Source organism: Euprymna scolopes, chromosome 9 (genome assembly GCF_053919585.1).
Source record: "Euprymna scolopes isolate OS-2025 chromosome 9, ASM5391958v1, whole genome shotgun sequence".
In the NCBI taxonomy this organism is placed as follows: domain Eukaryota; kingdom Metazoa; phylum Mollusca; class Cephalopoda; order Sepiida; family Sepiolidae; genus Euprymna; species Euprymna scolopes.
The window spans coordinates 23,599,879-23,671,967 of record NC_136490.1 but is presented as its reverse complement, the minus strand read 5'-3'; the positions used below and the strand labels follow the sequence as shown (position 1 = coordinate 23,671,967).

At 35.3% G+C, this 72,089-nt stretch overlaps 1 pseudogene; it reads right to left on the bottom strand.

The window, feature by feature from the left end:
* Nucleotides 1–41,247: 41,247 nt before the first annotated feature.
* Nucleotides 41,248–41,365, bottom strand: LOC145285275 (U2 spliceosomal RNA; annotated as a pseudogene).
* Nucleotides 41,366–72,089: the final 30,724 nt, after the last annotated feature.

Sequence of the window (72,089 nt, the reverse complement as noted above, 5' to 3'; positions counted from 1 at the left end):
GAAAATCCTCGAACAAAAACTTTTACCGTGTGCATCGGATTAAGTTCCTCTGAATAAAACTATTAGCGATTTTTCAACGGCTACATCGCGTGGCACGAGCCTCGACCTAAATACATATCCATCATTTCGTTATCTAATTTCAGTCGCTGAAACTTTTATCAGTAAACAAATAAATATTTGTGAAGGTTATGTAATTAAACTTCCAAATCGCAACGGCGACTCCCGTAGATTTTAATATGTGATTTTTTCCTCATCTGACACATTCGTTTCCTCTAGTTCCACCTTTCGTGCAATGCTTTCCTTCATTTTTTTCTTCTTTTTTGTAGGTCAAGGGGAAGTGGCCTAGACAATCAACCATTAAGCACTTCGCGGTTTGGGTGGGTCGATTTTTTTAACAAAGTTTCCTTTGAAAATGGTTTTAAAAGGTTCCAGCTATTTAAAGAAAGAAGAGAATGAAAAAAAAGCCAAGTTGATGGGAAAAAGTAAAGAGAGAGAGAGAGAGAGAGAGAGAGAGAGAGAGAAAGAAAGAAAGAAAGATCATCATCATCATCATCATCATCATCATCATGGTCGTCATCGTCAGCAGCAGCAGCAGCGGCCCTGTTGTTTTAACAGCGTTGGCGACCACTACACTCCAAATTTTAGCGCCATGGCAATCTCAGGAAGACAAGTAAAGGCAGTTGTTTCCCGTTGCTTTTTGTCTTGATTCAGAGGTTTATGACCCCCAGTAAGTTAAACACGCCCTCAGATACCAACCTGGATTTTTTTTACGACTCAGCGCGGTACATACAGTGCCTAGCCTTCCCAAATAGCCACCCATCTGATACTGGGCAGGCTCATTGTTGCTTAACTTTGGTGATCTGGCGAGCACCGGCGCCAACTTGATATTAAAATAAGTTATGAAAGAAATAAGGAATAAATGAAAGACGAAATGAGAAAAAAAAGAACAAGAAAAGATAGAATGTTTGTTTTGCGGCATTTCGACCATTTTCTGATTATTTAATGACAAATGTGAATATTTTGATAAAAGTTTGTATGCTTCAAGCCATTCATATTTTTGAATATTAATCCATGTTATTAGGTTTGTTATTTGGAATAAGAAAATACAAGAGAACATTAAAATATTGAATCTATACATGTAAAGTAGAAGCGTTCCTGTGTGTGTGTGTCTGTCTGTACAACTCTCCTACAGCCCCCAACACTGGATATGGTGCACACCATTTTTCAAGGTTAAGCTCAAAGTTCAAGGTCATAGCTTATGTATATATACTCTCTTACAGTCCCTACCACTGAGCCGATCATGACTGAACATAATGATGGTCCCCTACTCAAGGATTGTGCACACTATTTTCCAGGAAAAAGCTTAAAGTAATAGCCCATGCATGTATATATATATATATATATATATATATATATATATATATATATATATATATATATATATATATATAACTACTTCGTTTACTCACACAAATTTAATATACGAAAGTATAGATTTATGCGTAAACTTTAAGTATTTACTTCAAAAGTGCTCAATACGTAGGTAGAGCTGGTTAGTAATTTATAAAATATATGGCGATTAAGCTACACTGAATATTCTGCGTTTCATCCACTGTAGGATTCGTCAGGCGCATAAGCCTGACGAATCCTGCAGTGGATGAAACGCAGAATATTCAGTGTAGCTTAATCGCCATATATATTTTATAAATTATATATATATATATATATATATATATATATATATATATATATATATATACTCTCCTGCAGTCCACACAACATAGCCGATCATAATTAAACCTGACATGATGATTTTCTCCGACCTAATGATGGTGCGCACCATTTTCCAAGGTTAAAGATAAAGGTTAAGTTCATATTTGTGCGGCTCTTCATAAACTCCCCGACCTACCCGACCTAGGGATAGTGGGGAACCCCAACTTGTTGTGCTTGCTTAAAGCGGCTACATCGAATAGATGTCAGCTCCACTACATAATAAAATTACTTTAACTTATCGAGCGATACATACATATATATCGCTATTATACAGAACACTAACGTTGACAAACCGGTCCTCGCTAAATCACCGAAGATAAGCAACGTTGAGCTTGGCCAGTACTAGATGGGTGATCATTTGAAATGGCGAGGCGCTGTATATACCGCGAGGGAAAATACGAAGATGCGAATCTGGCGCGGTCTTTCCTTCTCTCGAAGGTAGATAGGCCTCTCTTGAGCCGTGGTAGGCAACTCATCTAGTGATCGCGTAATGATGACAAATGCCCTTCGAAGCCTGGCGAAGCATGACGTATTAAGCTACGGACAAGATTTTAATTACACTACAAACTCATTTGATGAGTTTAATCTCGGCTGCGGCCTTATGTTACGTTTTTTTTATTTTCATTTTTTTTTTCAATCGATACAACCGCCGAGTTTCTTAAGGTGTATTTTATCAATAGATAGTATTAATGAATGTTGACAAAGAAAAATAATCCTTTTGTTAGTTTTTTTCTAACCAACCGTAATCGTTAGAATTTACATTGTGTGATATTTTTTTAAACGGAAAGAGCATCGAGTCTTTTCCATTTCTTCATTGCAAATTCCAGTCTGTACCGATTTGTTTTCACAGTAAGAATAACATTCAGGATGAGAACAGTAGTCCGAACAATAGAAATAGTACAAATCTAAATCATTTAATTTCATTGTTTGCATTATACAAATATTTTTTCACTTGTCTGTTTTGTGCTCCGGTTTTAGGATCGAAAAATGTTGCTGATTAGCATGAGAAAAATGACGAACATTTTTAATATGTTTTAATACCCTTTTCTCGGTGAATAATTAATTGAAGTATTGCAAACCCTCTTGATTAAAAATTAGGGTTACAGGTTAGTGTTAAAATTTTGAAATAAGGAACAAGTGTAACTGATAGTTAAGTTTAAGGATTCGGGTTTTGAGTTGGTGGTTTAGTGATTAGAGTTTAGATATCGAAGCTAAGACGTAAGGGTATGGGTTAGAGATAACGATAAGGTTAGTGTTTAGGCTAACGTTAGTTTTCGGATTAGTAGTTGAGATTAGGTTTCCTGGCTTGGTAATCACACTTCTTGTCTAAACTGACGAGGAGAAGCGTTACCCTCGCTCCTGTGATGTATTCATTGCAATATGAAGGGTACACCTTTTAACTAATGTTAGGTATAAGGTGCTTTCCATATGTTTATAGACATTTTGGTATATGCACTTTTATTACACACAGTACACACATGAAACTCTGCTCTACTTCCAAGTAATCTCCTCCGACTGTGATGCAATTGTTGTACCGTCCCAACAATTCCTGGTAGGCCACATGGAAGTCCTCTTGTGTGGGCGTGTCAAGGGCCCTCGTCACAGCTGTTTTGATATCCTCACTTGTCTCAAAACGATAACCTATAATGTTTTCCTTGAAGAATAACCAAAGGTCACAAGGAACAAGGTCTGGACTATAAAGTGGTTGAAAAGCTGTCTTGATGACTGTCTTGGTCCAATAGTCTGTGACAAGGATTAATTTCTTTTTTTCTTCTCTGAACTAATCACACAAATTTTTCAGCTTTATCAGTCTCTCATGCATAACTATGTATACAGTTCCCACACTGAGATCAGACTATGCACTTATTGTCTCTATAGACACAAGACGTCCCTTGTCCATGAAATCGTTTATTTGGTTAATCAACTCTGGTGTACTGAATTCATTACTCCGCCCATACCTTACACGCTCACTCACAGGTACTCCACTTTCAATGAATTTCTTATGTAACCCAAAAAGCGATGCTCGATTAATGCAAGATGGTCCAAAAGCAATGTTAAGCATTCCATACGTTTCTGTGGCATTTTTCCAAGTTTCAGACAGAAATTTTTCGCATATCCAACTTTTAAATTGTCCTCACGTCCAGATTGGATTTTTGAAATTCACCAGATTTGGGCAATCAAACTTCAGTAGAGTGTATTCTAATTCCTGATGTAGCTGTTCATTTGAACATGCAACCAGAAATATTGGTCAGTCATCTCAAAAGATGTACAACAATAACATGCTGAATTTTCAAGTGTTTACGGCAATTTTAAAAGCCTTTACACAAAAGTATGGAAACTCGTAACTTACCCATTTATTCATAACAAACTCTTCTAACTATTATAAAAACCACAAGGATAAATACTTTTATGGGAAAATATCGCAACAACAGACTGTCTAACTGAACAGTCAGTAAATGCCGAACACTCTACTTTCGTAGAGCCACAACAATAACGCACCAATGTAGAGTCATAAGTTGATGAAAGGCCCAAACAGCAAAAGCAGATGAACTACAAATTGCATATTAAATGAGGAAAAAAGGGTAGAAAACAATTTCAAAAGAAAAGGAAAGTGAATTAATGTGAGCAAAAAGAAAACAGAAAATACATGAGAATAGAAAACAAATGTTGAAGGAAACATTAAGAAAGAAAGAAAGAGAAAAATCGAAAGGAATATCAAAGAGAGAAAAGTACGGAAGTAAATCAATGCTTGAAACGAAAGAAAAGAAAACACACAATATAACTTAATACAGATTGTGGGAAACGGAAAAAGAGGAATAAAGTGTGAAAAAAGAACGACAGAAAGAACGTTGGTTTATAGCTACATCGCACAAGAATAACAAAAAAGAACTCAGACCTGACCTCACTATAATTAAAATGTAGAAAATATTAATTAGTTTTTATTAGATTTTTAATCCAACTCGACCATTACATTCTTGATGAAAAGTGGTATGCTTTACAGGGTATACGTATAGCAGGGTTCCCAACCTGTAAGTCCCGGCTCATAAAAGAAAAGCTAATGTGTTTCTTTAATTTAACATACATAAACATAAACAAGCGAGCCTGAAAATCAAGTATGCTTCATTCATTGGGGCAGCGATCTCCCTTCCGTCTATTATATATATATATATATATATATATATATATATATATATATATATATATATTAGGATAGGTAACTTCTGTGTAAAGCAACCAGTTATTAAGTTGTCTGGCAGTGATTTCTGGTTTTAAGCGACCATTTGTCCGAAATATATGCATGTCTAGTGTCGGGACCATGTAAATTTGTTTGTATAAATAAATATATATCTTGCTCTTCTATTATTGACCAATCTTAAAAACCTCGTTAAATTTATTAGTGAGCACTTTTGAATACTTTGTATCTGGTATATATATATATATATATATATATATATATATATATATATGTGTGTGTGTGTGTGTGTGTCTGTGTGTGTATGTGTGTGTGGGGGGGTGCGTTGATGTATGTATGTATATTGAGGCAACATTTTCCCTTAGGCATATTTAATTTAAAAGAAAACGTGTTTTTTGTTTATTAATTATATTTTCGATCCTTTCCAACTTCCGAATAACAGTCTTTACTTCTGGCAAGAACTGGCTGATATATATTTGTCATAATCCAGAAGACTCTCCAATGCATCAGGAATCATCATCAGGGATAAATAAATCTAACTGGTTTTGAACAATGTTCATACGTTTTATTTTTCAATTAGTTTATTATTTTATTTCATTTTATTTATATATATTCTTTTTTTCATTGTTTAACATTAATAGCATTTTAAAATGTTTGCAAAGTTATTAAAATAAATAGCTTTACAAACATTCCAGTATGTCATTACAATTGGTAAAGTTTATTTGATTAATACTAAGATTTTATTAGTTATGCTTTTAGTATTTCAAGTTTTCGTTTATTATTGGTTAGTTTTAGTATAGATGTGTTGTCACCTAAATTTATCCTAAATTGGGACAGAGAAGAAGAATGTTGATTTATCAGTAGTTAAATATAACGCTGTTTTCATAGCGATGACTGGTTAATCTCCGCGACAAAGTAGTGGATTTTTACATTATATATATATATATATATGTATGTATAAATGGTTATATATATGTGTGTGTGTGTGTGTGTATTCGTGTGTGTATGTGGGTGTGTCTGAGTGTGTGATTTAAATGTTATGCTTTTATTTATGATTAAACTTGTATTATAAATATTAAAATCAAATGCAACTAACCTCGTTATTCCTTGAAAAAACACGAATCTTAATAGAACCTCTCGCAGTGTATACTTTTTTTTGCTTATTAACAGTGAAATTATGCAAATTGAATATGTGTTTCATGTTGGGCGGGCAACGCCGAAAGGTGTGCTGGTCGATGATTAGTGTGATCTTTATGATATTTGTCAAAATAGACTGTCAGAAAGAATGTTATCCTAATAAAATCAATATTTACAGATAAAAATTATTAATGTAAAACTGTTTAATAGAAAATTATTTAAAACGTAGTCTTGATGTAAAAGTCACTTAAGATGTTGTGAAGCTTAGAAGCGAGTTTGGAAAAGACACGTATCAGTTAGTGAAGAGTTGGGAGTCAGAGAGCGCAGAATGAATCGGTATCCAGAAGGATAAAGACAGAATTATTCGAAGTAGCAGAAAATATCGAATGTAAAAAGTCGAGGACAAGCGTTGCAGCTTTCCAATTGGAAAACCTAGTAAATAAAGCTGCTGTAAATACCACCAAGACTTTGAGCTGTACAAATGTTCATTTGCAGCATTTCCGAGGATCCCTCAAATGAAAACCTAAAATGAGCCAAGTATGTTTCTCCATTGGTTAATGTAAAACCACAAATAAGTGGCCTTTGTGTTGTAAAGGTATTTATATAAATTCTTGTTTCGCCATGCACCGTAATTAAATGTAAATACACACACAATAAACTCTAGATTAGACGATCCCAATGCTAGACGCTCATACACATGAACACACGTAAATACACACGCCATACAGATGATTGTGACACGTATATATATATATATATATATATATATATATATATATATATATATGTGTGTGTGTGTGTGTGTGTGTGTGTGTTCTTCTGCGGTATCTCCGAAATTTCTTAGTCAATATTTGGTCTAAACATTTGAAATTTTACATAAAGTGCATTCAGACGTAGGGCAAGCTTTTTAATCGTTTATTTTTTTCTTGCTGCAAATTTGGCTTCCAAGGGGTCAAGGTTCAAAAGATATTATCCTTGTGGTCTATTATTTAACTATTAGGCAAATTTTGGGTCTAATATTTGACATATTTAATAAAGGGCATTCAGACATACAGCAAACTTTTTAATAAGTCTTTGGACGAAAACTTGGCTGGCAAGAGATCAAAGTTTACAGAGCTAACCTTTGCATTCTTTACCAAACTCTTAAGTTAATTTTACGTCTAAAGACTTGAAATTTAAGATGTAAGTGACTGGACATGGCTCAAACATTTTAATTGACTTTGAACTCAAAACAATAAATTTTAAGTGGACAAATTGGGGGGGGGGGGCAAAGTTAATAAAAAAGATGTCTAAAAAAACGTTTGCATTTTTAAAAGTATAATTTTAATTCCATTTGCCATGATAATAGCCTGTAAATACTGTTATCATGTCTCATATACGAAGTTTTAAGTATAGTTATTGAATAATTCTTACACAAACTATTTGTAGTAATTTTTAAATAAGTATGAAATATTTTTTTCAGAATATATTTCATCTGTACATTGCAATGGAGACTACAATGTATTGTCGACCCAGTTACTGCAGGAGCAAATAAGAACCGTGATGTCGGCAAATTTTAATAGAGAAGCCAGTCAACAAAATTATTGGAGATTTCAGGGATTTGACAATACAATTAAAAAAAGGATAAAAAATTGTGGATCCGCATTCAATCTTGACAACAGATGTGTATCTGCTAGTATATATATATATATATATATATATATATATATTTGTGTGTGTGTGTGTGTGTGTGTGTGTGTGTGTGTGTGTGTGTGTGTGTGTGTGTATTTACAAGTTAGAAAAGCATTTCATCCAAGGCAGGAAAATTGTTAAACAAAATATTTTTACTATAAGCTTTAAAATTAAAGGTACAAGATTCAATTTGAAATTTATTTATCTTCAAAGTGCACTTTTATAAATTTTACAAAGTAAGCTATAAAAATTTAATTTAAATTTAATCAAAAAATTACCTTGGATTTATTTAATGTAATGTACATTTTGTTGCACTTTTTAAAAAATCATTGAAAATTTAATACCTATATCATTAATTACTACATGAAAGATAATGTTTTTAAATTGCAACAAAATGTACATTACATAAAATAAATCCAAGATTATATTAAGATTATATTTTAAAACTCTCCTTCTCTCTATTTCAGTTTGTATTTCTCCTCACACCACAACTCATTTCTGCAACCCCCTCTTTGTATTATTACAGGCCTGTATATCTCTCTGTTTCAGTCTGTATTTTTCATCACACCACAACTCATTTTTAGCAACCCATTCTTTGTAATACAGGTCTGATTAATAAGAAAATCTAAATTTTTTCACAAAAACTTTAAAATAACTTTTTTAGATTAAATTTTTAAACTTCTTTCAGAATAGAAAATCTTTAAAATTTAATAAGTAACATATTTCATATAGGTTTCATTAACACATATTCAGTACATAACGAGAAAAATAGAGATGACAATTTCAAAAGGGCTGTATAACTGGTTACGGTTTATAGTAGTCCTCGCTAGCAAAAGTCTTTGTTATTGTTATTCTATTATTATCATTATTATTATTATTATTATTATTATTATTATTATTATTATTATTATTATTATTATTTAAAACCTTTTGTGTCCTGCTCTTTCGCTTGAGGACACATATGTATATATATATATATATATATATATATATATATATATTTATATATATATAAATATATATATATATATATATATATATTAAAATACGAACGATGGTTGAATTTTATGCCAATCAAAAAGAAAACCTTAAATAATTCAATGTTAATCAATGTTTCGTTCCAATTTCAGGGGGGGGACACCATCGTGGTTTGCTTAAAAAATGCCGAGGACAAAGGTTACAGATCACATGCGAGTGAAGAAGGAAAGGTTCCTTCCTACTCTAGAAAAGAATTTGTAAATGTGCTTGTAGAAACATTGGATTATTCTATGTATGTATACATTTAAATGCCCCTTGTATATATATATATATATATATATATATATATATATATATATATATATATATATATATATATATGCATATTTACTGAACCGTTAAATGTTTTTTTTTCTTTTTTATTTAATGTATTTTTATTTATGTGAATTTCTTAGTTAATACCTAATTAATTTTGAAAATATTTTACGAGGAGAAACGGTTAAGGATATACACAGGATCTAGATTCGTGTTGTTCTCTTCGGTTATTTTACTTCCTATAATTGGGGCCAAATTGAATATTCCTTTTCTCTGTGTGACATTGATAGTATTTGAAATGAGCGCTGATTCTTGCAGTCTGTGTTTAGTTCTATCTGGAACAAATTTGATGATTTTTGCATGTGCAAAGTTGAACGAGTGACCATATTCAGTACAGTGGGAGAAAAGTGCGTTGAAGGGGTTGCCACTCTTTATGTCTCTTCTATGTTCACTGTGTTTTATTTCTAACTTACGTTGTGTTTCTCCTATGTATGTGTGATGGCAGTTATTACAGGGGATACAGTATATGCCGGCGCTGGATTTGAAGGTGTCGAAGGAGGGCTTAGTTTTTTTTATTTTAAGTTTAGTTTATCGTTAATGAAGTTGTGTGTATCGTGTGTATACCAAGAATGATTTGACTGCGTTGCAAATTGTTGTTTTATTCGTATGGTTAGGTATGAGGAGATATCTATTTAGTAGGGATGTGTCTGTTGTGCCACGTTTCTGTTTGTTTATGTTAGAATACATTTATGGGAGTTTTCTTCGCATTGGAAAGGAAATAAGTCGGATATTGCAATGTTTTTAATGCGTTTGTGATATGTTGAAGTTCATCATCAAGTATTGGGAACTACAGATTCTGAAGGCATGTAAGAAAAAGCCAGTGGCCGTGCCAGTGTTTATTCTACGTATGGTGTGCGAGTAGTAGTGTAAGTAATCGTAGAACGTTTTCTGATCTTATGATAAGTATATCTAGTACATCATTGAATATACGTGATATTTAAATGCAACGTTGATTGCCATAAATTTAATTCGGGTTTTCCTTTTCTTTAGCATGCACACTCACGCACACACACACACACACACACACACACACACACACACACACACACACATATATATATATATATACATATATATATATATATATATAGATAGATAGATAGATAGATAGGAAAATTAAATAAATTGCGCTAAAAAAATTGTTTTTAGCTTTATTAGCTAGGTCAATACACACACACACACATATATATATATTGTGTACAGAAAGTTGTTAGTTGAGACAGATCATTGGTACCGTCGGTTTCAAGCCCGATAATAAGGCCCGTTTAAGGTATCCTCATGAAGCTCTCTTCAGCCAATATTCGTCTATCTTATAACCGGAAGTGTGAAGTATATATACCTCGCGAGTGCATGTTTTAATCTCGTTTTGTTAACCCCCCCTTTTTATCGGATGATGTAATACCTAATTTTAAACTTTGAATTATTTAAATTTAAGATCTAATTTCGAAAACAAATTTCCTTATATAAACCGATGTTAATTTGAACCCAATTTAATTTAAAAATCTCTTTTCTTATGTATAAAAAAAAACTTTAAAATCTTTATTGGTATCTGTTAAAAACTTAAAAATTCGTTTAATTATATCGAGTTACGTTTAAAAATTTCCAAAAATACGTTTAAAGTTAAAAACATATTTTTAATTATATCGAATCACGTTTAAAAATTTCGAAATACGTTTAAAAATTATTTTTTAAAATCCGAATCTTTCAAGGTTTAGGAAAGTGTGCATTTATCTATCCTAAGTGATTTCCCTAGTATATTAACATTATTATATTTTTCTATAGTTTTAAATTCGAAATAGATTTTAAATTACATTTATAAAATATAATTTAAATTTATTTTTTATAAAATACATTAATTTAAAATCTATAATATAATTGCGATTAAAATCCAAGTTTACCGACTAATCGTTTTTGTATTTACATTTTTTTTTAAAAGATAGCTTGATAAGGATACCTAAAACGGGCCTTATTATCGGGCTTGAAACCGACGGTACCAATGATCTGTCTCAACTAACAACACAAAATATAAATACGATCTTACAATTTGGATTTTCCTTTTAATTGAGCAGTCTGCTGGAATTCTTTTTCCAAAAAAAATTAATCATATATATATATACATATATATATATATATATATATATATATATATATATATATATATAGCGAGAGAGAGAGAGAAAGAGAGAGAGAGAGAAAGAGAGAGAGAGAGAAAGAAAGAAAGAAAGAAAGTAACTTATTTTTATTTACACTCAATCCGCACTTTTTTCTGGAAATGTAAGACTTTTCCCTTAATGGAAATCGTTACTACTTCTATCATATCCATTATATATATATATATATATATATATATATATATATATACTAGCAAAAGCACCCGTCGTTGACGGGGTTCAAAAACAGCCTACAGAAAATGGACTCTGATTCTTGAAAGTATGATATGTTATGAAAAGGAAGGGTTGTAAAGAGATAGCTAAGAATTTTGAGGTATCAAAACCGAAGCAAAATATGATGAAAGTAAAAATAAAATAGATAACCCCATAATTTATTGTATCCTACCTGTTCACGCTGAAACACTTAGCACAATATTCAGTGGATCTATATTAAAAACCCCTTGTTAAACTTGTGACATATTTCCATTCTATGGAGGTCAGGCGCGAAGGAACACTCCATAATTTTATTATACCATATTTCTTCAAACTGAAACATAATTATCAAAGTATACTTACGCAGGTAGATATGAAAAGTATTTATTAAAGTTTGTGTCTATGTCCATTCTATGGAGGCCAGGCGCGAATGCAGACCCCACAATTTTATTATACCATCTCTATTTAAGTTAAAACATACTTATCAAAGTATTCTTATGTACATCTATACCAAACACTTGTAAACGTTTTTTTGTTTTTAATTTTTACATTTTTTATTTCCATACTTTGTGGATCAGGCGCCAACGCAGGTCCCACAATTTTAAGGGATCACTGTCCTGTAGGTTCAAACATACTCATTCCTGTGTCTCGATACATCTTCTATCATTATATGTAATCAGTTTTTTTTTAAAATAGTCAACCATATAGGAGCCTATTCGTGACCACACTAACACCCACACAGACATTCAGCTTTATATATATATATATATATATATATATATATATATTAAATACAAATGTGGCCAATATCTACGTATCAGCACGTGTTTTTGTGAGTTGTGTCGGCTTATGAATTGTGATTTCAACGCTTCCTGTCATAATTGCATTATAACCATTTTATCTCTGAGAGTCATCTTATCGCTATGTCGGTGGCACCGACCCTGGCAATTCCATAATCCAAGATGAACTAGCTTTTTAGTTTCCTTCATTTTCTCATTTGCCCACCCCTTTTCTAAGCTTCGTTGCAAAAGAAAGAAGCCGTACTTGTCGTGTTGGATTAATTTTCTTTTTTCCTTCCCTCTTTTATCGAAGGAAGAAAAGGAAACATGATTAAAAGGCGGGAATTTTGTGTAAGTTCGCTCTTTCGTAGGTCTCGCACGTTTTATTTTTCACGTACCCGGCCCCTTTTGTTGCGTTTCATAAGTTTTCATAATAGAACAAGAAGAGTGCGTGTTTTTAATCCCAAGCGTTTTCATATTCGCGCACTCACACATACACACAACCACACATACACGCACACACAAACACACACACATTCTCTCTCACAGACACATATATATATATATTCATATATATATATATATATATATATATATATACAAGCATACCTAATGTATACACACATACACACACATATATATATATATTTATCTATATATATAATTTAAGTTTGCTATTTTTCAAAGGTAAGGTAATGAGTGAAATATAACGAGATTAGTACAAGAGTGCTCAATACCAGGATAGAGTAAGTTACACTTTCAATTGGCCTTTACATAAGCAGTTAATTAGGAGTTCCGCTTTTGAATATAAACGTTGTTACTTCAACAGGACTAATTACTAAATACTAGAAAATCAAAACATGCTCATGACTGTGTTGCAACGCATTCCTACTTATGTAAAGACAAATTTTAAGTATATATATATATATGTGTGTACATATATATATATATATATATATATATATATATATATATATATACGCCACGTCAATCACGTTGACATTTGGTCATACCGGAGAAGTCACGACGATCCTTGCCAATACCAGATGAGTAACTACATGGGAAGATTACATTGTATGTACCGCGTCGAGACTTGGAAATGACCAGTTTGGTATATGGGGACGCGTTTAATTTACCAGAAGCGATTCACCTTAAGACTTCGTGAAGCCATGCTTCAAGGAGTAGGCAAAAAACTCAGATGTAAAAGCATAGGGTCTACTACATACCTTGTCCTTGGGCTACCAATGCATCGACAATGGTGAGCAGTTGTACAAAATGTTTGGTCAGCTTTCCGCAAAGCCTTAACCATATAAACAAATCATCTGTATGTCTTTCCGAACAACTTACTTCTTGACGCGAAGCTCATACGTAAAAATGGACGGAATGGTCCATCACGCACATACAAACACACATACACAAATATTAATATATATATATATATATATATATATTATAGTTATTTATAAAAATGTATATGACAATTAAGCTTTATTACTTACTACCTAGCTCTATCTAGGTATTGAGCATTGTTGAAGTAAATACTGAAAATTTACGCTTAAAATTATACTTTCGTATATTAATTAATGTGATTAAATGAAGTACTCATATATATATATATATATATATATATATATATATATATATATATACATATATAGACTTGTATGTAATATTCTGAGTTCGTATAATTCAGTAAATTTTCATATACCAATGAGTTTTAAGCCAAAAAGGGTTGACTTAAGGAGTAAGCTACAAAATTATCATATTTCATAATTGAGCATCAATATACTGTGAAAGCAAAATCAAGACTTCAAAAAAGATGTTGATGGCGACAAAAAGTGTATTTCATTTTACGTTACAATTGTTTCCATGTCCAGTCGACAATTTCAAACATTATATCGTTTGAAAATTTTCAAAAACCAGCATTTCTTCATATATATACACAAATACATATACACACATATATATATATATATATATATATATATAGTCAAAAACCAGCATTCTTCATATATATATATATATATATATATATATATATATATATATGTACGCCTCTATGTGTGTATACATAATATTTTACCTATCTCTGAAATTATTAAATAAAATTAAAAAAAAGAACAGTTTTGCACTAACAGTGATGATATAAATCAATATGCTAAATCTTATCTCTGGAAGCTTAAAATAATTCTTAACAAAAGTCATTACAGCCAAACCTTAATGTATTCTGCAAATAAATTATGATTAACGGATTCTTTCTTAATTATCTTCTAATAACTATAATGTAATTTGCATGTTTGATTATTTTAAAAATGCAAATTAAAAACTGTATCTATGCCCTATTCTGTCTCCCTGGAAACGTCCTTAAAAATAGCTAAAAATTACTATAATTACTGTTTCAATCCAACCCAAAGCCGCCCAGAGGATAAGTTTGCCAACAACATGGTGAGACGACAGCAACTACGGAACGCAATAATTACTGAAGATTCTGTATTCTTATTACGTCGCGGTTTACAACCTGACGACAGGTCAAAGGAATAGTTGAACGAAACGTCGTCAAAAACAACTATAAAAAGATACGTATAACAGTCTGCATGAATTAAATAAAAGTAATAATAATGTTCTTTTATAGCAAAAACGGAAAAAATAATAAAATCGAAAAAAAAAATAGGGATTATTCTAAAAATGTTGGTGCAATATAAACGACACCTACTAATTGCTTTTAGGTTGTGTGTGATTTAGTGAATGTTTTAAAAGTTTCTAAACAAGTAACAAAAAAGCCACAAGAACATTTGTACAAATATAGGGTTTGAGTTTTTCAATAAATCCAAATCCTGTATATATATATATATATATATATATATATATATATATATATATATATATATATATATATATATATATATATATAAAAGGCGCACTGTTTGTAAAAAAAGCTATATATATATATATATATATATATACATATACACACTCACATATATACACACATATATACACACATATATAACGGTGTGTGTGTACATGTGTGCCTATATGTGTGCTAATGTATATATATATATGTGTATATATATATATATATATATATATATATACATATATAATTAAAAGAGACCCAACTCCTACATTGATACATATTCATATAAACAGGTTTTTTTTTTGCTGTTTTTCTCTTTTGCCTTTTTATTTGCCCCATTTCATAATTAATACCAGATTCCATATTTGATTAAAACTATATTTTTCATCGAATTCTTTTTTATTAATTTGTTTTTGAAGTGTAAACTAATTATTTACTGATTTGTAGTGAATACCATTCCCAAAATATTTCAGTCTTTCGTGAAATATTGCTACGCTTTATATACATTGCGAAAAATCTTATTTCAATTACCAGCGTCCTTACAACACACTTCCCGGCATTCCCGGTGCGAGAGGCTTACGAGGCAACATCCATTTCCTATTTTACTTATACAGATTAAAAGAAATCTTTTACATGATACATAACAGGACTCGCGTTGAAATCGTGGGTATTTCATTCATTAACCTGGGAACAAATCCAGAATTGCTTTTTTTTCACACGAAATCGTGGCTGAACGGATGAAGTTCTAAGTAAAATTTAGTTTTAAGAGTCTTTTTGAAGTTGAAGGTTCAACACTTACTTTATTTTAATTTTGAAATGAAATTATACGAACGTGCAAATGTTTTATTACGCTTTATTATAATAGATTTAATCTATATCAATTATTGTCCATTACTTGAGGGTTAATAATAGCCTGTCCATATCTAACTGAGATCGCCGTATGAGATTTGCTAGAAGGAATATGGAAATATAGCCGTGATAAATCCATTGTACTATAAAAACTGAGTGACACAATGGTTACTTAAGGGGAGCGGTTGGGATGGATAATTCTGATTGAGGTATTCAATTGCAGTTAATGTAAACTGATAATAACTGACAAAGAAACGCATATTTAGGATCTCCAGTCTGAAGTAGATATATTTAGAGGAAAACCAGCTGTTCTAGCAGATAGGTGAGAGAAGTTGGCCTTGAGTAATCTCAACCATAAGATTTCAATAGGTCAGCGCAGAACTTAAATGCGGCGGGTCGGGGGGAGGATCTCAGCGTTAGAAAAATAGTAATGGCACTATCGATGGGGCCCTAACGACACACATATTATCAACAAGTTTGGTTTATATAATAATCATGTCTTCTTGGTGAATGCAAATTGTCGATATTAGAAAGTGGCGAAAAACAAATATATACTTTGATGATCTTCACGGGCGATACTACGGATGCAATTAGGAATTACTAAACGTTTCTGCTCGGTCATGATTGATAGAATATAAATATGCTAATGACTCAGTTATAATCATGTTCACATACCGCTGGATGACCAAAGTTAAGCAACGTTAATCCTGATTGGTACTAAATGGGTGACCATTAGGTACTTCCAGGTGTTGTATGTGCTTTCCGCTGATCTCGAAATTGTTACTAGTCGTACTGGGTCTCCTTGCCACTGGACTCAAACAGTGCCGATTCAAGAGAGGTATGATTGGTGATTGCGCAGTATTTGCCTCACAATTACACGCTCAACTGCCCCTACATGGGGTATTCTTTCTTTTTAGAGACTGAAAGGAGGCATCGTAAAACTTGGTTTAAATAAAATAGTGTTATTAATTCGCTGAAGATTTCTAGGTTCGACAAGATACACCTGAAAAAGATCTGAGGTTAAATCGACAGATATGTTGCGGGAATATTGATAAAGATGAGTTCGATAGTCCAAATAGATAAAATAATACCAATTAAGAATTGGAATTGGAAAAATTGTGACGAACGATTCTTTAGTAGTGTAAAACATACGTTGCATATTATTTACAATGTTTTCCTCCGTTAGGTAGATCATTAGACATCACATTTTTTCTACTGTATTTTATAAGTAAACTAGTCTGGTGTTGGCGATGTGTTTGGGGGGGTGTATTGAGCAAAAACGAAAAATGTAGTAGTAAGCAGGCAGAGTCGCACCCGTACTGCGAAAGAGGGAAAAGAACGTGTAAAAAACTAGACGTCTTTGCTATTGCGTCCCTCACCAAACCGGAAGTAACGAAAGGTTAAATTAAGGCTAGTCTATCGAAAAGAGGGGATGTCTTTCGAAAATATTGACGAAAACAGCAACCCCTTTCTGCAGAAAAGTGCGCAGGTGGGGGTTGAAGGAATTAATGTTTTTAACCAATTTTTCGATATTTGTCGTCCGAAGGGTCGACCTTAAACACGATACCGATTTCATGAAAATTAGTTGCCTCTGTCTGTAGGCAGACATACATACATACATACATACATGCATTTAAACAGACAGGTGAGATTTATATTATAGACTAGCGGGGGGGGGGGGGGTAGCCGGCGTTGGCGTTTGGAGGTGTGTGTGGTCGGGCGGGGATGGGGGTTGTTAATGAAAACCTAAGAATAACCGAAGTAAAAAAAGATAACAGAAAAACGAACGTTAAAACTTAAGCAAGGGGTACACGGGCAGCGGTGGGAGTGTAATCAAAATATCGAAAAAAACACAAAAATAAGTAACGTAAGGCAAACGAACGATGTTAAATGTAATAATCGAAAAAGCAAAAACAAAAAAGAAAACAGAAAAACAAGCGGTAAAACTGCTTTAAAAAATCTGAAGAATGCCCCCCCAAAAAAAAACATGTGAAAAATGTCTTAAATAAGCCTGTTTTGATATTAAAATTTAAAAATTCTGTGGGTACACGGGTGTTTTGGGGTGTCTGTGGTCGGTCGGGTATGAAAACCTAAGAATAAGCGAAGTAAAAAAATAAAAAATAAAAAAAACGAATGTCACGTGAAAAATGGCTTAAATAACACTGGTTCAATATTAAAATTTTTAAAATCGAAAAAAAAAATCTCACATCACGATTCGAACCCAAAACCTTTAGATAATGACCCAACGCTCTAACTAACTATCATAACATGAGACACATGAAATTGTGTCAGTTCTTCAAATATTTAAACTAAATCGTCTGACGCATGCGTAGAACTGATCTCGTCATGAGAGATCGGTTTTTGCTGACCCCCCTGTAGAAAAGTGCTGATTTCAGGGTGAAAAAATTAACGTTTTTGACCAATGTTTCGATATTTGTCGGGCGAAGGATGAGCTTTCATATGAGACCAAATATGTGAATTTTTGCTCTGTGTTTCGGAAGTTTTTAGCAGATACACACACATACACACATACACATATGCATACCTACATACATACGTTTTCGCTTTTATATATATAGATTATTGTTTGAATTTTCTGCCCTTAGCATAATGTATTTAGAAACGGTCCCTCGTGAAAGTCAAATCTAGAATATGACATAGTGATACCTTTTGGTTTAAAATACCCAGTTGTGTAATATGAGAAATGTAAATTGAGAAAAAAATTCATCAGAAATGATAGTAGTAGGAATACCAGATTTTGCGTGCAAAATGCTTATACTGGTTTCCACATTAGGTTCATTACAATAGATAATTCATAGCTTCTTCGTCAAACTATCTATTAAAATAACGTTATATTTATTAGGCAATATTAACCATGGCAAGTTTATTTTTATGCTGTTTGCTTTCATTGCATAACATTCTCAGAGTCATACAGGATTCCCGATATCATTATTATCAGGCCAATAAAATATCTTCTCTTAAGGGATTTCATGAAAATGATTCTTGGCATGTTCAGAATGAAATATTGCTTCGTTCTTTTTTGTTTGTTTCTCTTTTTTTCAAGAATTTTACAGTTGACTAAATTCCGGAATAAATCTTGACGGCCCGTCTGTGTGTGCGATTTTCTTCAATAGAAGAAATTGCATTGTGAATGACGGTTTCAAAAATAAATTAACATTTTGGCAGAATATTCACTGTATCAGTTGATATGATTTCTTCATACCTAATTATTGATTGTAATAAAAATTGGACTATTTCCAAAAATGAATCTTTTTCATATACGAATTTAAATATTACATAAAAGGAAATGTGTCAGTGTATGTACTTGTGTGTGAGAAACATAGTTGTCTATACACTCCGAAATGGATGGGCCGATTTTTTAATGAAATTTCACACAACTGTACTTTATGTAGTTCAGTATTTTATTACTTTATCCAGTTTAGTGCTTTAGAAAGCTTTTATATCGGAATGTATTTGATAAGTATCGATGATCGATAATCGAAAACATCCGATGAAAAAAGGAACAGGTGATATTGACCAAAGTAAACCCGTTATAGAGCCTAACATCGCAAGTGTATCTGAGAAGTTTTATTACCACAAAAGCATTAAGGTCCGGCATATAAAATAAACAGTGGGTTCTTTGATATGAATGTTTCTGTTCAAAGATCAACTTTACCATGATACTTGAATTTTTTCCCTTTTTTAACTTAAATTCAAACCATTATCACCTCACAAGCAGAAAGGTCAGATCTATAAACTCTATAACAGTTTTGGGCGCATCGGAAATGGACATTTCTATTTAGAGCACAATTGAACATGGAGGTTGACTTTTGCCTTTTATACTTTAATTGAAGCCATTATATATATATATATATATATATATATATATATATATATATATATATATTAGGTAATGTGATTTAATTTATATATATATATAAATGATTTTATAAACTGAACAGTAGGTTCTTTTCAGTGCAACTTAGACTACTGTTAATTGTTTCTCAAGTCACTGTATAGAGGCATGTGACACTCCTTCAGGGTGCACAGCAATGTGTCCCAGCCAGCGCAGGCAATCGAGCGATTTGATTACAAATTGACGATTTCGCCGATTTAGATGTCAACAAAAATATAACATTGTTAAACATTCGTTGATCGTCATTTAATCCCGGGCAACTATATTAATGCAATTTTATATCTGTATGTGCGTTTGAATTTGTTCCTTATAGACTCCGAAACGAATGAATCGATTTTTTTTTTAATTTAAAGAACATTAGTGTATAAGTCTGGGAGTGATCTTAGTTAAGTTTTGTCTCAGAATACCTCCAATAATAACCGATAGTCGAAACCGTTATTTTAATTTATCTATCATCGGTGAAGCCATTTTTCCATGCCGAAGCTTAACAACAATGATAGAACAACAGGCCCTGAACATTCTACTGTGGTTAAGTTTTTTTTTGTTTTGTTATTTTTTGCATGACATTTTCTGTAGGTTCAAACCCCGCACATAAATTGCTTATTTTTTCATTAACTGCAAAGAATTTCATAAGACTTGAACATTTACGTTTTTTGTTTTGTTGTCTTTTTGGTTGTTTTTTTTTTTTGTTTTTGTTTTTTGCATGACAGATTCAAACCCCGCATATAAATTTCTTAATGTTTTTTTTTCGTTAACTGGAAAGTAGTTTATATAAAATAATTTTATAAAAGAAACAGTAGGTTCTCTAGAGTTGACTAAGTTACTGCATGGAGTCATGTGAAGCTTCCCCCCCGGGCGATTTCACGGATTCCGATGACAATAAAAATATAGGAGTGTGAAATATTCGTTGATCATCATTCAATCCCAGGCAACATCAGGTCTCCCTGCTAGTATTATATAAAAGGTACTTTTTACGAGTGGGGCTAAGAGATTGTTTCCTATTGATTCTAAAACGACTGGGCGGATGTTTTTGATATTTCGCACGAATTTACACGATGTGAATGAGAGTGTTTTTATGTAGTGTTTGTTAAGTATCGAAAATCGATAATCGAAAAAATCGTATTATAGAAAGAAAATCCACTTTTATACAGCCTTACATCATAAGTGCCTTTCAGAAGTTTTATCACCGCACAAGTATAAAGCCCTAGTCTATAAAATCAACTGTAAATGTTTTATAAGACAGGGACGTGTTAAAAATGAATGTTTCTTTTAGTGCACAGTTGAACCATGATACATTACTTTTGCACGTTTACGTTTTATTCAACTTAATACATAAAAATAATTTATATATAATAAACACTAGGTTCTTTGATAAGACTGGTGTGCGTTTGGGATGAATGTTTCTTTTTAGAGCACAATTATACAATGATGCATTACTATTGCATTTTAAACTTAAAAAATCAAACTATTATTTAAATGTAATATTATAAAATGGACAGAAGGTGCTCCTGGGAACATCAACCTGAAAGAACAGTTGGAAATGACTTATATACCATACATTGCGACCATGTAATCCCTTGAAAATCCTGCTGTGAAACCTGACATAGTTATATGGAATAAGTCAGAAACCTTGGTTGAAGTCAGTGTCCCTAATGGTGATGGCCTGAACAGAGCCAAAAGTGAGAAACACCAAATACCAAGGTCTCATGTATTATATGAAAAGAAACTGGAATCTTAAGGAGATATCAATCAAACCAGTTATTACAGGTGCCACAGACCTTATGAAGAAGAACCTGAAGTCCCACCTAACTAATATTTCTGGTGAACCAAGTGCAAAAGAGATCCACACAATTGCACTTAAGGGAACAGCGGGGATACTAAAAAGAGCTTTCGGTTGGTTTCAATAAAAAAGCAGGACAATGTTGGCAGCTGGTTTGGCTCCCCTATACTCATCATTACAATCTTCAAAGGAAGAAAATAAAAAAAAATACAATATGCATTAAAAGGTATTGTAGACTAATTCACTGTGGGCCGCATGTGAGGCTCGCTCTTAGTACTCAGAGGGGTGTGTCCCAAACTAGAGCAGACAATTAATCGATTTGATTGAAGAATGTGTGATTTCACCGGTTTCGATGACAAAAAAATATGGAAGGGGTGAACATTTGTTGATCCTTATTCTATCCCTGCTAGTAGCTTTTATAAAATATTTACTAACCAGTAGTTGTTAGTAACATAATCTGAAGTATAGGATAGGTGCAGAAGCATTTCTATGAGAATCGTTGCAATCGACTTGTAATATTATGCAGTGCTTCAGTGAAAGAACAATTTCCATTCTTTACTGGGGAACACTTACTGTAATTTTCTCTCTCGGACACACCAATAAATCTATATACGTTATTCACAGTTGCTCCATTCTCAAAGTATTTAATGCACAAAATACCCGCCATCCTAAAAAAAAACAAGGACCAAAACCTTTTTGCCGACGTTTGCATCCTTGGTTGCTTCAGATGTTTGTTACCTTTTTTTGCCTACTGGTGTCCATTTAGTTTAGTGCGGCTTGTAATGTACGACGTGCTTTAAATAATTTCCAGAATTTTTTGTACAAAGATTTATAATGCCATAGACTCTAGAAAATTCCATATAGTATTGCTATACATCTTCTGAGATGACTGACCACTTTTTATCATTTCAGATTCAAACGAAGGGCTATTGAGGAATTGGAGTACGCCCTACTAAAACCTGATTTTCAGAGCTGGTAATTGACAAAATACAATCTAGATGTAAGGACACTTTAGAAGAACGAAATTCAAAATGCCACAAAAACCTATGGAAGGATTCAGACGGTTTGGGGGCTATATTGCCTAAATTGAACATCAGGTTTTTGAGTGGCATAAGAGATTAAAGAAATGAAGTAAGTCTGTGACGAAATGATGGGATTAAGGAAGTCAAAATACAAGAGTTGATTGGTCAATTAAAGAATTTCATGATGTCGCTGTAGAAACTGAACACAGAGAAGATCAGAAAGAAAATGGTGGTCATGTTTAACATGGATATCAAGACAGTCAGTCTCCTTTCGTATGGTTCAGATCTTGCATTTTGTGACTGGTTCTGATTCCCTAAACCCCAGGAAAACTTATAGGTTGTCGTTGTGAGACAAGTGAAGAGAGGAAAGAGTATGTGACGAATGTGATTGACACTTTCACATAAGAGGAATTTCATGGGGATTTTCAGAAATTGTTGGAAAAATACAACAATTGCATTTCAGCTGCGGTAGATTACTTTTAAGGAGACGAGTTTCATGTGTACTATCAATAAAAGTGCCCATACGATAAAAGTCTAAAATGCACCTCTTATATCTATGAAAAAAAACGAACATTTGTTGCGTTATAGAAAATCAAAACAACGTTCTACACCGTCATTGCGTTGTTTTCTTTCGACTGTAAACAAATGCAACACCCACTATGAACTTGGCTATTGCCTTGACAAATGGTCATAAAAAATCGTTAATATAATGCAGTTTCTATATCTGACACCTTTGTGCTATCACACGCATTTTTTTTATTTAAAATCTAGAGAAACAAGTCTCTGGATTTTTTAAAAAGTTTTCCTTGATCAATCCATGCCGGAACTATTTTTATTTTCTTCTTTTACATTCTTTCACGATAATTTGATTTATCTGTATTTCTCCCTTTTCAACAATTAGTAAGTTTAGAATTTAAGCGAAACTGGAATAGGGCCGACCACCTCCATAGATGAGTTCATAATTAAAGGATGCTCTAACCTAACATCTAAATCTGACCCCCAAGATCGCCAAGGGCATGGAATATGTGCCTACATTAAAGATGGCTTCCCATGTAGCAGGGATATCTCCAGAGAAGACCCTAATCTATGGCGGACTGGGATAGCTTCCGTACATTCATATCTGATCTCCCTCTCCATTCCATGTTTAAAAAGGATGTGTCCTCTATAGTATCAGATCTGAACAAATAGTTACTTGTAGGCATAGGCCAATTCATACCATCCAAAAAATTCCAACAAAAACCTAACAGCCAGCCATGGTTCTCCCCCGAATGTGCTGCTGCCATCGCACACAGAAATCACTTTTTCCATAGCTACCAACGTAATAGATGCACTGAAACTAAAGCTGCTTTCAAAACCGCCAGCAACCACTGTAAAAGTGTAATAAAAATGCAAGAGAACTATATGCGCAATCCGTTAAGTCCAAAGTAGCTGATCAGCGGCTTGGTTCCCATCAGTTTTGGCAAATAGCAAATAGGATCTTGAACAGAAACGTGCGCTCTATCCCAACCATTATCAATGGACCAGAGGTCATCTCGACAGCAGCCGACAAGGCCAAAGTATTTGCCAAAAACTTTGCGGCAAATTCTACGCTGTGTGACGAAGGCCATCAACTCCCATATTCCCTCCTATAACAGACAACACGCTTTGCAACATACAAATATTTGTGCGTGAGGTCGCCAAGCTAATCAAGAACCTTGACTCCAGTAAAGCAACTGGTCCCAACGGTATTCCAATTATAGTGTTAAAAAAATTACAACTAGAACTTGCCCCCATACTTTCCAAACTGTTTAAGCGTTGCCTTAAGGAGAAATGCTTTCCAACACCCTGCAAACCTCATCAGTATGCCATGTATTTAAGAATTCAGGTTATAAGTCATCCCCCTCTCAGTACAGACAAATAAGTCTCCTGTGTGTCATGAGTAAGTTGATGGAATCCACAATAAATAGTGAAGTAGTCAACCACCTCTGCAGAAATAACCTTCTTAGCGACACGCAATATGGTTTCCGCTCTGCTAGATCTACAGCAGATTGGCTAACGGTTATATCTCATAGGATTAGCGAATTTCTCGACAAAGGCTTCATTTCTAGGGCAATTGCTCTCGACATATCAAAGGCCTTTGATAAGGTTTGGCATAAAGGCCTACTACACAAGATTTCCAGTTACGGTATGACTGAAAATGTTTTCTCTATCATTCAGTCATTTCTCTTAGATAGGCTCATAAGAGTAGTAGTTGATGGGCAGAAATCAGAGAACCACTGTATTAATGCTGGAGTCCCTCAGGGGTCCATACTGGGCCCAATTCTCTTCCTGATCTACATCAATGATCTCCCAAAACACATACTAAAATCTTTCGTTGACATCTATGCTGATGACACGACCATCTATGGCATCACATCAAAGGCCGTAAATGATGATGTTCTCTCTGATTCCGTCTCCTCTGATCTTGAGCGCGTGGTACAGTGGGGAAAGAGGTGGCTGGTTACCTTTAATGCATCTAAGACCAAGCTCCTATCTCTACATCATAAACGCTCTGATCCCCATCTGGCATCAACTGAAATGGATGGCTCTCGTCTAAGGGAGGCCCCAGGATTTAATAAGCTCCTGGGTTTGACCTTTACACCTGATCTTAAATGGAACACATACATCAAGTCTGTGGCCAAGGTCGCTGGGAAAATTGTGGGATCCTTCTACCGCTCCAGAAGATATCTCACTAATGATGCAATTCTCTATCTATGTAAGAGCCAAGTACGTCCAAAGATGGAGTACTGCTGTCACATCTGGGAGGGGGCTGCAAAAAACAGCCTATCCTGCCTTGATGGAGTACAAAATAGACTCCGTGGCTTAGTGGGGGATGCCCTTTTCTCTACCCTGCAACCTCTTTCCCACAGAAGAGACGTAGCGAGCCTGTCATTGTTCTATCGTTATTTCCATGGCAAGTGCTCGTCTGAGCTCCATTCTCTGGTCCCTCCTCGCCAATCTTTCTCAAAAAACACCCGACTAGCTGAAACCACCGTCAATAATTTTCCCCACTCCCTATCTATGCCTAAATCAAAACGTAGATACCATGAACAAAGATTCTTTCTTAGAACTGCACGCCTGTGGAACTCTGTTCCGCTTGCCTGTTTCCCTCCCAATTTCAACCTGGATATCTTCAAGTCCAACACAAACGAATTCCTGATGAACCGCCCCCCATACCTAATAACACCTTACCAATTCTCCAATACTATTGCTATATTATCCCTTCGATCACTTTACACACAATAACCCTTATCCCTGAGTGGCCATTGGGCCTTGATAAGTGGTGAACTCCATGTAAAAAAAATAAATAAATTATTGGGATCGTTTACCTTTCATTGTATTGTTGTATCAAACCGTCTTTTCCTTGTTTATATATTTTAGTTTGATTGACTATAATGAACTATATACTCTAAGTTTGTGAGAAAGTCATTATTGAATGTTTTAACCCAGTATGTATTTCGTCTTTACTGTACGCTGTACAGTTTGCGGTTTTCTTAGGATTGTCGTAATTGTATTTTTTTTATTATTAATTTCTGTTTCTATTTTAACTATTCGTAAAGTGGTGTTTTATCCCAGATGAGCCGTTCGAATTTTCTACATGAGATTTCAGTAGTTTCTTGGTGTCGTTTTCTTTTCATTGTAATTTTTTATTCACGTTGTTCATACATTTTAGTTCGCCTGCGGATAACAAAATTTTGCATATTCTCAGTTTTTAAGATAGTCATTCATGTAGAGTAATGGATGTTTTAAACCAGGGTCTATGGGGTTTCTCGTTGCCGTACGCATTCCAGTTTGTGATTTTCCTTAGGATTGTCCTAATTGCGTCTTCATCAATTTATGTTTTTAGTTCAAGACCCTTTAATTTGTTTTTTTTATATTTCTCAACCATATAACTTTCGTATAGTAGTTTTATGAATCCCCTCGTTTTTTTTTATTTTGCCCCAGGAATATTTTGTTTTACCGGGTGCAATTATTATGATTTTATTCTTCCTTTGTTTACATTTTCTCTCTGATCTAATCTTGCAGAATGATAATAGGAGCCATTACTTTTGGAATGCGCCTCGTAAATGAATGCTAACAACCTAAATTATTTTCAAATGAAACTGGGAATTACTTAAATTGATTTGAAATATATAACAGGTTCAGAAACCAGTGAAAATGCAAATTTTTTTTTTATATTCAAACATTTAATTAAATTCTAATTTTGATCAATATAAGAGTTTTCATTTAGAAAATGTAGACAATACTTTCTTTCTTTTTCTGTTAGAATCCAGTATTTTCTTGTGCACATGCAAGTTACAACTAAGGGCATTTTACTACCTACTCGACACTGTCTATCGTTACTGTTTTCTTTCTTTTGCCAAAATGTTGTGATTTAGTTCTTCATATTTCTTATTTAATCTTTCATTCATTTATATTATTTACGATTTTAGCTTTATTTTATTGGGTTTAATCGTTCCATTTTCTCAGCCAGTTTTTGTTTCCATTTTTTACTTCATACGTACTGATTTATCCCCGGTATTATTTTAAGTTCTTTACGTTTGTCATAGTATCTATTGACATATATCTGAGAATTCTGCTTATTTATTTGTGTATCATTACACTCATGTCTTTCTGTTGAGTCCGAACGCTTTATTATTATTATTATTATTATTATTATTATTATTATTATTATTCCCTGGAAGCTGAGTCACAACAAGTCTTCCCAGATTTTCAGTACTTTCCACCTCTTTCGATAACATTCGCAAATAAATTTACATTATCGCAACAGCTTCTTGCCATTGATTTCTCGCTGACAGCGCCCATTGATCACCACTAGAATTTGAGTGGTAATAAGACTACCCAAGGTCCCAGTTCTCTTCGCACTTATCCAGCGGATGCCTGGACAGTGTTCTTCCTCAGTCTTTCTACCCTCTTTGACTCTTCTCGACTATTTGGCATCACTATTCTAGGGGCGGCGATGATGGGGCAATGGGAGTCGATTGGAAGTGGGCTATAGAACTTGTAGATATGCAGTTTCAATGTTCTTGGTGCCATGCCACGCTTCTTTATATTTGGCTTCTGCAGCAGTTTGTCTGGCTCGCACATATGGCTCATCTGTATTAGTCTCCGCATTCAAGGCTTTTCCTTAATGTTTCAGCTGTTTTTATTATTGTCATTCGTTGTATCGTTCCAGTAATTCCTCTGATTCCAATTTTTCCCATTCTTTTTTCAAAGTTTTTCGGAATTGTTTCTAGTGCTCCTAGTATTATAGGTATTTTCATGATGTTCTTCATCATCCCTATCTTTGTCAGCTCTCTAGCTTGCTCTGCATATTTGTTCTATTTCTTCCTTTCTTTGATATTCATCCTGTGGTCAGCTGGAACAGCAATGTCTACGATTTGACAGGACTTTTCCTTCTTGTAAATTATTACGACATCCGGTCTTCTTGCTTGAATTGATTTATCCATTTGTATATCCATGTCCCATAGGATTTTGCGATTTTCGTTTTCAATTACTCTTACCAGCTCATGCTTGTATCATTTGTCCGTGCGTTCGAGATGCAGTTTTTGCATATTTCCCACTCGGCTGTGCCTGTTCTTGTTTTCCTTTTGGGCTAGTATGCTACATTCGCTTACTATATAGATTATCGTTTTGTCTTTTTCTTGTATATTATCTATATTTGCTTTGATGTGATTGGTTCCTAACGAGGTATTTTACGCTGCAGATTCAGTTCCTAAGTTTATGTGTCCTTTTTAAATCCATGTCTAAGTGTTTTCATTAGTCTCATCTTTTGCCATACTTGCTAATCGTCCGTGTAGTTGTTTCTCCTCCCATTTTTCTTTACTTTTCTTATACTTTCTTTCTCTGTTTTCTGTGTAGTTGGTTTTTTTTTCAGTGTCTCTCGTTGCCATAATTATCCTTTCAGTGTTTTACCTTATGTATTTTTCTAGTTCTTTTTGGTGTCATTCATACAGTCTTCTATACTGACAAGTTCTCTCTCGGCGTCTTTCTCTTTCACGTAGAGTCGGTCAACATCGTGATTTGGGTGTAGTGTGCTGTGCATGGTAATGAGTTTCCTTGTCTTCTGATGAAGTTGTCTCAGTTCTTCTTTAATCCACCCTATGAACGGTCCAGAGTATCTTACTAGTGATACTGCCCATGTATTTATACATTTTATTAGGTTTCTGCTATATAATTTAGTTTCCATAAGTTTTCTTGTTCTCCTTAGGTATTCCTTTTCAATTATCTCTTTTATTTCTGTTGCTTTGATTGTGTCCACTTCAAGAACGTCCAGATATTTATAGGCGTCTTGTTCCTCTTCCGCTCTCATCTCCGTTTGGTTGGGTAGTTTCATGCCTTTTGTCGTCTCTAGTTTTCCCTTTCTTATTACTAGTAGTGCGCATTTTTTCCATAGAACATTACATTTGGATATCCTGGTTGAAGATCCTGATAGTGTCTTTAAGTGTCTTTAGTTCATTCTCGGCCATTGCGAAAAGTTTCAGATCATCCATGTATATCATGTGGTTCATTTTTTCTCTGTGTTGGGGAACTTGTAACCGGCTTGGCACTATCTCAGAATGTTTTTCAGGGGCATCGTGGCTATGGTAAGCAGTAATGGTTATAGTGAATCTCCTTGGGGAATATCTGGGGGCATATTAATATATAGGGAGAGATGCACCCTCAGTCTTCCTTAATACATGTATCTAGCATAAAAAACTCTGATGTAAAAACCTGTGTTCTACTGTATAATCTGTCCTGTGACAGTCATCTGCACAGACGGTATTACGAAAACATATGGATGGTCCTACACAAAGCCTTCACCATTGTAAACAACTCATCTGTATGGATTTCCGATTAACTTAGTCGTCGAGGCGGAAGCTCCTAAAAGAAAGGGTACATCATATATATATATATATATATATATATATATATATATATATGCATATATATATACATATATATATATATACATATATATATATAATTCCAAAGCGAAACAACGCCGCAGCCCACAAGAGCCATGACAGTCAACGAACATGGCTCTTGTGGGCTGCGACGTTGTTTGGCTGTGGAATTTATTATATACAATCTCTGACATTCTGAAAAGTATATATATATATATATATTTATATATATTTATATATATATATATATATATATATATATATATATATATATATATATATATATATATATATATACTCTAATTAATGTTCTTTGATTGCATCGGAGAGTGGAAAGAAAGATGAAAGATTTCTACACAGACTTACACTGGATGAGTTCGAATATTATTGCGATCTTAGGCTTCGGCCACGACAACTAAGTTGCTCGGAAATCAACACAAATGATTTGTTTATAGTGGTAAAAGCTTTGTGTAGAACCATCCATTGTTTTCGTAATGCCGTCGGTGCAGATGACTGTCACAGGACAGATTATACTGTAGAACGCAGGTTTTTACACCAGAGTTTTTATTCCTAGATGCATGTCATAAGGAAGACTGAGGGCGAGAGACGAATTGATAATGCGAACGAGAAATCTAATGTAAACACTTGTTACGAGTCTGCAAGTTTATTTGCAGATATTATCGAAGGGGTGAAGTTTAATTAAAGAGACTTGTGTTCACCAAATTCAATGGAAAATTATCGAAGGGGTGAAGTTTAATTAAAGAGACTTGTGTTTACCCATATCAATGGAAAATTTCCGTTTTATCATCGGTTAGTTATAACTAACTAAATGGTGTAAGAACTACTAACAATATCGCAAATGTTCACCATTCCTCAATGCATTAGACAGTTGGAAGTACATTTAAGACAACCTAATCCTGGTGCAATCCCTTATTCTTGCTTAACCTAGCTCTAAAGCCAACATTAAGCTTAAACTGGCTCTTGCTAGATATCTCCAGACGGGAGAGTACACATATCGGTTGTATGTGGGTAGAATTATTAGTAAAAGTTGGCAGGGCACTTATAAAGGGAGCCGAATAAAGTATATGATTTATCAAAAATAAAAGATTAGTATTAAGTATTTTTTAAAACAGAGTTATTTCCCTTTGTCTTGGTTAAAGCGATTTAAAAAAAATAGATTCAAAGTCAATGTCGTACGCGAGGTGTTTTATTTGCAATCTTTTTGCCACAAACAATCTTTATGGTACAATGACTTTTAATCGGTCTGAACGTTAAGGCTGAACTGGAAAGGGAAGCGATAGAAACGAGAGACATTCAGACAAACATAGAAACGCGTTTTGTTTTATATATATGGGGAGAAGTAGTGGAAACGAAGACGTTTAGTTTCGTTAAACAATTGGCGAACTGTTTAAGTAATTTTCTTGGCTCGAGAGCCGTAATGATTGACTTCAAAGTGTTTTGAATGACAGCTTGGCCATGTTCAAACGAGGTTGGCTGCTGGGATCTAGATATGATCTCTTAAGGCAAACGTTCAACATGAGGGGAGGGGCGAATCGAGGCTGATTCATATTCCACTGTTGGCTGACGGGATGTGATATATATATATATATATATATATATATATATATATATATATATATATATATATATATATATATGTAGGGAACGAGGGAGCAGTGGCAGCTGCTGTCTGGCGGCGGTAGAAGTCAGAACAAAAGGAAAAAAAAAGATCTAATAGATGGAGCGAATAACGAGGAAGAAGTTTTTCTTTTTATTGATAAAATAAAAAGCGTGCTATCGTTGTAGAATTTATGAGTGAAGAAATTAACTAGGGAAAGGAGATTTAAATGGACTCTATAGAACTAGGCCAAACACTCATGCACATAGTTTAGCTGGGTTGACTGTTTTAAGATAGTAAACTAAGTTCGTTTATCTAGTACAAAAACACAAGAAATCGCATGGCTGATATTTTGTATATAATTGCTAGAACACAAATTGCTATTACATCGTATTGATGTCATTTTACACAATAACAAGTGAAGCATGAACGGTCCCCCGTGAGTGCACATTCACCGAGATATAAAATAATGACTAAGTTAAACATTAGCCCCCCCTCCCGTTTAGCCCCGAAAATCCCCGGAAAACATACAATTCTGGTGAAAATGAACAAACGGTGCAGTTTTAGGCCTTAACATATGTAAATTTGAGTTCTGCACCATGCAAAAAAAAGAAGTGACAAAGTCCATCATTTGCTCTCCCGATTTAACCCCAAAAGTGCCCAAAGCCTTAACATATTTAAATTTGAGTTCAGCTCCATGCAAAACTGCTAAATAGACCTACACAGAATTTTTGGACAAACATATTAAAATAATCCACAAAATGGAGTTCTTTTTAATTAGCCCTAAAAGAGCCCCTGGGGCACATCCAACAGTTATCACAAAGAATAGACAAAAAAAATATATAAAAATCAGTTCGTTACAACTCTTTAGAAAGTTTTATAAAAATGCACCAGTTTATTTTAATGAATCACAAAAATGTTTGATTGTAGCTATTTTTTTTTCCGAAAGGAACCCCTAGGAGGTCTATCGGAGTTTTCCCGGAAAATACATTCTGTTGCATTTTTACTCATATCATGTTTAATGTTTGTGCGAAATTTAAAATAAAAATCCAAGTCGTAGTTTTTTGAGAAAGGTGCGAACAGATGAAGGGACGAACAGATGAAGGGAGAATTTACAGGTCCACCATCTTTTAGTCGGGGGACGAAAAATGGATTCAATTTTTCTACTACGTTGATCATCACTTATTAAGACATCGAGGTAGGCTCCTTCCATCATGCTAGAAAATTACTTACACCAGAGAGTATACTATATCTTTTGAAAGCCACCATTCGTCCATGCATGGTATACTGTTGCTATATCTTCGTTGATGTATCTACCAATAGTCTCTAATTTTAAGACAAAGTCCGATAAAAGACTCAAATCTAATATGAGCCACAACATCGGCCAAGTTACAACATATGCCCAATTATGGCAATGCTACATCTCTCTGTCTGTTTTTCAAGTAGATTAATGGAACGTGTTCAAATGAACACATAGCACTTGTTCCCTTCCAACGCAATAAGCAGAAAACTCACACTTCTTCGCTAGCAAGGTCCCTCGATGCCAGAATACCGTTCTTCGGATCGCATCCGGTTTCTTGTTTCCCTAATTGCACTTACCTACTGATGTTTAAATGTAATGTGAACAGATATCTCCTTGCTCAAATCCTCATAAACCCCTGTTAGATACTGTCCCAAATTGTAGCCTGTTACGTTTCCAGTGGCACTATGTTTTGTTTAGGGTAAAAATACTAAACTAAAACGCACAAAGACCATTTGAGAATAAAGGTAAATGTGTGCCAGATGGACGGTTAGACAACACCGTGATGGGTGTAACTATTTAAGAAGATGGCGCAACAAGATCTTATTTACATGAAACTTGAAAACGATCATGTTATAGTTAGTTGAAAAACAATCCGACGTTATTGTGTTCCACAGATGAGCAGGTCTAGAAAGGAACACTGCTTGATATGTTCGTTTAATTTTAGGAACATATAATGAGTATTGCCTATTGTTGAGGCTTCTTAGAACTAGACAGATATCTGCTGAGAATGTTTACAGAGGAAACCATTGATAGAAGCTCATTCAGCACTTGCTGTGAAAATAATGATAGAGCAGAAATATAATTGCAATGTCTCTTCTGCTAAAAAGAGAAACTGCGCAAAGGTCCTTGCCCACTTGATTTCGAAACCGGTTTTGTACCCTGTCAAGGCAGAAAAGACACAGTTCAATACCACTTCTCTCAGAGTACTCCATCCTCGGACGTATTGGACTCTTGTAGAGGAAGAAAATGACGCGGAGCGTGCGATAATTTCTGAAGTAAAGAATTATCCAACAATTTTTTCAGGGATTTTAATATATATAGTGAAATAAGTCTTCTGTTTTAGGTCAAGCGTCAAGCTAAATGACTAACAGTAATAGTTTAGTACGGGTTTTAGCATTAAGACACCCGTTTCTTTGATAATATATCCAAGGGATAATATCTAAATAAAGATGATTGGATGTGTTTAGAGAGACATTTGGTTTTATGATATTTTAGGGAGGTAATTTACATTAGACAATAAAAAGGCCAATCAGGCTTTAAATTAGAAGGTATTTTTAATGTGACGGGTTAAGTTAGAGAGAAATATTTTTAATAATCAGTTAATAAGAAACAGCTGCTGAAAAACGAACAACATAATAGTGAACATATGCGTTGCTCTTTTCATAGTGATTTTAATAAAACATTCCTAATTGCATATAATCACGTGGGCACGCCGGTTTCTCTTAAATCACCGGAGTTAAGCAACGTTGAACTTGGTCAGTACTAAATGGGTGCCCATTTGGGAAGTTAGGGTGCGGTATGTGCTCTCTGCTTATCTCAGCATTGTTTCCCGTCGTCCTAGATTTCTCCTTGCTACTGAACTCAAACCCTGCCGATTCAGAAGGAGGGTTGTTGGGAATTATGCAATTTTGCCTCACAATTATCCTTTATAGGGGGTGTCCATTGTTTCTCCAGACTGAACGTAGGCGGTATTTTTTAATTGCACAACATTCATAACTGTACATGATCTAACAAACCGACATGCCATTAATTCTCGAAAATAATAAATATATTTATATATTTTTATATGTTGGGGAAACCGAAAATAAACTAAGAATGACAGCTACTATACTTGAAGTGTTAGTAAAGGACCGGAAAGATTGTTTACCTATATTGCTTTGCATTTACAAATACATGAAACAGTTTTGGATAGTAAACTGAAAAAAATATTTCAAAAAGTAGTTAATTAATGAGTATTTATTTGTAAAGGCAATATGCATGTTAATAAACTTTGGAAGTTGATCGCATGGTAGGGAGTAAACGGAAACCGTGTACCCCTCTCTTCCTCTTTTTTTGTCTACATATTCAATGAGAAATGTTTCTAACAAAGAGAAAGAATTGCTGTTTTCATGGTAGAAAAATGATCCGTACATCCATCTAGCACTTATTCTTATCTAGGTTTTAACCTTGAAGCGTTTATATATTAGTTTCTTTCAGGTTGATTCATGCCTTGTCTGGGACGATGTCGAGCAAATGTGCATATTATAAATTAAAATTTTATCCATCGCGAATCGAATGGTTCGCTACTGTCATAAGATTTATACTCAAAAATCAGAGGATATATTGCTATTCGATAGCAGAAACTACCCTATCGGGGTTAACTATAGTCCCGTTCAGCCCAAGAACGTGGAAACTATCAGGAATTACTTCTACTGCAGGCACGAAAAAAAAATTGTTTTTTAACAATTTTTTTTTCAAAAATACGAGTGAGCATTCTATAAGCAATACTTTCTATATTTTTTCACTCAAAAAAGTTGAAGTGATGCGAAAAAGGGAGTGGTACTATTAAAACGTGCAACCTTTTCTCCTCCAGAATATAATTTTCTACAGAGTCCTCAGTATTATGAATGCACTTTTGCCGGAAATGACGCATCTCTGTTTTTTACACGCGTCCATGACAGGGGTCGCTTTCCTTACGTCTCAAATATTCAATATCCGCAAGAGAGTGGTGGAAGTTTCAAATCGTAAATGCATCAGTTCAGTCATTGTAACAATTCTATTGCAATCCTCACTGATCTATATCAACGAAATAATAGATAGAAGGTATTAATTTTTGAAAACCTCTTGAAACTTTGCTAAAAGGTTAGTTAAATGCCAGCCGGTTATATTGTCTTTACTGTAAAAAAAGGGCGTTGCTCACGTAAGTATTGCCGACTCAGAGTTCAATGGTCTGTTTTCGATCTTTTTTTATTTATCCTGAATCACATCCACCTACGAAACATTATCATGAATAGTAAGTTAGCCTTAGAATCTCACCGATAGAGCGGCAAAGGGTCCAACTTTTAAATACAACACAGATATTTATTTATTTTTTTTACACAGTGATCATCACTTATCAAGGCCCGGAAGCCACTCAGGGATAAGGGTTATTGCAAGTACATTACGTTAGTGTGGAGATTTGATGAAGTGTTTAATTAAGGGGGCCGTTCATTAGGAATTTGTTTTACATTGGACTTGAAGACATTCAAGTTGTAGTCCGCAGGGAAGCAGGCAGACGGAACAGAGTTCCACAGGCGTGCAGTTCTAAGAAAGACGCTCTGTTCATGGAATCCGCGTTTCGATTTAGGCACAGATATAGAGTTGTGGAAATTTTTCACAGTGGATTCAGCTAGACAGGTATTTTTCGTGAAAGATTGGCGAGGGGGGACCAGAGATTGGAGTTCAGACGAGCACCTGCCATGGAAATAACGATACAACAAGGATAGGCTCGCAACGTCTCTTCTGTGGGAGAGAGGTTGCAGGATAGAGAAAATGGCATCCCCCACTAAGCCACGAAGTCTATTTTGCACTCTATCAAGGCAGGATAGGGTGTTTTTAGCAGCTCCTGCCCAGATATGGCAACAGTATTCAATCCTTGGACGTCGTATATTATATTGAGTAAACTTAGATCTGGGAAAGAAAGAAATGATTAAGGTTTAAAAGGTTAAATTGGATTTCACAGTGAATAGCATATTCATAATGGAATCAGAAGTGAACGCTTTGACATTTCCAGAAGAATGACAAAGTAGAAAGTTGTGGATCGATAGAATAAGCTCATCAAATGATTGGAAAGAGTAAGTCTAAAAGTATGCGTCCAATCATGTATGTGAACCACACAAATAGTATAAAAGGACAAATGGTTTTATGTGAAATTTTCTTAATGTCTTAAGGTAAACATTCAACACAGGGGGAATGTCGAATCGAGGCGGACATGGTAAAAATAAAAAAAATCTAAAATAATGTCTTGCTGAATTTTGCTACCCTAATAATTGGAAGATGGTCTCCGTCGTACCACTGTATAAGAATTTTGGTGAAACAACTAACCTTCTCAATTATCGCCCTATCAATCTTTTCCCCCTTGTCGCTAAAATCTGTAAGACCTTAATTAATCCAGTACTAATCCAACACCTCGCAAAGCAAATAATTTCTTTGCCAAAAAGTATGGATTAAAGCCATGTCGTTCTACCGCAGATAATTTAATAGTCATCTCTGAATGGATACACCATGTATAGGATAAGCCGATATATCCAAGGCCTTTGACAAAGTCTGTCACGAAGGACTGCTAATGAAAATAAAATTGTACCGTATGACTGGACGAATATTAAATGTAATTGGATCTTTCTTATTAAGTAATTTTAATTAAGGACGATGTAGTATTATCACCAGTTTCACAGTAAACTGATGACAGAGACTGACAAAGTAAGCTTATGTTAGCAAGTTATTCAGTTAATGCTATAATATTAACCAACCTTTCGGACATCAGCAAAATTGCTTAACACTTTAGGAACCAGTGTTCATGCTTTCGTTCTAAATTAAAAAAAAATATATAGTGGACATCAATTCTATTCTTGAATAGGCAAAAACTATATATGCGAGAAGTTCCAACCAAAAAAGCAAAAATTAACAGTTATTAATCAAATAAATGGGAGGTGACAGGGTCCAAGTGGTTATTGGCACGGCCTGAGGATCTGGATGTTTCAAGTTCGATCCAGTACGTTCTACAAACATCGTTTTAATTTAGGGTGCTGGCAATCTTCAATGAACCCTATCCGATGTCTTTCTAAGAAAGAATTCTGGCGACAAAAATATAAGGGAAGCCAATGCCAACAATAGAATTTACGGATTTATACGATATGCTGACGAGTAAAAAAAAAAAAATTCAATAAACTGATAATATCTTTAAATCCCTATAAATTGTTATACTTAAATGCATTTAATAATATTAATATTATATATTAAAAACTCTTATTAATATCTCTACTTATATATAAAAGGCACTTGGTGCTTGTGTCTACCTCTTTGTGCCTGTTTGTCTGTGCGTATGTGGGTCGTTCCCGATGGACTCTGAAAAAACGGGAGCGAAGTTTTCGAATATTTCACACAAATGTTTTTTTTTATGTTTCTGTGAGTGTGTCAAGACAAGTTTTGTCACGAAATGTTAAAAAATCTGATTAAAAAAGGAACAGTCAGATTTTTACCGAAATAAACATCCATATACAGCTCAACGTTACAAGTTCATTTCCAAAGTTTTTTTCACTACACAAGCAAAAGTTACTGGTGTATAAAATCAATAGTAGATTCTTCTGTAAGACAGAGCTGCGTTCGAAATAAGCGTTTCTGTTTAGAACACAATGAAACTCTTGTATTTTAAACATTAATTGGAATCATTATATACGAATAATTTTATTAAATCAACAGTAACGTTTTCTGCAGAACAATGTAGACAATGATGGATTGTGGACTTGGTCTCTGCAGTAGAAAGGTAAGTATACTTCAGTGGGCCCTCAACTAGACCAAGCAGTCGATCGATTTTATTGAAAAATGGGCAATTTCATCGATTTTATAACTATAGATTTATTGTAAATGCAGAGCATTCGTTGATCTTTCTACAATTCTGATTAAATGTCGGGTCTCTCTGCTAGTATTTAATAACACTGGATTTCCTACTTAGAAAACAGAAAACAAATAACGATTATAAATATCTTTGCTCCTTTGTGATAAAAAGTAATAACTGTAGAGGGATCCGGACCGATCAGTATGTCCTATAATAAAAATTGTTTGTGGTAATCGACCGGTTTATGTCATAAGCCAAGATTCGTCAATGGTAGCATCTAATAGTAACACTTACACATGTAGCAAGAATCAACTAGTTTTGTATTCATCACTTTCGAAAATTTCAGACGTCATGGTTATGGCATGCCAAAACTGCGAGTCTTGGGGGGGGGGGGAGGAGTGCAAATTCAAACGAAACTAAGGATATATAAGATGAAACTTTGAAACAGAGTATAAGTAGCATCATTTAGATGGTGTTGTATGAAAGTGTGATTAATGTTCAGTTTCTGTTCTGTCGCCTCTTGGATCTTCCGACCACTCTGTTGTATCAATTAAGATAAAAATGAAATGTAATAAGTCCCCAGACGTACCTCTCCATCGTACAGTATATCGATACACTAAGGCTGACTGGGATAGCTTCCGTACATTTATATCTGATCTACCTCTGCATTCCATGTTTGAAAAGGATGTGTCATCTATAGTATTAGACCTGACGGAATGGTTAATTGTAGGTATTGACCGTTTCATACCCTCGAAAAAGTTTCAGCAAGAACCTAACAGCCAGCCATGGTTCTCTCCAGAATGTGCTGCTGCCATTGCGCACAGAAATCACTTTTTCCACTGCTTCAAACGTAATAGATGTATGGAAACTAAAGCCGCTTTCAGGACTGCCAGCAACCATTGTAAGAAAGTAATAAAGAACGCAAGAGAGTTGTATGCTCAATCTGTTAAGTCCAAAGTAGCTGAGCAGCAGCTTGGTTCCCACCAGTTTTGGCAAATAGCAAACAGAATCCTGAACAGAAGCGTGTGCTCCATCCCAACTATTATCAATGGACCTGAGGTAATCTCGTCAGCATCAGACAAAGCCAAACTCTTTGTCAAGAACTTTGCAGCTAATTCTACCCTTTGCGATCAAGGTCGCCAACCCCCAATATTTCCTCCTGTATCAGAAAACACGCTATGTGATATACGTATATCTGTACGTGATGTTGCCAAGCTAATCAAAAACCTTGATTCCAGTAAAGCAACTGGCCCTGACGGTATTCCAATTATAGTACTCAAAAAACTTCAACATGAACTAGCGCCCATACTTACAAAACTGTTTAAACGTTGCTTAAGGAGAATAGTTTCCCATCTCCCTGGAAAATTTCATCAGTATGCCCTGTATTTAAGAATTCACGTGATCGCTCATCACCCTCTCAGTACAGGCCAATAAGTCTCCTGTGCGTCATGAGTAAGTTGCTAGAATCTGTGTTAAATACAGAAGTAATCAACCATCTCAACAAAAATAACCTTCTTAGTGACACTCAATATGGTTTCCGTTCTGCTAGATCTACAGCAGATGTGCTTACAGTTATATCGCATAGGATTAGCAAATCTCTCGACGGTGGCAATCTTTCTAGGGCAATTGCTCTTGACATATCTAAAGCCTTTGATAGGGTATGGCATAAAGGTTTACTTCATAAGATCGCTAGCTATGGTATAGCTGGAAAAGTCTTCTCAATTATTAAATCATTTCTTTCTGATAGGTTCATAAGAGTAGTAGTTGAGGGGCAAAAATCAGAAGCTCACAGTATTAATGCCGGTTTCCCTCAGGGGCCCATCCTGGGCCCAACTCTTTTCTTGATCTACATTAATGATCTTCCAAATCATATCCTTACATCATTTGTAGACATTTATGCTGACGACACTACCATCTATGGTAGCACATCTTAGACAGTAAACGACTAAGTTCTCTACAATTCTCTCTCCTCTGATCTTGAGCACGTAGTACAATGGGGAAAGGAGTGGCTGGTTACTTTTAATGTATCTAAAACCAAGCTTCTCTCTTTACATCATCAACATTCTAATCCACATCTGGCATCAATTGAAATGAATGGCTCTCGTCTTCAGGAGGCCTCAAGTTTTGACAAGCTTCTTGGCTTGACCATTACTCCTGATCTTAAATGGAACACGTACATCAAATCTGTTGCCAAGGCCGCTGGAAAAATGGTGGGATCTTTCTATCGATCCGGTAAATATCTCACTGCTGATGCTATTCTCTATCTATATAAGAGCCAGGTACGTCCAAGGATGGAATACTGTTGCCACATCTGGGCAGGAGCTGCTAGAAAGGACTTGTCCTGCCTTGATAGAGTTCAAAATAGACTTCGTAGCCTCGTAGGAGATGTCCTTTTCTCCTCCTTGCAACCTCTATCTCACAGAAGAGATGTTGCGAGTTTGTCTCTGATGTATCGTTATTTTCATGGAAAGTGTTCGACTGAGCTTCAATCTATGGTCCCCCCTCGCCAAACTTTCACAAGAAACACTCGTCTAGCTGTAAACACTATCAATAATTCCCCCCACTCTTTATCTGTGCCTAAACCTAAACGTAGATTCCGTGAACAAAGCTTCTTTCTTAGAACCGCACGCCTGTGAAATTGTCTTCCGTTTTCCTGCTTTCCGGCTGACTACAATATGGTTGTGTTCAAGTCTAATGTAAATAAGTTCTTGATGAGCCATTCCATATAAGTTATTAAATTTATCAAATTTTCATTACTAATGATTACTCTATTGTCCAATTTCTACTGTACACTCTTTAACCCTTATCCTTGAGTGGCCTATTGGCCTTGATAATGTGGTGATGCCTATGTAAAAAAAAATATCGGAAATTTCCAGTTGAAATTAAAATAAGGCCGATAGCTATTAGTCGCGTGCTCTCGTGTAATGAATGAATGCGTGAATGTAGGATTGACATGAAATTCTTAAATACTAAAATGATCGAAAAATGGACTGAAATGACTTAAATAAATAAAAGGTAAATGACTTAAAATGACTTTAATTAACTTAAGGATGAATTGAATCTACTTAAGAATGATTCGAATGCTTAAAAAATAACTGGAATCCTTCAAAAACAACTTGACTGATCTTGAGAATGACTTGAATGGCTTTGAGACTGACTGGTTTACATTAAATTAATACAGAAAAGTGATCGCCCACTTTATATCACAATAAGTACAGCATGTAGTAAGAACAGATACTACATTTGATCTTGGCCAAAAGGCCAAGAAAAGGGTATTTATTAGCTCCCCCACCGAGCAAATTAGGCATAAGACCGATTTTTAATGTGAGGAGTGAAGGGGAAATGGGGATCAGGTCCCCGAGGAGTAGGGAGCTGGATAGTGACAATTGGTATGAATGGTTGCCCCTACATTGACCAAGGTCTTATATTTGGGGTTGGTATTTATTTCCTCCCACACCGAGCAAATTAGGCACAAGGCCAATTTTTAATGTAAGGACTGAAGGGAAAATGGGGGCCAACTCCCCGAGGAGTAGGGGAGCTGGATAGTTACAATTAGTATGAAGGGTTGCCCCTACATTAACCAAGGTCTTATATGTGGGGCTGCCCCCACATATGGTCTTTGCTTGCAGTATCTGCCGGAACAGATACTACACTTTGATCCCGGGCAAAACGCCAAGAAAAGCGGTATTTATTTGCTCCCCCACCGAACAAATTAGGCACAAGGCCGATTTTTAATGTGAGGAGTGAAGGGGAAATAGGGACCAGCTCCCCGGCGAGTAGGGGAGCTGGATAGTGACAATTGGTATGAAGGGTTTCCCCTAGATTATCAAGGTCTTATATGTGGGGATGCCCCCACATATGGTCTTTGCTCGCAGTATCTGCCGGAACAGATAGTATTTATTTGCTCCCCCATCGAGCAAATTAGGCACAAGGCCGATTTTTAATGTGAGGAATGAAGGGGAAATGGGGACCAACTCCCTGGGGAGTAGGGGAGCTGGATAGTTACAATTGGTATGAAGGGTTTCCCCTACATTATCAAGGTCTTATATGTGGGGCTGCCCCCACATATGGTCTTTGCTCGCAGTATCTGCCGGAACAGATGGTATTTATTTGCTCCCCCACCGAGCAAATTAGGCACAAGGCCAATTTTTAATGTGAGGAGTGAAGGGAGGGGGAAGGGAAAAAGGAGACCAGATCCCGAGAGGTGGGAAATGGGAGCTGGTTAAAGGTCAGGTATGTGGGGTTTCCCCCACATCTGGTCCTTGCTTGCAGTATCTGCCGGAACAGATACTACACTTTGAGATATTAAATCTTTTATTAATGTTAAAAAATACAGAAAAAATCAACGATGAACAAAAACTTAGGCACATGGCCAACTCAAAAGGGGGGATTTTGGGGGTCGTTGGTCATCCTTGTCACTCCAGAACTAAACAAAGTCAAAAGTTTCTCCCAGCTAGTATCTTCTTTCACCATAATACCGCATTCACCCTTTCATATTGGGGGACGTCCTAGTAACTCCCAATTTTTTAAAACATTTTGTATTGACGTGTAAAAACTAAAAAGATAACAATAAAATGGTAACAATAATTCATTTGTGTCGAGGGCGGGAGAAGAAAAAACAAAAGGTGATTAGTAGGACCCTCCCAACCCCGTCTAGTTGATAGACTGCCCGTTCCACTAGGTTTGTAAAAGTAACCTCGCTTCTGCGGGTCAGTCTCTAGGTGGGGATGCCCTCTAGATGGGGGTGAATGGAGAAAAGAAAATTTTTGTGGGTAAGGGATGGAGGTTAGTTTGTATTTCTTTTTCTCCAAGATGGGTAAAATTTAGAGGAAGGGGTGAAAACAAAAATTGCAGGTAAGAGGGGATGGGGATCTTGGAGGCTTCCTAATCGGGGAGGGATGGAACACACACTCAGCTAGCTGAGAGACTACTTGTTTAATTTTACTTCACAGAACTGCGCGTTCCACACCTAGGCGGGGAACACGTATTCAAATTTGGCTCCTCTTCGTACACACAGACTTGCCACATGTATCCATCTTCTGTCAAATGCCGCGCGATGCAGCCTTCTTCTATCACATCTGATCTTCACCCGTAGTTGGTGTTTAAAGAACGCGATCAGATCTTGATCAGAAAAAGACAACACCCCCCGGCAACCTTGAAGACGCGACGTCCAAATCACAATTCTCGCCACGGCCAGGATCGTAACGTAGACCATTTGTCTTTCCCGGTCCCACGGCGGCCTCACGTTGTCCACAACATTGGATACAGTAATTGGGCGAGGATGCTCAGAATCGATGCGAGCCGTCACTCCGCTGACATACGACCAGTACTGGCGGAGTTCGCGGCAATCGAAGAAAGCGTGATCTGTAGTTTCTACGGCCGTTGTCCCACAACGGGGACAATCAGGCGACTCCAAAAACCCGGAACTGCATTGTATGTTGTTGAGTGGAAGTGGATTTCGGGCCAATCGCCAGGTCAGAGAGAACTCCGAATTGTTCAGATGACTCGAACCTGGCGCCCAGCTCCACGCGGAGCGGATCTCACTCTGCTGCCACCCCAAACGCGCGCATAGCGGGTCGTCAGCGGCCCCCTTCACTAGATCCCTGTGGAGTTCCCTACGGGTAGCAGTCACAAGGTCACTGGACCTTTGTAGTCGTTTTAGCGCGGCTCGGCACTCTTTCATGTAGGCAGATTCTCCCCGCGGCCTGCGACGGCTCTCGATGGAAGGGTCGAGAACGAGGTCGGGGAAGGCGGCAGTAACCACGGGGTGCCACGGTTGGTCATCCTGCATATAGTGGCTCAGGAAGGCCAGCCTCTCAGCATCTCGATGACACTTCAAGTCCGGCATTCCCAAGCCTCCCTCACACGGACGTTGAATACAGACCTGTCTGCTCACCCAGTGTCTTCCTCTGTCCCAAAGGAGCGAGGACAAGAGTTCGACAAGAGCTTTTAGGTGTTGTGCAGGCAGGGGAAGTACGGCCAGTCGGTAAAGGATGAGAGGAAAGACGTAAGTGGCGCACGCCTCAGCTCTACCCTTTAAGGAAAGTTTCCTAGGAAGCCACGAATTAACTGCAGCCTCCACCTTTGACCGTACCTCCAACCAATTCTTGGCTGGAGACCCGGTCCGAACCACACGCCGAGGATCCGGACCGGGGCATCTGTCCAGCTGAAGGGCGCAGGGAGGTTTGCGTTGCCACTCCATGCGCCCAACCGCAGTCCTACCGACTTGTTGCGGTTTATCTTGGCCCCCGTGATTCTTTCGTACTGTGTGAGTGCCTCCGACACGACCTCAATGTCTCTGAAGCCCGACACGAAGACCGTGACATCATCGGCGAACGCGGATACCTTGGCAGCTGAGCCGCCAGGCAGAGCCATTCCGCGCAGGGCCGAATTTGCCTCCCCATGTCTCAGCTTGAGGAGAAGAGGCTCCAAAGCCAGGACATAAAACAGGGGCGACAGTGGACAACCCTGACGAACCGACCGAGAGATAACAAAGAGTTTCGAGCGCATTCCGTTGACTTGCACGACAGCCATGGGCTGTCGATACATTATGGAGATCCACTTGCAAAAGTCCGGTTTAAAACCGGCGGCCTCTAAGACAGATGCCAGGAAACGATTGTCGACCCTATCGAAAGCTTTGGACTGATCTAAGTTGATCAGCGCGGCTTCCGTGTCGTCATCTATTCCCCCCTCTAGGATCGTGCGGATCAGGTGCAAGTTGTTCTGAATCGATCTCCCCTTCACAGCGAAGTTCTGTTCCGATTCAACCAACTCGTCGATAACAACCTGCAGCCGATTCGACAGGACCTTGGCCAAAATCTTCAACTCTGTGTTTAGCAGAGTTATGGGCCTGTAGTCGTCTAACTCTTCACCTCCATGCCCGTCACCTTTCTTCAGCAATGTGATCACTCCCTTGGTCACCTGCCCTGGGATGGATCCCTGAGCAAACCAATGGTTGAACATATCCGTCAGAAGAGGCAGAAACATGGGCGACAGCCTCAAGTACAGTTCGTATGGCAGACCATCAAGTCCTGGCGATCTGTCACAGCTGACCTGCTTCAGCGCAGTAAAGACCTCCCGCTCCGTCACCCGGCCCTCGCAACCAGCCGCTCTAGCCGCCTCGAGGCGGGGAGAGTCGGCCAAATAGTCGCTAAACTCAAGGACCGGAAGATCGGGCTGCTGCGTAAAACGCTTCTCAAAATGTTCTCGAAACCCCTCGCAGATCTCCCGAGTCGATTCCAGGGTGCGCCCATCCGGATGTTTGACTTTCACAATATATTTGTCCGAGCCACGCCTAGAAACCTCACGGCGCACGTCTGCATCAGAATTGACTGCTTCGTTGCCTATCTTTCTAAGCCTAGCTCTAACTACTTGGCCTTCGTAACGCTCGCTAGTCTCGCGTAGAAGGTCCTGTTTAGCTAGTTCCTGACTAACCCTATCACCCTCCCCCGTAGCATGGGCTAGTTTCTGCTCTAGCTGCTTCTTCGTCTTGGCCTTATCTACTTGACGGAGAAGCTTCTGATCTTTGCTTTGAGACCTAACCACCACTTACTCCCGGTAACCGCCCCCACTAGTGCCTTTTTAGTCAATTCTCTTAACTGATCTTGGAAGTCTTGTATCTCCAGAAGGGAGGTGTTTAACTTCCAGTACCCCGCTAACTTAGGCCTATTTCCTAGCTTCAGCCGGGCCATAATTAATTTATGGTCCGTCTGACCTAGCCAAGTGAACGTGGGACAAGATAAGAAGTCTACTACGCCTCTCCTAACTAACATCCTGTCCAAATAGGTATTTGGATAGGAGGAAACACTATTGGTCCACATCTCCCGCCCCGGATGCTCGAACCGAAACCTGTCGACCAGACCGCATCTAGCCATCAGATTAGCCAGACTGGACTCGCACCTATCCGATCCTCTAGCATCGCCTCCTACCTTATCTATCTCGGGGACTAAGATGGCGTTCCAATCTCCTATTAGCACTACCCGCTTCCGACAATCTACAAACGCGTCAAGCTGACTGAAGAATGAGACCCTCTCACGAGCGGTGCTGGGCGCATGAACCGCGATCACCCGAAACACAGAATCTTTTACGGCAACATCGGCCACAACCAGCCTGCCCACCGCATCTCTATGGACAACGTCGACCGTCGACGACAGGGTACGTCTAACCAGCACGGAAACTCCCTTCCCCCGCAGGCTGCCATATGCTGAGAAAACCTAAAAAAACTCTGGCCAGCACCTGACAGTCCACAGAGGAAACAAAATGCGTCTCCTGAATCGCAGCCACATCCACTCCCAGGGACGCCCGGCCCGGTGATCTCAAGCCCCTCGCATTCAAACTAGCCAAATTCAAAGCCATGATACCTACCTTAGGGTGTGTCACACTCAGCTCCGAAGTCAGCTGGGGAGAGGACGCCGACGTTATGTGCCATGCTCAAGGTGGTCAGGTTTTTCATATCCTGACCTTCTCTCGCAATTCCGCCGACGTCCAAACACTTTGATCCCGGCTAAAAGGCCAATAAAGGCTTTAAAATTTAAGAACACAATCTATTCAGCACAGATCTTTGATCTTAACCAAATAGGCCAAGCACAAACGTGTTACGGACAGACCGACCGACAGACCGACCGACCGACCTACCGATTGACCTACCGACCGGCGGAGTGACTTATAGAATCGCTTGCACGCGACTAATAAGTTAAGAACGTATAAAACATACATTAGAAGTTTAAAGGAATACATAACCGAATATGACAATGAAGCATATGGGTTGTATTTCAACGAATTAGAATTTTTAAAAGAATTGACAAATAAACATGGACCCTTAGACAAAAAGGTTGTAGATAATTTTTCATTTATGCTTATTTATTTTTGCAGCCATCAATGCGTACAACACGAAAGATACTGTCATCAGCAGCAGAGAAAAATAAAGAGAACATTCCAATGTCTAGTGCCAGGAAAATGTTGTATGTGAATGCCGAGCCGTATGTGAGGTGACGTCGCGGTGACGAAAATATAAAAAGTTAATACAAGAACGTATGTGCAGACTGAGGATCATGTTCGAGAGAATTATCACGGTAGAGATGACGATCACGTTAAAAAGGTGGAAATATATGTCTGTTATTAAAACCTGAAGCAACGAGTTAAATTTCCTTCGAATCTCTTTTTTCTCTCCTTTGCGATGTAGTTTAGAATGTGTTCGGTCTACATGTTTAAACGAGCACTATTTTTCACCGTCTAAATTTCTGAGTTCAACTAAAAAGATTCTCGTGTTCGACATGATGCACTTAAAAAAAGTGGATGTTTACAATCACCCAAAATCGAGTGTGAATAACATTTAAGATCTGGAGAGTAGAATAATTTAAATAAGAATAAACAGAAGTTGCTATTTTACGTATGAGCGAGGCGGTATTTTTAATGTAAATCTTCTTAAAGGCATTCGTTGGTAACATCTATAGATCCGATGTTATATGAACTCGCCAAAGAAAGTTATCAAAACTGATTACTTGGCCGATACTGTTCAGATACTTCCAAACTAGCTTAATTGGTTTCAGGAAAAAATGGCGGCAATTTTCAAATATTTGTACTTTATACACAGTTTAAAACGTACACAATCTTATACAATGATTTTTTTTTTATTTCTAACATACACGTTTCATTTTGGGATACTTGTATTTTAACTTGAACTTCATTTGTATTTCATACTAAAATAAAGTTAAAAATTTACACCGTATCAAGAAATCATCCTGTATATTTTTTTATTTACTTTAGAAGTTTACACATTTTCTTTGGCGAGACTTATTCCCAGACGGTTGTGCGTTAGGACACATAATATGAGAGGTATATAGACTGTTATGGTTTAAAACACTGTTCATTCATTAATTAAGCAATTGCTTTCGAAAAAATGGTAGATCGGGGCGGTGTGGACACCACATTTACAAAACGAAAAGTTATTCTCTTGGGATTGAAATAATGACCACAGAAGAGATAGTACACTGCCCCTTTAAAAGGAATAACGTCTTTGTCTCTTGTCATCTTTTTATGATAAAAACAGATATTACACTACCTTACAAAGGATAAAAGTAATACATGGGATGATGACTTAATATCCTTGAACCATATACTACACCAAATATTTTTTTTTTTAAAATAATACCGGGAAAAATTGTATCTGGACAGCAGAACATGTACTATACAAACCTACAACTCGGAACAGAGCAATAAAGGATGCTACATAAATATGTACTATTATATAAACATCACTTTGTGTGTGTGAGTTTCATTCCCCATAGATGCCGAAACGACTGGGCTTATCTGTTGCAAATTTCACAGTGTTCTTAGATATGTTTACTTTGGAAACGCTGCCCACCTAGTGGCATCAATTGAAATCACACTTAAATCTCAACCCCAAGATAAAGAGTCATTGCTCAAAGCAACAAGGTACTACAAAAGGGCTGATTGGAAAGCCATCAGAGAACACATGACACCGATATCTTCCTTCTTCTTGCTTAACAGTGTGGCAATGAGAAAAAGCAAGCATTGAAGTACATGCTCTCAGACGGAAGTATTAGAGCAAGTCCCACTCACTCCGTGGTTTGTTACAGATTGTGCAGCACAAAGACAGCATGCATTCTGCTAGTTCGTACGTCATGTCAAATACAAATAGTCAAAAATTCATAAATGCTAGAAATCATTGTAAGCGAGAAGTAGCGACAGCCAAAAGAAAGCATGCTGAAATAATCAGGGAACGCATAGATTCGCAAAGGATAGGAACTCATGGTTTCTGGAAACTCTATGATAGTCTAGTAAATAAAGGGCAATCAGTAATTCCTCCAGTATCCAACAACCAGGTGGTCGCAGGCACGGCTACTGGGAAGGCGGAACTGCTAGTCCGGCGATTCACCTCCAATTTCACTTTAGAGCCAATAAACAACTCCCTGCCAAATATCCCTATGCGGACTGAAGCCACGCTAGATAATGTCAAAATCATCTCAGATCGGACACTCCAAGGCGTGTGGGCCTGCTCTCATCCATGCTTTACTAATAAAGAAATAATCAGCTGAGTTAGCCCGCATACTTTTCAAGCTCTAAAAGTAATGTTTTGCTGAATCTTGCTACATTAATAATTGGAAATTGGCCTACATCGTACCAGTTTATAAGAATTTGGGGGAAATAACTAACCGTCTCAATTATTGCCTAATCAATTATTACCATTGCAATAGGACTATACAGGTTGTCATCGATGGACGTATATCCAAGTAACAGAACATTAATGCGGGAGTGCCTCAAAGGTCAATTCTTGGGGCACTATTATTACTGATATTCATAAACGACCTCCTTAATAATATTGTGTCCGAGATGGGTATATTTGCTGTTGATACAATATCCTATAACATGCATGAGCGAGGATCGGATAAACATAAACCTTAGACAATGGCAGAATCGTTAGAAAATTATCTCCAGACCGTCGTGGAATGAGGTTGCACATTGATGGTAACATTTAACTTAAAGTTGATCTGCTTTCAAAATTACAGGACGCTTCTCCAACCGCCGATCTCCATGACAAATAGCACTCTACATGAGAATTATTCCTTTAAACTCCTCGGCTTAATATTCACGGGAAATATGAACTGGAGCAAGTGCATTGCGTACATTGTGAAGGCTGCTGCAAAGAAGGTAGGTTCCTTCTGTCGAGCTAGAAAACTACTCAGATCTGAGAGTATTCTATACATCTTCAAGGTCAAATTTTGCCCATGCATGGAGTATTATTGCCACATCTGGGCTGGTGCATCTGCTAATCGTCTTTCCCTCTTGGATAGGATCCAAAAAGAGTTTTCAATCTAATAGGTCCCACTTTGTAAACTAAACTCCAAACCTAGTGCTATCATCGATACATTGCATCTCTGTCCCGGTTGTACAAATATTTTAATGGAATGTGCTCTAATGAACGTGGAGCATTTGTATCCCCTGGACGTACATATCCCCGACAAACCTGCTTTAAAACTAAATCTAACCTCTTCAATGTTGAGGTTGCTAAATGCCATATAGCGTTCTACTCTAATAGGTTCTTTCCTCGAAAGGTAGGCTTTGGAATTCCCTTCCTGCTACCTGCTTCGCTGGCTATACTGATATGTAAAATTTAAATGTAACGTAAACCAATATCTTGTTAATCTTTCCTAGGCATGGTGATAATGTGTCCGAGATGGGTATATTTATATTTATGTTCCAGTGGCGATATGCTTTGGCAGGAATGAACGTAAATAAAAACATACACGCACACGCACGCACACACACCCCACCCACACACCCACACACACACACCCACACCCACACACACACACACACACACACACATATATATATATCTAGAGAGATAGATAGATAGATAAATAAATGCATATATACATATATATATATATATATATATATTTTTCATTCAAAAAGTGGAAGAACTACGAGGACAGAGGTGGTATCGTTTCAACGAGCGACCTTTTGTGCTCCGCAATTCATTTTTCTACATAGTCATCACTAATGTCCATGAACTTTTACCAGAAATTCAATGATGCATCTCAACATCTGATGCACGTCCACGACAGAGCGTGTTCATTAGGGTCTCACACCGTCAATATCTGCAACAGTGAGATGAAACTTTCAACTTATGTATGCATATGTTTGATAATCATATAAATGAAATTTACAATTCCGTCTGATACATTCTGGCGAAATAAAAATAATAGGAGGTATTAATTTTGGAACATCCCTCTTTATATATATATATATATATATATATATATATATATATATATATATATATATATATATATATATATATATATATATATAATCAGGATACCGAAATATATACTCATATTAGCTTGCGTTAATTAAGGAGAACATGCTTCAAGAATTTTTGTGATTTCTTTTGGCGATCAAAGCCTTCATTCTTTCATGTCATACTGTCCCGCCAGAAGTAACAACCAGATCGCATTTCGGAACGAATCATGAGCTAGTCTGGTGATGTCTTGTCTCAACACCAATGCACACTAACATTTTCCGACGGGTTGGCGCCCTTTTCATCTTCGCTTGACCCTAGAATTAAAAAAAAAACTATTGAAAATAATACGTAAAGATCCAAAGGATATTTTACAATGAAGACGGGGGCTTCTAAGGAAAACCAGGAAGCGTTGTAGATTGAGAATCGATTGGAAAAGAAAAGAAGAAATCAGTGTTCCCGCATCTTATTCCATTTGTCACAAATTAAATATTGTTACTATGTTAGGATAGATAACTTGATATTTATATATTACTCAGTGCTAATTAATGGTAATATAAATAAATTAGATTCTGTAACACGTTAAAAAAGGTGATGCCCCTTTTTTCTGCAACATCTTTCGCGCGGAAGAGACGTCACGAACCTGTTTCTGATATGTCGCTAAATGCTCGTTTGAACTCCAATCTATAGCCCTTCCTCGCCAAACCTTTTACAAAAACACTCGAATAGCTACAACCACTATATATGTTTTCCCCACTCTCTATCAGTGCCTAAATCTAAACGTAGATTCCACGAACAAAGCTTCTTTCCACGAACTAGCCGCCTTTGGAACACGGTTCTGCTGATATACTTCACGGCTAAATACAACATGGTAGCCTTCAAATCTAATGTAAACAAGTTTCTGTTAAGTCGTCATCCTAAATAATCAAATTCAACCCGATTTATATCATAAACTATTACTTCATTATGACCTTACATTCATTAACTCTTACTCCCGCGTGTCCTTCGGGTCTTGATAAGTGGTGATCCCCAAGTAATAAAACTGCAAAAGTTAAAGCCCATTGAACTTAGTTATGTGTTTTGTTGCAAACTGATTGATGAATACGGTTACATTTGGGCAAATTATTGCAATAAATATTAACTAATATACTTATTTCGCTGCACCTTGTTACAATCAAATTCAATACAAAACTTCAACCAGATCGACCAACTAAATAGCAAATCTTATTTATCACTTACTCTTCATCGAACAGACGTTATAATACATAGTTCAATGAATCCTATCATGAATATGGTCTATACAAAATTTCAAACGGATCCGTCTAGTAGCCGTCGAGAAAAAAGTGGAGAAGAGAGACAAACCGACAGAAGAACAGAGTAAGATAAATATCATATACATATGTAAGACGACGAAACACGTGTCAGTGGATAATTATATTTTAAAAAAATTATATATGCCGCTCTCCATTTTGGGGTACGAAATCGGTAATAATGAAAATAATTCCCAGCTCTCATTTAGGTTAAAATGCACCTTGGTATATATAATTGAATTCATTCAAAATGTATCGCAGATACAAAATAAAATATATAACATCCATATATATATATATATATATATATATATATATATATATATATATATATATATATATATATATATATACTAGCAGTTCAGCCCGATTTGCTCGGGCCCTATGTACTGTTTATAACTTTATGTGCATATATATATATATATATATATATATATATATATATATATATATATATATATATATATATATATTAAAAGTATGCATATGTACCATGATGCCTTTTTATATAATAGGCTTCCTTTATTAATATAGAGAAAAGTTGGTAGAGACAGCTGAGGTTTAATTATTGTGTACTTCGACACCAATTTTGACCCTTAACATTTATTGTTTTTGGTTCAAATTAAATTAAAATGTTTGAATCATGTCCACGTAACCTACATCTAAAAGTTTTAGACAAAAAATGAGCGGAGAAATTCTGTAGAGCATGTAAAGTTCAAGTCTTTGAACTCTGACCCCTTGGCAGCGAAATTTTCGCCAGAAAACTACTTAAAAAGCTTGCTGCATATCTGAATATCCTTTATTTAAAACTTACAATGTTTAAGCTCCAAATTGGCTTAATATTTGCTAAACATCGCAAAAGTCAAATTGTTTAAACGTTGACACCTTGGCAGCCAACTTTTCGGCCAAAAATAGATGAAAAATCTTCGCCTATGTCTGAATACACTTTATGTAAAATTTACAATGTTTAGACCAAAAATTGGCTTAATATTTGCTAGAGATCGCAAAAGTAAAATTTTTTAAAACTTTGACTCCAATTCTGATCCCTTAGTATTTATTGTTTGGAGCTCAAATCAAATTATGAAGTTTGATCCATGATCAAGTAACCTATATCTAAAATTTAAAGTGCTCATACCCAAAACTAATTTGAATTGGAACAAAGAAAATCGTGTGGATTTGAATTTTGTCAATGCCGTCGAAAAGCAAAAATGTAATGAAGAGATTGAGAACGAAAACGAATAACACAATTCGATAGAGCGGATAATGATATATAACATGGCTATATATATCAATAAATTAATTCAGGAATCATATATTAAAGTAACATATGTGAGAAAACGGTATAGTTTTTGCACCAACCTTACACACACACACATCTATATATATATATATATATATATATATATATATATATATATATATATATACACACAAACACGGTGCCAAGCAAAAGTATTGGATACATTTTAACTTAAATTAGGGTTCAAGATTTTACCTAAAATTTGGTTAGTATATTCCTATAAATATTCTAAATAATATTCTGGGTAGTAATTACAAAATTGAAGTTTAGAAAGTTTATATTAAGGTTTATTTATTAAATGAAAAATATAAATCAACTAACGCAAGAGTATTGGATACATTGATTCAATAATTGGGTGTATAGCTTTTATTGCATCTAACAGCTTCCAATCGCTTTCTATAGTTGCACACATGTTTTTTTTTTTCAAAGATATGCAGGTATTTTACGCCATTCTTCTTTGCAGAACTGTTCTAGTTGTTGAATATTTTGTGGATTCCTCTTGTAAATATTGCTCTTCAATATTTTCAACACATTTTCAATTGGGTTGAGGTATGGAGACTGACTGGGCCAAGTAAGAACTTCAATTCCGTTATTTCTAAGCTATTCTTTGGTTAGTTTGGCAGTATGCTTGGGATCATTGTCCTGCTAAAACATGAAATTGCTATTATGTCCCAACAAATCAGAAGATTTCTGGAGGTTTTTCTCCAAAATCTCCTTATACATACGTCCATTCATTCTACCATTTATGATTTCTAGTTCACCAGTACCTTTAGATGAAAAACACCCCAATACTATTATCGAAGCTCCGCCAAACTTTAACGTAGGAATGGTATTCTTTTTGTTAGAGGCGGGGCCATTTTTACGCTATACATATGTTGCTTCCATGATTTCGATTTCTGTTTCGTCTGAATCAAATTACCTTGTTGCAAAATTATTGGGGTTGTTCCCCATATGTTTTAACATAATTTAAACGTATTCTGACATGTTTAAGGTTCAATAATGGAACTTTTCTTGGGGTCCTTGATACAAAAGCTGCACGATTTAGAACTCTACTGATTGTATCCTTGCTCACATTAATCCCAGCTTCTCTGGGGTCGGTTTGAATTTCACAACGAGTAAGAAAAAGGATTTTTTGTACCTTTCTGGTTACTCACCTTGATTTTTTTTCGTTTAATTTCCTTAGCTGACCACATATTGGAAGATTTGCAATAGCTTCACCAGGGTTTTTAAACTTTCTAATAACGTTTCCAAATGTACGAAGTGGTAGATTAAGTTCCCTTGATATTATTCGATACCCTTTCCTTCTTTGTGCTTATCAATGATTTTTGACGAATGTCTATTGACATCTCTTTAGTTTTAGACATTTTTATAAATGCACTGGCTTACTTTGGAGGAGTGGGTCCAAACTGGAAAAAAATTATTAAATTATTTTAATATAAAGCTCTCTGATTGGTTAGTGATAACACGTTCGCATTATTGCAACACGCTCAGCAAAAACCATTTAACTTTATTGCAGAAAATTTTATTTTAAAAAGTTTATCCAATACTTTTGCGTTTGTTAATTCATATTTTTCCTTAAATATAAACTTTTTAAACTTTGATTTTGTAATTACTATTCCAAATATAATTTAGAATAGCAATATACTGACTAAATTTTAGGTAAAATCTTGAACCCTAATTAAAGTTATGAAGAAAAATGTAATGTATCCAACACTTTTCCGTAGCACTGTATATATTTCTTATTTTTCTGTTAACTTTTTTCAATCTGCCAGGAATTGTTTCTTGTTTCGGTTGGTAAGATGTGTATTAGGTTGCCGAGTGAAGTTTTGTCAGCTATTTTCGTCGAGCAGTTTTGATCCTTGATGGACGTCAGGCAAAATTTTGTCGTTGTTTAAGAGCCTTTCATTTCTGTTGCCTTTTTATATGTAATTAATTTTTATTTGGGATTTTATTTATTGTTTGAATTTTCTTTTCATTTCAGACGTCTGTAAGGAAAGAAAAGAGTAAAGAATAATGTGGTGATTAAAGTTATTTTTTATATTAACATCCAGTAATATTTCATGCTGGGTTATAATTTAATTTTTAAAACGTATTATTTAACAAATAAAATCAAACGTATTTTTGTATTAGCACATATTTTATATTTTAGCATATTATAACATACATAACCATACTTCATTATTATACATAACCAAATAAAACGTTTTTTCTTATATATTATTAGAATATTCGTGTATTTATAAATAATTTTATATTGTTAAGATATTAAATAACTAAATATAAATATAGTATAAAATAACAAACATTTCTTTAAAATTCAAACTCTTTAAGTGTATATAAATTAAAATTCCGATTAACACCATTTAACAATTTCCCAGTTAATATACGACGGACATTATTTAGTGGATATTTACTATTTTACCCCACGGACAACATTCCGATCTAGATGCATTAATTCGTCTTTAAATTACACCAAAACATACATTGAAATGCTTCCTTCAACTGTGTCTTTAATATATGTATTTAGTCTATTAGAATCGTTTATTTCATAGTCTTCTTGTATGAATTATTAATATAAGAAAGTCGTATGAAAAAGTGTATGCGTTACTATTGTAACGCATACACTTTTTCATTAAAAAAAATTAATGGCTACGAAAGCAGGAATTTTACCATTCCAACAAGTGTCCTTTTCTGCTTCAGAGTATAATTTTCTACACAGACAACACCATTTTTGTGCACTTTTGTCACTGATTATATGGTGGCTGTGTATAAGTTTCTGTAGCGCACTTTGTCACATCTTTGACACCAATCTGGAATCCACGAACTCATCTCGTAACGATAATTGTAAATCGGTAACATTTTTTTCTAAATTAAGGAATTTTATGACGCATCTCTGCTTCTAAATACGTTTTTGACAGGCTTAATTCCTTAAAGAATACCATCGTTCATATCTGCAACAGAAGGATGGAACTTTCACATCATAAATGCATCAGTTCAGTCATCATAACAATGTAATTTTTTATACCCTCTAATCCATTAAAGCAAAATAAAAATAGGAGGCATTACTTTTAGAAAGACTCTCGTGCAATTGCTGTATAATAACAGTTTAACTCGTTAAGAATCACTAACTGAATATTAGAAAAAAAATCAGAGAAAAAAACAGTGAGCAGACCACCCACAAGAAATACAGATCTTTGTTTGCAATAGATTTTGCCAAACTTAAAATAACAGGAGAACAAACTTCTAACGTACGATTTCGCGGAGATTGCTTTTTTCGTGCCACTTTGTTTTTGAAACCGCCATCTTTAGCAGATGTGAATTTAATTCGATGGCGGCGTTATACGGTCTTGTGTGTATTTTCTGAAATTCATATTTACATATGGGTCAGTTTAGATTTCGTTGAGAAACTCTAACATGTCTATGTCTAAAGAATAATCCAATCTCTTTCGCAACTACCAGCTTAAATAGCAACACGGATTAGATTCAATTATTTTCTTTTATATATATATATATATATATATATATATATATATATATATATATATGTGTGTGTGTGTGTGTGTGTGTGTGTGTGTGTGTGTGTGTGTGTGTTTGTCTTTGTGTGTGGGGGATATTTTGTGTGTAGGAAATATTAAATAGTTATACGTTCTTGCGAATCAAGTGTTTTGACTAACGGATTTTTGGAAACATGACGTTTTCAAACGCCATATTTTAATCTGACTTTCGCATTACATCTCCATTTTCGTTAAAGAGAACACGCCCTTCCGGGACTCTGAAAATGAGGATCACGGATACACGTTTAGATTACAAGCGGATGGCGTGGAAAGGAAAAGAACAGGAAAATAAACAATAAAAACGTTCAGATAGGAATTAAGAAGTTTATGACAAATTTGATGGCAACAAGGAGTTAACCTGGTTAGGCATCTGAAAAAAAATAAGTCGTAAATCTTGTCTGGTTTTAATAAAGTAACGTTTAGTACTATCTCTCCTTATATGGGCAATTCATATTTCCAAATATGTATGCATATATATATATATATATATATATATATATATATATATATATATATATATATATATATATATATATATATATGTATATATATATATATGTGTGTGAGTGGGGGTGTGTGTGTGTGTGTGTGTGTCTATCTTTACTATTATATAAAATTCTCTATCTGTATAAAAGCCAACTACGTCCAAGGATGGAGTATTGCTGCCACATCTGGGCAGGAGCTGCTAAAAACAGCATATCCTCCCTTGACAGAGTACAAAATAGACTTCGTGGTTTAGCGGGGGATGCCCTTTTCCCTTCCCTGCAACCTCTCTCCCACAGAAGAGACGTTGCGAGCCTGTCTTTGTTTTATCGTTGTTTCTATGAGAGGCGCTCGTCTGAGCTCCAATTCCTCGTCCCCTCTCGCCAATCTTTCACGAGAAACACCCGTCTGGCTGAAACTAATGTCAATATTTTTCCCCACTCTCTATCTGTACCTAAATCCAAACGTAGATTCCATGAGCAAAGCTTCTTTCTTAGAATGGCACGCCAGTCGAACTCTCTGCCGCTTGCCTGTTTCCCACCTGACTACAACTTGACCGTCTTTAAGTCCAACATAAACAAACTCCTGACAAACCGCCAACTTAAGTAAGACACTCTATCAAAAACCCCAATACTAATGATTACTACAATACTATCTAATTAGTTAATATACACGCAATAACCCTTATCCCTGAATGGCCTTCGGGCTTTGATATGTGGTGACCCCCATGTAAAAAAAAAGGAATTTTGTCAGTGTGTCGGTATATCTGTGTGTCTGTGAGTTCGTTCCCTGTATTCTCAAAAACGGATCGGTCGAGTTTTATGGAATTTCACACGAATGTACTTTATGTGACTGGCAGTGTTCTCAGATAGGTTTTGCGTCGGAATGTCTTCGGTCATATTCGATAATCGATAATCGAAATAACCCAAAGAAATAAGGAACAGGTGCTTTTGACCAAAATTAACATCTTACACAGCGAAACATAAAAATGCATTTATTAATTTTTATTAACACACAAGCCAAGGGGCAAGCATATAAATATACAGTAGGCTCTTTTATATGACGGGGACGCTTCTAAATTAATGTTTCGTTTTAAATCACAATTTCACATACTTTACTTTTTATTTTAAACTTAAATTCAAGCTATTATCACTGCACAAGCAGTAATGCCTGGCATATAAAATAAACAGTAAGTTCTTTGATATGATAAAGGCGTATTCGAAAGGAATGTTTATCTTTTGAGCACAACTGGTGCATGATACTTGACTTTTGTATTTTAACTTTAATGCAAGGCATTATATACAAAAAATATTAAATGAACAGTAAGTTCTCTTTAGTGACATTTATACAACAATATATGTTGAACTTGGTTGCAGCGAGAGGCTTGTGAAGCTTCATCTAGGTGTACCGTGATGGGTCCCCAATTAGAGCATGGCATCAACCCACTTGATTGAAAATGGGATATTTCATCGATGTCGATTACAATAAAAATATAGGGCTGTGAAACATCCGTTGATCATCATTCAGTCAGGTTGATCATCATTCGTGTCACTTAGCTAATAATTTATACATACATACACACATATATATATACATATATATATATATATATATATATATAGAGAGAGAGAGAGAGAGAGAGAGTATAAACATCTAATTAACATCTCAAACACTGAGTTTGTAAGGAAGTGTGGAATACAATTTTCCTTTCCTCAAGTGATCATTTATTAGGTTGGTGCAAAAATAATGTCGTTTTTTTACCCTCAAATACATATAAACAAACGACATTATATTTGCACCAACCTAATAAAAAGTTATGGCAAACTTTTCTTGTGGTATCTGTGTCTTACTGCATTCTACTACTAGAATTCCTTTTGTCTTGATAAGTATACAGTTTCGTGCTGTTACTTGAGGTAACATCACTTTGAGAAGGTTCACCATTTCGTGTAAAAAAAGCAGCAAACTAGTATGAGTTTGTCATACCGAGAGGGTAGTATTTCGACCGTAAATAATATGTGATTTTGAATATTTAGTCAGAGTTTACTTGTAAAGTTTTCCTGACTAACCCCTTTACAGAGGGACCCTAGACTTCTGAGGATAGGAGCTAGTAGACACTCAAGTTGTTTTCTGTAATCATTCACATTCTAGAATGTGGAGCGCCTAGAAAGTACGGGAGACTATTTGTAAAAAAAAAACTCCCAGGGAAGTTATTCGTCCTGAAATAAGGATTATCCCTAGAAAAGTAAGAACCAAAAATGTTACACAAACACACGCACACACAATTATACATACACACATACACACGCACATATATGTTTGTGTGTGTGTGAAAAAATGAATAAAGGAAGAGAAAAATCAACTACTTTAGTCCTTAAAAGAGAAGAAGAGGTGAATCAACCCTTCGATCACTTAAAATAGGGATAATTAATATGTTCATATGTATGTGACTCATGTATTTTGGTGTCTGAAGAGTAGCTATATTGGGAATAAATTTGAATGATACAATGTTAAAATTTGTCCGAACAGCTATAAAACAATTGTAAAACAAAGAAATACACCGTATGATGTTTCTCTTTCATATTTTGTTGTATTGATTTTTGCAAAAATATTATATACATGCTCGATTATTAAAACCGATAATCATGAATTTTAATCAATTTAGCCAATGAGTACTGACTTGGATTTTATTGGTACATGAATATTACCGAAATGTTGATATCTTAAAATTTTGGTGAAAAAAATAGTAATAAGGTGTATATATATATATATATATATATATATATATATATATATGTATGTACATATATATATATATGTATGTACATATATATATATATGTATGTACATATATATATATATATATATATATATATATATATATATGTTATATATGCTACTCCAAAACTGGTATTCGCTCTGCTTCACTTTTTGTTATCAAGTAAGATATTTGACTTACTTGTATTTTCATTTAATACTTTTGCAAGCAAAATCCGATCCAGCATTTTGCTGAATCCTACCCTCTGGTGAGAAGGAAAGTATTTCTTCGAAACTCCGCGGATTAAGGACTACCCATTTATTTAGTGCTTCCTCTCTAAAATTAAATATGTTTTAACTCTTTTTCAAAGTGTTTTTTAACATGTTTGATTAACTACTTGTTCTTTATATATATATATATATATATATATATATATATATATATATATATATATAAGTATATGCATGTACACTTACATTATCATGTACATATTATGTACAGAATCCACATTTAAACTAAGGAGCCGACCATTATGAATCAGTTATCTGGGTAGATATTCCTAAGTGTAACAGCGGTAGTCCCCTTAGATATATTTATTGGTTTAGAATTGTGTCTGGAGTCAAGTACTTCTGGAGCGATAGAATGATCTAAATATTCTATCCAGCGACATATGTAAAATACTGAATATATGTATTCCCATTTTAAATATGGTGTGAAAACTCTCTCTTTCTCTCTCTCTCTCAGTATACACACACATACACTCATGTGTATATATATATATATGCATGCATGCATGTATATATATATGTGTATGTATGTATGTATATATAAATACTGATAATAAGAACAGAGCTGTAAAGTAGAAGTTTACAATAAAGTTTTATTATTCGGCAGAATACTCCAAAACTGGTAGCTAGGTGCTCCTTAATCTGCAGAGTTTCAAAGAATGTTAATCCTCCTTACCAGAGCAAAACTGTAAGCAAAAATTCAGATAGTCACTCTAAAATTTTAACCTTTCTATTCCTGGTTACTGCGTAGAATGAAACTAAAATTTTATGAGTTGTAGTCACAAAACTTTACAAACATCCTTAAAATATAAAAAAAAAAACTAAGAATATAAAGTTAAGTAACATTGAGTCTGGTCTGTACCAGATGAGTGAGTATGAAGAATATATATTTAGGAGGATGTCGACACCTCCTTACAAGAGCTGAACATTCGTTTCATTCTTTTGACTCTCAAGTATATAACCGACACAGTAAGACATAGCCAATAAACCGAGAACAACATCAGTTATTAATCCCAACCATCATGAGACAATTTTAATCTCTATCTTCTTCTTCTTCTTCTATTCTCTTCTATCTATTCTATCTATCTATCTTCTTCTATCTTCTTCTTTCTCTATATAAATAACATGAACTCATTTTTTCCCGTCTGATTTTGACATTAATAGGATTAAAAATCAAGATATTTCATGCAAATAATATATGCACAAACGGCAGAACAATATCTGAGGTGTGTTATAGGCTTATTATTTCTCAAATTCCTAGATAATCTTAGATTTCTATACTTTTTCTGCTGAGAAGTCACGGCCAAAATCGGTTAAGATCAATGGAAGTGGTAAAATATTTTCTCTCTAATAAATTCCTCCTCCCCCTGCCACCACTTAACACCGTTTGGGGATCGTTCACAAGGAACAGTTGAGAAGAGAACACCGGTTTGGCTTCGTAGTTCTTTCATGTGAAGTTATTTAAAATCACTAAACTAAGCTGCAGTGCTCTGTGGCGTAGTGGTTAGCGTGCTGGACAATTCACGTTATATTTTCACGTTCGCGCCGACCTACCGTAGTCGTTTTTTTTTCTTAAACAACTGGAATGGACTTTTCTTGGTGGCCGAACTGTTAACGTTGCAGATCTTTTTTTTTTTCACACTTTATTTTCCTACTTTTACTCATGACTCCGGGTTTGATCCTTCCTACTTACCTACCATAACATTTTTTAACCCCCCCGTCCCGGAAACAAACACTCGGGCAACGCCGGGTACCCCCGCTAGTATGAAATAAAATAGATTTTTCAAAATTTATGCATACTAATAAAATACAGTGCATAAAAATGAATAGAAATCTTTTTTATTCAATGTAAACTGCAATATTTTATTAAAAAGTGATGACTATACGTCGAAGATGGACTAGAAAATATACATTATATGAACGCGATAAAAAATATGTTGCTAATATTTACTTTTATTGATATATAATTGAAATAACATGAAACATATATTAAAGACTATGGATAGCATGCGGGTATATGTAGAAGATCATATAGGTGTCAAGATTTGCTATAAGTTGATCTTGCTCCCCGGAAATCTTATGAACACACTTCAAACGAGACAAAATGGTGGACAAAATGGTGGATAGACTTTTAATTAATTCCATAAGCGACAAAAGTGAAGAAATTGATTTTTACTTTGGTTCTAGTTTCTAGTTAAAGTTTTAAAATCCTTTCATTGTATTCATCATAAACCAATAATTAACAGTCAACCTTCAAAATATCATTTTTACAATTATTTTTCTAAGCACTTTCGGACAATTATGATACAAATTTTAGGAATCTTAAACCCATTTTATTTCTGGTTTTGAATATCAGTATTATAACTTATGCAGGGTTAGTAACGAGAAACGGATGTTGTTAAAACGCTCCTTGCACTTCTTGAGTGAGAGATATAGAGGTGAGGAAGGTAGTTTTAGTTTTAAACATGCTGGTGATCCCGTGTAATTTGTACTCGCAGAGTTGTATTTCCCTCCTAAAAAACCGTTTCCTGTCACTCACTCTCTATTCACGTATATATATATATATATATATATATATATATATATATATATATATATATATATATATATATATACTAGAAAAAGTACCCGTCGTTGACTGGGTTCAAAAACAGCCTACAAAAAGGACTCTGATTTATTAAAGTATGATAGGTTATGAAAAGGAAGGGCTGTAAATAGATAGCTTCGAATTCGGGGGTATCAAAACCAAAGAAAAATATGATGAAAGTAAAAATAAAATAGATAAACTCCATAATTTATTATACCATACTTGTTCACATTGAAACACTTATCACAATATTCTGTGGATCTATATTAAAAAACCTTGTTAAACTTTGTGACATATTTCCATTCTATAGAGGTCAGGCGCGAACAAACACTCCATAATTTTATTATACCATATTTCTTCAAACTGAAACATAATTACCAAAGTATACTTACGCAGATAGATATGACAAGTCTTTATTAAAGTGTATGCCTCTTTCCATTCTATGGAGGTCAGGCGCGAACGCAGACCCCACAATTTTATCATACCATCCCTATTTAAGTTAAAACATACTAATCAAAGTATTCTTATGTACATCTATATCAAAAACACTTGTAAACGTTTTTTTTTAATTTTTAATTTTTTTATTTCCATACCTTGTGGACCAGGTGCGAACGCAGATCCCACAGTTCTAATGAACCACCGTTCTGCAGGATCAAACATACCCATTACTGTGTCTCGATATATCTTCTATCATTATATGTAATCAGTTTTTTAAAATAGTCAACCATATAGGAGCCTATTCGTGACCAGACTCACATACACACACACAGACATTCAGCTTTATATATATATATATATATATATATATATATATATATATATATATATATATATATATATATTTATGTTCTTAGTTATTACTCATATATATTATCTATTGTTTATCATTAATGGTTCCCACATCGCATTTATTTTATACTGGGTCTACTTAGTAATTGCTTATTCCCCAGCATGAGTGCTGCTTCTTTGAGTCAGCTTTCTCTCCGCTGTTCCTCTCCATCTATGATTTGTATTTCATCCCATAATGGTAGGTAGTTTCCCTTTTCCTTTCAGATATTGTCATCTATGTGTGATTTTTCAATCTCTCCGCGTACTACGGCGTTCTTCTAACCCTAACAAAAGTGATACGACACGTCTACCCTTTGTATAGTTTTCCACATTTACATGGGATTTCATATACACAATTCTTAATCAAGATTTTTTCTTTAGGGGGATTGATGCTCACAAGCTGTTTCCGGAGATGTGAATCACGCCTGAATACACTTTTGATGTCATATAGATTATATACTCGTTGAAGTTTTTCAGACACGCCATTCATATATGGTATATAAACTATTGTGAGTTTCTGAGTGGTGTCCTTTTGCATCTGGTTCATATTTCCTGTGGCTTATCTCAAGCTCTCTGGATAGTTGTTTCGACGGAGGGTTTCTTTTATACTGCCCTCTTGATATGCACTGCTGTTACTACATATTGCTTTTGTCCGGTTTTCTAGGGAACGATTTTATTTCTTTACATTTTATGAATGGTGGAAGTTGAAGTTTATGTTCTGTACAGTGAAAGATGATATAACGCCTGACCAGTGCGGATTATCAACACATCTAGGAACGATAACTTGTTGTCATACTCTTTTTCTATAGTGAACTGTATAGCTAGATGGATCGAGTTCACATGGTCTAGAAATATTTGAACATCTTTCGGAGGTGGCAAGAGTATAAATATGTCATCTACATATCGCAACCATATTGTTGGCGTTAGTTATGTTGATTATAATGGCATTTCCTCAAAGTATTCCATGTATGTATTTTATCAAGAATTCCTTATAAGCTTTTTTTAATTCAGTTTCGATTATATTTAATGCCATTCTTATAATGTATTTTTTTAAATAATTTTATCAAGAATGCTTCATGAGACTTCGTTTCTGTTTTGATTTTAGCTGATGACACCTTTGTAATCTATTATTCTTATAAATAATTTTATCAAGAATTGTTCATAAATTTTGGTTTCGGTTTCGATTATTGCTGAAGGAACTAAAGTTATATATATATATATATATATATATATATATATATATATATATAAATATATATATATATATATATATATATATATATATAAATATATATATATAAATTTGGGATTTAGTTTCGATTCAAGCTGATAAAATCCAGTCATATGGATATATTTTTTATTTTAAATCGCAACTTTATAATATATAAAAATGGATACAACATTAACTTTATAATAATATATTCGAAATTTGCACGTATTAAAATATCATATTTAAGCGTATTTTACGACCTGGCTACGCCGGGCATCTCTACTGGCTTTGATAAATACTTTTGCAGTTTTAACAAAATAGCTACAATCATATCAGAGCGTCTCCTAATACGCTGAATACCTACAGAATGCCAACATCAATATATTACACATGAAGAAGTTCCCTGTGGAATTTCCACAGATCCTGTTAGTAAATGTTTATCTTACAAGATTACCAGCTATGGAATATCTGGAAATGTCCGCTGAATTATTAAATCTTTTCTCTCTGATAGGTTTATAAGAATAGTTGCTAATGGGCAGAAATCAGAAACAGACAGAATTAACGCTTGCGTTCCTCAAGGTTCCATCTTGAGCCTAACGCTATTCTTAATGTTCATCAATGATTTCCTAAATCATATTCTTAGATCATTCGTAGACATGTATGTAGATGACACTACATCCTATGGAAACAATGTAAAGGCGAGCAGTGACTAATTACTGATTATCTCTCTTCTGATCTTGAGAACTTGGTAATGAGGATAAAGGTGGCTGATTAATTTTAATGTATCGAAAAGCTAACTTCCTATTTTCATCATAATCGCTCTGACCTCACATCACGACGTTACTGAGATGAATGTATCCCATGTTTGGGAAGCCCCGTGTTTTGACAAGCTTCTTGGACTAATCTTCATTCCTGATCTGAAATGGAACACATACATCAAATCTGTTGCCAAGGTTGCTGGACAAATGGTTGGATCATTCTACCATTCCAGTAGTATCTCACTCCCGTTGCAAATCTCTATCTGTATAAAAGCTGGTAGCCATAAAATGGAGTACTGTTGCCACTTCTGAGCAGGAGCTCCTCAGGGCACTCTATTCAGCCTTGATTGAGTTCAAAACCGGTTTCGAAACCAAGTAGATGATGCCCTTTTCTCTTCCTTGCAATCTCTTTTCCACAGAGGAGACAATGCGAGCGTATCTCTGTTTATCATTATTTTCATGCAAGTGCTTGACTGAACTCTAATCTATGGTGCCCCTTTGCCAAACTTTCACAAAAACACGCTACTAGCTACAACTATGATAAACTATTCCCCCCCACACTCTATATGTGCATAAATCGCAGATTCCATCAACAAAGCTTCTTTCTCAGAACTGACCGTCTGCTGAACAGTGTTCGCTGGACTGCTTCCCTGTTAAATACAATAGGGTGGTACTTATATCCAATGTAAACAAGTTCTTGTTGATCCGTCATCATAAATAATCAAATGCTACACTATTTGCACGACTAACGATTACTAAATTATCACCTTACATTCATTAACCCTTATCCTCGAGTGACATTCGGGCCTCGATAATTGGTGACTTTCAAGTAAGCAAACAAAATTCGAAAACAAGGAAAACAGGCTAATGAAAAACGTTAAAAATGGTTTCATCAACAAACTATATTTTTATAATGAACAGAGGCGTTTCTGAAATATGGAAAATAAAACTTACTTTTATAGGATGTTTTCTAGAGACGACACAATTTAAATTAAGAGTTCTATTTTAATTAATTGAAGATTTAGGCAATTATTGGTTCTTCTGAGTTCAGCTTAGTTTAGCAATTTATCATGTGGTTTCAGCAAGTCGATGCAACACGATAATTTCATGGAGAGAAACATTTGATGAACGGATCATTTTAACTGGCCACCTTGTCCGTGCTATTTAACGTCATTAGATTATGTGATTGAGGATATGTAAAATACCATGTTTACTCTGATAAACCAGATGCAATAGACTATTTAAAAGACAACATTCGACGCGTTATTGTCGAAATACAGACTGATTTATTGCTAACAGTTGCGCAAATTTGATCTCTAGATTACGTTATACATGATTACGTCGCAGGATCCATATGCCTTGAAGTGCATTCAAATAATATATGCTAAAAATTAATTGGAATAAACAAAATACTAATATAATAAAAATATATTTCGGTGATTTATTTTAATTTAAAGTTCGCCGTTTCTAGGAACCCATCCTATATGTTTTTACAAAGCTACATTTTATTTCTTATTAAATTGTGAACAATTGAATCAATTTAACTGTGAAAATCCTCTAGATAAAATGTTATATACTTTCTCCCGGCTCACATTACCTCATTTATTTTCCTTTGTTTAAAACACGATTTCATAATTATTGACATTATACGATTGTACATAGTGTATATAACTGAAATAGATTTTTATCTGATTTTCTCTTGTTTTCTCTAATATATCAGTGCGCGATTTTTTTTTTCACTCTTTTTTAAACTTGCATAATGTTTTTAAGCTGTTGACTGCAGGAAAATTCATAGTCTTTGCCAAATGTTATGTTGACAGTTTTATAGAAGTTTCGAAATGATTCAAATTCTTTTAAACAAGAAGAACTGAACAGCATTGTACTGTGCCTTAAAATTAGATGAGTTCAAAAGTTCGATCCTTACTATCATCCATGCCCAGTCATACTATATTTTTAAAAAGTCGTCTCGTTTCCACTATAAATTATTTTCATTGATTTAACTGTTTCTACATAAACCCGGAAAGTAAGGAGATCAAATCAAAACGTGTTGTCTCACTAAAGTAAAGCAAAATTTAGTTAGGTCTTCCATGGCAGGTGCTCGTCTGAACTCCAACCTCTGCCCCCCCTCGCCAATCTTTTACAAAAAACACCCGTCTAGCTGAATCCACTGTCAAAAGTTCCCCCCACTCTTTATCTGTGCCTAAATCAAAACGCAGATTCCATGAACAAAGCTTCTTTCTTAGAACTGTACGCCTGTGGAACTCTGTTCCGTCTGCCTGCTTTCCACCGGACTACAACTTGGATGTGTTCAAGTCCAACGTTAACAAATTTCTAATAAACCGCCTCCTTAAGTAAACACTTCATCAAATCTCCACACTAACGTAATGTACTTGCAATAACCCTTATCCCTGAGTGGCTTCCGAGCCTTGATAAGTGGTGATCACTGTGTAAAAAAAAGAAAAGGTCTGTACCAGATGGGTAAGCATTGAAGAATATGTATGTAGGAGTACGTCGACACGTCTTAACAAAAACTGCAAACGCCTAACATTGCCAGCCTCCCTCACTTAGATATATATGCGGCTGGAAACCGCTTGTGAAATAATACTCTCCTTATACTTCTTTCGGAGGAAACCGTTTCAATCACCTTAGTGTTATGCCGCGTTGGTAAAGTACTGTTTGTTTCGTAGATGCTTACTGTTCTGGTTCTGATTTCATTACTAGGGTTGTGGCAACAGAATATTCGTTTCATTCTTTTGACTCTCAAGTATATACCCGACACAGTAAGACATAGCCAATTAACCGAGAACCGCATCAGTCTATATGAAAACATATAAGATATTAACGGATATATACTCAAGAGTCAAAATAATCAAAAGAATATGCTGTTGTCACAGCTCTATTCATTACATAACACATTTACAAACGTATTTTTCCCTTATATTTTCATTAATACTGGTGGATTAGTATTCTTTTATTAGTTTTCAAATTATGTTGAGAACTATTTCATATAATTTTGATCGTTCATTAATATAATAATCTCACAGTGTGAATGTATTAGAAGGGTTACTGACATGGGCTAGAAAACATGAGTTCGAATCTAGTTTGTTCCACAGAAACATTTCTATGAAACCCACACTTGACCTTGTGTCTTACCTCATGGATAAGAGGTAAATAAAATAACTTGACTTTAATATTCTGAATCTTAAATCAAACCCGAACGTTAGCTTTAAATCCCAGGTAAGTATTGCGTTTCGTTGACCTGAATAGAGTAATTAAATAGAACGAAATTCTCATAAAATTAATGAGGCTTGGGGCACGAGCGTTGAAATTGATACTACCTTTGATAATGGAATCGGTTAAACTAGAGTTCGAATCCATTCGAATTTCGAAAATTCATTCATACAGAAACACAATCAGAAAAGCTATGAAAAAGTCCTTCTCAGCTGTGGGTAAAATAGCAATTAAGCCGTAATGCATCATATACAAAAGGCACGTTGTTTTATTATTCGTGAACCGCTAATAAAATAGGTAGTTATGCCGTAAAAGCGACGAATCCAGATAATTATTGAATTGTTTTGCAATTAAATGATTATAAAAAAACTTTTAATATGGTGGAACTCTGGTAAATCAAGCAAATCAAATCATTGTTCACAACAGGACTAGCATAGCAAAAAAAAAAAAAAATTGACTCATGCACTATAAAACAGACACACGAAAGAAAACACATCTTTTTATCGGGAAATCGCCGTATATCACGATCGAGATCAACACACGCAGGCATATACATGCCCACATAGTCGACCTTGTCTTGTCTAGGTCAATTCGTGCGCAAACGAATCGTACATCACTGAGTATATGACTACCTTACGGAACGGCGATCGAATTTAAAACGGTTATACGTAATGATTGCTTACATTTTATATTAAAAAATGAGCTTGCAAAGCCAGTTAGATAGAAAGTATATCGCTATTCATCGGATTTTCCTTGTAAGGAGGCTTTTTTCATTTTTTCTGCAATTAATTTGTATCTCATTTTCTTTGACAAAACTGATACCTAAATTCATCGTACGAAGGTTTTTATATAAAAAAAAGACGAAAAAAGGAAAGAATATTTTCTTAACAGTTTGCCTAACAAGGTAATACGTTTTTTTTTTGTCATTCGAATTATATTTTAACATTACCTATAACTTTATCTAAATTATGTAAAAAATGTAATTATGCATTCTGTGACTAAATCCTTACATTCAATATCGTCAGAAAATAGAATCATTCTGATAATTTTACACTTAAGAGATTGCGACACTAGAAAATATTAAATTCCATCAAAGATATCGGAATGTAGATATTGGGCAAAATATTAAACAGAGAACATCAACGCTTTTTAAAGAAATTTACTGAGAGAAGCTACCCAATTCATCAAACCCAGTGCAGTCACGGATAAAGACGTCTATAATGCACAGCTGCAAACCATTCAGCACTGCCATACTTGTTAAAATTCTAGCATTATTTGCTTATGTTATCAGACCCCCAGCAGCATACGATGTATGTCAAGAATTTGTAGCCTTCATGAAGCCGATCAGAAGTATCACAGGACGGAGAAACATGTCATGGCTCGACATGTTATTACTATAATGCATATGTCACAATCACGTTGACACACCGGTTCTCGCCAGATGACCGAAGTTAAGCAACGTTGAGGCTGACCAGTACCAGATGGGTGACCATTTGGGAAGGCTAGGCGCTGTATGTACCTTCTGGGAAGGTTGGGCGTGGAGCTAGCACCCTCACCCTGTAAAAAAGAACTCCGCGCTACAAAAGCATCTACAAAAAGTTGTAGATGGCCTATGCCCCTCCAGAGGCTCAAGGGCTATGGATAGATGAAAAGATATCGTGCGAACATCGAACACTATCGCAATAATTTACAACCAACTATTACTTAATATATAGCCTTATCTCAAAAGCAACTACTATTGTATTATATTATGTAATGTCAGAGTGTTGGCATTGTTTTATATGGGTTACTATCTGAATTCTAGTTCAGCGGTTTGACCTAAGTTTATAATTTTAAAAGAAGAAAAACCGAAGTATTTTTTTATCTAAAACAATTTGTTTGAAATATCAAATAAAATGAAATCCTCATAGAACCATATGCATAATTTTCTTTGTTAGGGGCATTCATATTCTTAAAAGCATTTGATATCAAGCCTTGATCGTGGGAAGCTATACCTTGATTGATATAGCAATCCTTGGTCTTGGATATCAAGCCTTGACTGTGGACATGCTTTAAATTAGGAATTGAAGAAACTGTTTCTGAATCTTTTCATTTCTTTTTTTCCATAAATAGACCAACGCTTGCTAAGGCAATCATATGCGTCATTTTAACATTTTCGCCCCCAAATTCGACTAGCTTTAAAAAAAACCCTGGGGTTCTATAATCCGTCCGCATAATATGTTGTAATGAATAATCCAGACATGTTATGTTGTTTTTGTTAGGAAACAATAAACATACATTCATGAAACGATTCTTTCTTAATATTTATTTTATTTTTACTTTAAATGTCCGGTAAATGTATGTAGTTTCATGCGCCATACGAAATTAAAATATACAAAAGCTGTGAGATCCGTGGACCATACATGTGTTTGTTACGGTTATGTCATTATTAATCAACATAAAAGTAACTCCAGGCTATTTATAGTATTCGGATTAATGTTATCGTCTGGGATGTTATGCAAAATTGCTTGGCATAATGGATACACTACTTGGTCAAATAAAGTTGTAAGTGACACGTGTTTGTAGGTTGAATATCTAATCATCAGTGAGGGCGATTGAAGAAAACAATTGCGAATGATTTAAACTATGAGTGACGAAATCACAGCATGCTAACCTTGTGGATTAAAACTTTGATTCCAAAGTCCGAATGTAAGATTCCCGAGTTAGACAGGCTACACCTGAAAAAGGTCGGAGATTAGATCAGTCGAAATATGGCACGAATAACATCCAGGGTAACAACAGTAACGTGAATGATCAAATACTCTATGGTAGCTCTATTTTTTGTAATAATTAAGTTCAACCGCGTTCTGGTTAAGAACAAAACATCTACTTACTATCTATAATGTGAAATTGCCGGTATTTAAAGTCGAGATTGAAATTGATTATTTAC